General features: G+C 36.7%; 4 protein-coding genes and 3 long non-coding RNA genes across 10 annotated transcripts in view; 2 read left to right on the top strand and 5 right to left on the bottom strand.

The window, feature by feature from the left end:
* LOC111338975 (DNA mismatch repair protein Mlh1) overlaps positions 1-4,054 on the top strand; it is a 7,439-nt gene extending 3,385 nt beyond the window's left edge. Inside the window, exons 4-5 of the mRNA XM_088725323.1 lie at positions 1,549-2,111; positions 2,462-4,054. Of these exons, the coding sequence (XP_088581449.1) occupies positions 1,549-2,111; positions 2,462-2,770 (872 nt within the window). The 3' untranslated portion in view covers positions 2,771-4,054. The remainder of the gene's footprint in view (positions 1-1,548; positions 2,112-2,461) is intronic.
* On the bottom strand, positions 4,047-7,480 carry LOC111338977 (clarin-3). The gene is made up of 3 exons (XM_022945544.2): positions 7,128-7,480; positions 5,614-5,793; positions 4,047-5,047 (listed from the first exon to the last, which is right to left on the bottom strand). Exons 1-3 carry the CDS (start codon positions 7,354-7,356, stop codon positions 4,779-4,781), a joined length of 678 nt encoding a protein of 225 aa, XP_022801279.2. The 5' UTR covers positions 7,357-7,480; the 3' UTR covers positions 4,047-4,778.
* A 9,478-nt stretch (positions 7,481-16,958) lies between these two features.
* Positions 16,959-18,105, bottom strand: LOC148742037 (uncharacterized). Its single transcript, XR_015988585.1, has 2 exons — positions 17,823-18,105; positions 16,959-17,307 (listed from the first exon to the last, which is right to left on the bottom strand). It is a non-coding gene; the product is annotated as an uncharacterized LOC148742037 (long non-coding RNA).
* A 1,588-nt stretch (positions 18,106-19,693) lies between these two features.
* Positions 19,694-47,277, bottom strand: LOC111338969 (MMS19 nucleotide excision repair protein homolog). Of its 4 annotated transcripts, XM_088724567.1 has the most exons (37): positions 47,171-47,277; positions 47,055-47,103; positions 46,053-46,156; positions 45,164-45,249; positions 41,738-41,812; positions 41,209-41,278; positions 40,795-40,856; positions 40,180-40,243; positions 38,591-38,652; positions 37,396-37,482; positions 35,815-35,889; positions 35,644-35,721; positions 35,527-35,556; positions 34,709-34,765; positions 34,475-34,523; positions 33,724-33,804; positions 33,141-33,211; positions 32,600-32,678; positions 31,847-31,989; positions 31,267-31,328; positions 30,612-30,709; positions 30,064-30,222; positions 28,961-29,032; positions 28,163-28,255; positions 27,881-27,974; positions 27,422-27,521; positions 27,245-27,316; positions 26,331-26,457; positions 25,044-25,144; positions 24,406-24,462; positions 24,138-24,251; positions 23,614-23,686; positions 23,068-23,150; positions 22,531-22,698; positions 21,988-22,047; positions 21,774-21,874; positions 19,694-21,160 (listed from the first exon to the last, which is right to left on the bottom strand). In XM_088724567.1, exons 1-37 carry the CDS (start codon positions 47,238-47,240, stop codon positions 21,133-21,135), a joined length of 3,054 nt encoding a protein of 1,017 aa, XP_088580693.1. In that variant the 5' UTR covers positions 47,241-47,277; the 3' UTR covers positions 19,694-21,132. The 4 variants fall into 4 exon arrangements, with proteins under 4 accessions (XP_088580693.1, XP_088580735.1, XP_088580771.1 ...); XM_088724609.1 differs by lacking the exons at positions 45,164-45,249; positions 46,053-46,156; positions 47,055-47,103; positions 47,171-47,277 and adding an exon at positions 43,698-43,727; XM_088724645.1 differs by lacking the exons at positions 40,180-40,243; positions 40,795-40,856; positions 41,209-41,278; positions 41,738-41,812; positions 45,164-45,249.
* Positions 47,278-48,596: 1,319 nt separating this feature from the next.
* LOC148742036 (uncharacterized) lies at positions 48,597-52,414 on the bottom strand. Its single transcript, XR_016002246.1, has 3 exons — positions 52,074-52,414; positions 51,286-51,477; positions 48,597-49,875 (listed from the first exon to the last, which is right to left on the bottom strand). It is a non-coding gene; the product is annotated as an uncharacterized LOC148742036 (long non-coding RNA).
* A 3,630-nt stretch (positions 52,415-56,044) lies between these two features.
* On the top strand, positions 56,045-61,032 carry LOC148742035 (uncharacterized). Its single transcript, XR_016002239.1, has 3 exons — positions 56,045-58,908; positions 59,472-59,529; positions 60,095-61,032. It is a non-coding gene; the product is annotated as an uncharacterized LOC148742035 (long non-coding RNA).
* An 8,038-nt stretch (positions 61,033-69,070) lies between these two features.
* LOC148742034 (MMS19 nucleotide excision repair protein homolog) overlaps positions 69,071-71,647 on the bottom strand; it is a 5,863-nt gene continuing 3,286 nt past the window's right edge. Inside the window, exons 5-6 of the mRNA XM_088759804.1 lie at positions 70,688-71,498; positions 69,071-69,467 (exon numbers count right to left, since the gene is read on the bottom strand). Of these exons, the coding sequence (XP_088615930.1) occupies positions 71,424-71,498 (75 nt within the window). The 3' untranslated portion in view covers positions 69,071-69,467; positions 70,688-71,423. The remainder of the gene's footprint in view (positions 69,468-70,687; positions 71,499-71,647) is intronic.

Here is a 71,647-nt window from a genome sequence, read left to right as displayed (position 1 = left end):
CAAGAATTCCAAGCAGCACCTAAGAATTACAGTCAAGTCACTGACGGTTCAACTTGCCAGTGCCAACTCACTGACGTATAAAATCGAGTAGAGACATCGACAAGTTGGTCTTCAACCTAGTACAACTTATTAGAAGTCAAACATGTAGAAAAGTAAATAATCTTTAGTAAAAAAGCAATTCTTTTTCCAACAAAGTTTATAAGGATCTCATGGCAAACAAAGAAAGGTAAATATCACCAATGACTATAACAGCTTCAGATGTGAACGAGTTATTGTGTGACAACAACACAGTAAAGACTCATCATGTCAATCGGTCAGATTTTTTGAAGAACACTTGGCTCGTATGATGCACGATCCTCGCAGTAGATAGCACTATTTAAGAAATAGCGAAAATCAAACCGAAAAAAATCAGGCCTGTACAGGATTCGAACCACTGACCTCTGCGATACTAGTGCAGCGCTCTACCGATTGAGCTTACAAGCCAACTGGGAGCAGGCGGTTAAGTTGATTTGTAATAAACCCGTGAAAGTGATAAATCAGATACAATGAAATATATGAAGTTCATTGTATCTGAACACTTGGCTCTTTAGACAAGATCTTTAGTAAGAAGCAATTCTTTTTATTCCCAACAAAGTTTATAAGGATCTCAAGGTGATTAGTATAGGTAATCACATGGGGCCAAGTAAAATTAAGGATTAATATATCACGTGTTTTCGGAAGTTGCTGAAATTGCCCGAGTCGCCGAGGGCAATTTCTGCAACTTCTGAAAACACAAGTGATATTAATCCTTAATTTTACAAGGAACCATGTGATTACTTGTTTATAATATAAGGGGCAAAATGTTTTCTTTCTGATTTCGCGCAAAACAGGATGCCATTGTTACAAAACAAACAGAAATTTCTTTACCTTGGCAGCCGTTGCTAAGCAATTTTAAGCCAATCATTTTCAGATAATTTTGTCCGGGGCAATTACAAAAATTAAGAAAAAATGCCCTCTGTCTTGACCAATCACAATTCAGTAATTTTGCCCCTTCTATGATAAAAGCAAGATAAACATCGCCAATTGCTATAACAGCTTCAGACGTGATGGATGGAGGACCAACTCACAGATGTCTCTACTCGATTTTATGTGTCAGCAAGTTGGCGTTGGTTAGTTGAACTGTTGGCGACTTGACTGGATACCATAACTAAGAGGTGCATTCCCTACAGGCAGTAAATTTTATTGGTTCCTGCCTAAAATGAGAACATTCCATTTATGAGAGGTAGCAGTAGTCCAAGTTACCTTTTACCACAGAAACATGCATGCCTGTGCACTCTGGAAGCAGTGCTTTCAATAAGATTTGAAATAGGTGGCTACCTCGGTACAACACCCGCCAGAGAGCGACTTGATTGCGACTTAGCACGGCGACTGCGACTTGAGCGCGGTGAAATATACCCAGCAACTCGCAACAGAATAGCCGCCGGAGCTCCAGCGGGTGCCAGGTCTTATTGAAAGCACTGCTGGAAGCCCCACAAATCAGTCCAGTATTGCGTCATGTTTTACTTTCAGGCTCAAAAAAGCCAAGATTGGAAGAAGGCTCTGGAAACGCAAGAAGTATGAGCAGTTCAGGAAATTACCGAGAAATTAACCTGATCAGTGTTCTGAATTTGCGGAAAATTATTGATCAGTCTGAACACAAGGGAATGAAGGAGCTTTTTGAGGACCACAAATTTGTTGGCTGCATCAACAAGTCACTGGCTCTTGTTCAACACAGTACAAAACTGTACCTTGCCAACATCACAACCCTCAGCAAGGAACTTTTTTACCAAATAATCCTCTTTAAATTTGGCAACTTTGATTTTCTACGTCTGTCAGAGCCAGCGCCAGTGCTTGATCTTGCACTTTTGGCTTTAGATTTCGAGGAGAGTGGTTGGACTGAGAAAGATGGCCCCAAAGATGAGCTAGCAACCAACATTGTTAACTTACTGAAGGAGAAGAGAACCATGTTGTTGGACTATTTTTCTTTGGAAATAGACAGTGAGGGTAATTTGTTGACATTGCCTGTTCTGTTGGATGGTTATGTGCCAAATTTGAATGGACTTCCCATGTTTGTTCTTCGTCTGGCTAAAGAGGTAAGCAACAGAATAAATTATAATCTTTTGATTTAGTTATTTTCAACCTTACATATGAAAAAAAAAACTGGTCCCTTCAGACATTTTACTTTGGCCCCATCAAGCATGAAAACATGGATTATGCATCACTGTGGGAAATTTATCTTTTGAATGGTTTAAAAACCAACTCACTTCTCCCTAAAAAAAAAATGTCAAGTTTTCAACTCCAAAATAGAGCTCTCACTTTAATTTGCCCATCTACATACAATGCGTTTTTCTTTTTTTTTTTAGGCATTTACTTGCGTAGAAACTCCAACATCTAAATATATTCATATAAATTCACCCTTTCTGCACAATCCCATTCTTTTTAGGTGGACTGGGACAGTGAAGAGCCCTGTTTTCGAAGCTTTGCGCAGGAGTGTAGCAGATTCTATGCATTTAAACCAGACCCTTTTCAGACTGACAACAACATATGTGAAGATGATGATGATGATGAGGGAAGTGATGCTGCCATGGCAAAACCATCATCCTCATGTCATTCATGGCAGTGGACTGTGGAACATGTGTTGTTTCCTGCTTTTCGTACCGGTCTTATGCCTCCCTCTCGTTTTTCAGAGGATGGAACTCTGCTTCAAATAGCCAATTTGCCAGACTTATACAAGGTGTTTGAGAGGTGTTGATGCTTTATTAAGTTATTGATTAAGATCAGCATGTGACAAAAGTCTTTGGTAGTTTGTTACTTATACAAGGTGTTTGAGAGGTGTTAATGCATGATTAAGTTAATGATTAAGATCAGCATGTGACAAAAGTCTTTGGTAGTTTGTTACTTATTGTAATGATTTGTTTGGGTTAGGAGATAAACCATTCTAGAATGAAAGATTTTACAGCATAGAGAAATTTTCAGTGGAGTGTTAAAAGTAATCTGGGATTACTTTGTTTTGATTGCTCTGTGATTCATCCAGAAATGTTGTGTCTTTCTCTCAACCAATCAGATGCAAAACTAAAACCAATTTAGATTAGGTTGCTGGCATTTCCTGTACTCAAGGCAGTTCTACATCAAGGTCTCATTGGCTTTTTTTGGGTATTTCTCCTTTGTTCTGATTGGCTGTTGTGATTGCTTTGGTTTTGGTTCTACAGTTAAACCTTGATTATCGGGACTCGTTGGGACTTAAATAGTCCGGATATTTGAGAGTTCACATAACCGAAAATATGAATATTAATGATGCAATAATGTAAACAAAAGAAATAAAGATAACAAATTTGTAATTCTAAAAGTCTGCTTCAATGACTCTCCAAGTGCTCAATCTTTTGAAAACGGAGGAGCTAATGCACTGTTTTCAATGCACTTTTCCTGACTTTAAACATAATTTCTTAATTTTTTTTTACCTCTTAAAGATGTGAAGATCAAAGCTCAATGCTATTCATGAAAAAAAAAAAAAAAAAAAAAAAGACTGGATCAGAGTAAAAGTCCAAATAATTGAAGTCAGGATAATTGAGGTCCAGATAATCAAGGTTAAACTATACAACATTCAATCAAAAAGTGCTCTAATTAGCACTTCAATTCTTCCTGCTGTAAGGACATTTTGGTTTGAATTGTTTGCCAAATGTTTATCAAAAATCCTAATTGTTTTGGCATATTGAGCAAGTATTCATCAGTAATACCTATTTCTTCCTGACTGATCATTTAGTTACAGGTTTTGTAAATTTCATTCCCAACCTTCTTATATTTCACTACTATTATTTTCATCTCAGCTTAGTTTTGTGACAGAAGAAGGTGCTCCAACTGGGAGAAAACTTCAGTACCAATGCTTTAAAGCATCACATTTTTGCAAGTTTCATGCATAAAGAAATAACATATCAATCAAGCAGAATGTTCTTTTTACCAAACGTTTACCACCTTGAAGGTTGATTAAAGATCTTGATGTTCAGTACATCTTTAAGAAAATTAAAACTGACTCACTCAAGGAATGTCTTTATTTTACTGGCTTTCCTTTTTAATGTAAAAATCCCTCAATGAAAGTAGAAATTACCCCTATTGCCACCCCCGTGCATAATGCAGTGCATTATTTTTCTTACAAGCTTTATTTAAGGTGAAATAGCTAATTTCCTAGGAAAATACCCTAAGTATCCAAACTTTTTATCTTGAACATAACATAAATAAAATATTAATTTATTTATTTATTTTAAATAATGCAATTGCTATTGATTATTTCATCATTCAACATAATCTGCTGATTTGCTTATTATCTCTTAATAAAGAATACAATCCCATTAAACAAAAAATCTTTGAAATCCAGGCTAGATTACATCTTGTATCATTGGAAGTTACCTGCCTGCCTGTCTGTTCATTTGGTTGTCTGGCTGTAAACTCAACTATATTAATTACTAATTGTATAAAACTCTTACATGTATGTAATAAATAAATTTAAAATAAATAATGATATAACTAACTTAGGACAAGATTAACCCCACTCTTCAAACTGAAACTTTGCCGTCTTCATGTAGTTGTATGAACATTAATGTGGAGATGTTTTTACATTTGCTGTAGTTGGGGTCAGATTTTAAGAATCTCTGAATGATTGGCACAGGTTAAATGAAAACTAAACAAAATGTGAGCTAGTTTTTTGTACATTGGCCTCTCCTATAAATTTAAAGCTTAACTTACAGATCAATGCTTTGAGCACAAAACTAATACAGCATTACTCCATCTACAGTGCTTATTTCATGCTTTTTTGCTTTAAAGCAATATGTGCAGTGAACTTTTCTAATCAAAATAATTATTGGACAAATGAGTATAACACCAGCAGCACCCAATAAAATCCAGAAAGAATATCCCAGCTGAGCTTTGTCCGTGGAAGAGAACCCACGTCTTCGATCTTGAGGCCGTAGAACATTTTTCTTCAGTTGAAGTTCAAACAATGCAGCAAATAGGCAGGTGGATATCATTACAAAGAGAACTGAGAAAAAGAAGAAATATATTCCAGTCATACTTACATTGTGTAAATGTGAGTGGGTTATTTTCTGATCTTTGAGTGGGAGTAATGTCTTGTAAGTTATCGCCTAAATAAATGTAATTCAAAACCCTTTCGAAACATCACAACTGACTATAAAACAGGAGCAGTTTATGCCATTTTCTGTTTATTTTGTATTCACAACAATATCTTTTTCTGACCCTATCTTGTGCTTTTATAGTGCACATTATTTGGCACTTTTTTCAACGGTGTGGAGAATTCTTGTATGTTTTCTTTGAGTTGGCCATTATACATTATAATTTCGACAAACAAAGCCTAATGTTTTTTATGATATTTTAGTATTTACAATATATTTTTCATTAACAAATTATGTATCCCTAAAAAATATGTGTTGTTTAACCAACCAGATGCCAGTTAAAAGTAAAAGTTACAACAACATGGTCACCCACAGCCTGATATGCATAAATTTGCCTTTTTTCCTGGTTGGCAACTATATTTACTTTGGATTTGATGATGCTCAGTTGAAAAAGCTCCAACTAAGATATACTTACATGCAATTCCACAACAAATATATATCCCAATAGTACCACAGATGGTTAGGTCTGGCTTGGTGAACTCATTATAACATGAAAGTCCAATCACTATGCAGATGACAAGTAAACTGAGAACACAGAAGCCCACTGTTGCCCACATGACGTTATCATTAGCAACACCTTCAAACTCATCTTTGACTGAAACAAGACATAGGAAGATCACATTCTTATTGTGCTGTAAAGCTTAGGATTAACAAATAACTCATCAAAAACTTCAAAATTAACCCTTTAACTCCAAGATGTGATTAACATGTATCATCTCCTTACACTATCCATCCATTACCAAGCAAACAGGTAATGAGAATACTTAAACTTATCACTTTCCCTTGACAAACAGGGGATTATGTACACTGAGGGATCTCCTTAGCTATGCCCATTGAATCATTCAAGAAAACTCAATAATAATCTTCACACTTCCCCACACAGATTCATTTAATTTGTACTTATCACCTCATTTTAATCTAAATATAAACCCTCATGTTTGGCTTTCAACACTTCTTCCCTCTTGAAAAATTTTCAATTGCCTTGCAGGTGCAGGTTTGAATGTTTTATTTAACTTTACAATTACAAGAGAGAATTATAAAAACATATCCAATATTTGTCTCTGATTTTAAAAGTGGGACAATATATTGACCAAGGCCGTAACACTAAATGCTATCATGATGGAAAATTATCTGGAATCTGAATATATTGAAAGTTAAAAAAAGCCAAGAGCTTTTTTCCCAGATATTGCACAACATGTTTGGAGATTTTTAGTCAAAATCTTTAAGTATTCTGAGAATCGGTTTGTTTTTAGGCAGGTGGCTTTAAGTCCCTATACTCAGTAGTCAAAATTATCTTCAAAACCTGACTTGCTTGGTCTCCATTTGAGACAAACAATACAGACATCTTTCACATCGACAATAAATTTGATTTTGGAACCAAAGTTTACATTTTTATTGAGCTTACCTCTTCTTTTTCGTCTTATTTTGCACAATATTACGGTGGTGGATAATTTAAGTAATACATATTATTTCAAGACTTTCTCAAAGAAATACATATATTTTTTTTTTGGAGCAAAACGTTTTAGTGATGAAAGAAATTATTTTATAAAACTTTGTGGACATAGGTTCTTACATGAATAGACATAAGTTTTCGAAGATACAAAGGCCTGGTACTCAAAGTTTTTAGGGAAAAAATTTACCTAGCAACGAAATTTAATACGTACTTTGTTACATTAACAGCGGGTAGATTCTGTGAACTCTCGACCAAAAATGCTAATTTTATCCTCTTTTCTGCCAGTGCGTAAGAAACTTTACACAATCGTTTCTGGATGAATTACATCGCCTCATAGATATTTCGATTAAATTTGTTCTAAAAATGAGTTAAGTTTGAGTTGTACCCTAGACATTTTAAAGCGATGCAATTTCTACATGGTTATAAACAGCTTTCGATTTAAAAAATATTACTTTCTTTCAAAAATTCAGTTCTACCTTCAAAGTCTCTTTCTCTAGCGCCGAGTCCAAAATCCTGCTTGCTCACACCTTTGAACATTCCGAAGTGTTTAGACCCTCCTGTCTGCGTTGAATTTCTGACTCGACGTTCCAGATCCGCCATAACCCAATATTCAGAAAGCAACGCGGCTACGATCATCACAAACGCTATAAAAGCGAAAACTGCTGCAGTAACGGCTGTACCACTGCGTTTAAAAATAGTTGCCATATCGACAAAATTGAATTGAGATGTACTTGAAGATTTTTCAGTTTATGTGGCTATAATTGTTTTCTGTTACTTTTGGAAGACATTATCTTGTTGGCGCATACAAGTGGACACGCTTAGCTAATTAACAGCACGTGAGAACAACCAATCGCGTGACACTTGAATCCCGCGTCCCGCTAAGACTCATCGTCCTCAGGGAATTTTGTGATCCAAACAACCAACTTTTTTCGCTGCTACAGAACAAGAGATTGAACAGTTTATAATCTCTTGTACAGACAATATCCATGTACTGAAAACGTAAACAAATTTAGTTGTTGTCAATGGGCTAAATATCCCTTTAATCATCATTCGCCAAAAACATAACAAATCCAGATCAGCTTGCCTTCGAAAATATGACTCCACGATGGAGGGTTACTCATACTAAAAAATCTATTTCTCCACTATGTATAAGTTATATACTGCCATAAATTAACAAAATGTCATTGGATTAATTAATTAATTAATTGGTATAAATTAATGAAGACTGGAAAGAGGCTAAAGCACAACATTTTAGTCCCGCAAATTGTACAGTAGCTGCTCTTTCTAGACTCTGAGGACTCCCACAATGTTTGAGAACTCTGGCGAAGACCGTGTCACAGACACTCTCCTCAATCTCTAGAGATAACATTTTAATTTCCTTTGAATATCAACACATCATTTGGCAAACAGGCGGCGAGAAGAGAGAAAAACTTAACAGCTCAAGGGTGTTAGCTTATTGTAAGCCCATTTGCACGGCTGTGCCTCATGCAGAGAGAGGACTGGGTTTGAGAGGTTCGGACCCCCACTTCCCTTCATAGTTCTCAGGGTTTTTTTTTATTACTCGTCTGAAACCAAAATTCCTTCAACAACAAGATTGCATATTACTAATAAACTTGATCTGTTTAAAATTTACCTGTCTCAAAATATTTCTTGGTTTAAGAAGACTTTAGAATGTTTACTGGATCAAAGAACAGCTGCCCTATATTGACACATTACCGACGGGATACCAACAATCAGCCGATGAACGGCCGAAAGTCAGCCGATAGCCGATCGACACTTTAATTTCCTCAGAGACCTGTTCCCGCAAGTCTTACAATAAAAGAGGTGTAATAGAAATTACGTGTTTCCTTTCTCTGATAGCGATTTCAGCTCGATTCAATACCTGCGAAAAAACAATCGGTCGCTACTGCCAACAGCCTGCCACGAAGCCGGCCTCGCATATGCAAGGTCTGAAGCCGATGCAAATGGTAGTGTCTCCTTTGTTCCTGTAAACATAGAGCTACTGATTTCGTAAAATTTACATAAGAAATAAAAGTAATGAAAAAAATTCAATATCAAAAGCTGCAGACGAGGAAGGAAAGAGTTCCTGAATTCTCTTACACCAGGATACACTGCACTTATGATTCCAGATTAGTTAGACAACAAAATAAGCTGTAACCAGCTTAATATATCCTTGGCATGCCTCATCGAAGTTACTCATAGACAGAATCCCCTCCTCCCCCTCCCCCTTCCTTTCGCTTAATGTTTACAAGGAAGCCATAGACAGTAACTACGTAATCGTTCCCGGGAATGTTAAAACCGATCTGGTTTCATCGAACAAGTTTTATTACCTAGGGAAAAGAAGGAGGAAAAAGGGAGCCCGGCCCCACCCCTCCTTTGTTGCAAGCCGTCTGCATCATGGGTAGCCTCGATCCGATGCATTGGGTGAGAGCCATATATTGACGGGTAGTTTGGCATGAATTTTGTCTTTGAAAAAGACTTCATAAAAGAAGTAAATTGGTATTTCTTTCTGGTAGGAGAGGATCCTTTTGCGTCCCCATTTCTCGGCATCCCTTCCCACAAACATTTTCACTAGCATGATTTTAAGCAAGACGTTTACAGCAGGTGTACTCTTATTTGCCTTTAATTCTCTCAACTAAATCAACACTGTGGAAAAAAATTTTAAAAAAAGAAGTTGTCATGAGCAAAAGTAGTTTATTTTCATTTTGGTGTTCAAACGAATGACAGCAGACGCTACAAAGTTCAATTTTTATCTGTGCAAGCTGTTTTAGAACGCAGAGCCGTCACTATTTGACTCATTAATAAACATTGTCCAAACTTAAATGACGCAATAAGGTATTTTGCCATGTTTGCCAGCAAAACTATGCGACGCATTGTCCAGTGATTGGTTGCAGCCTTGTAATCGATATTCATGGCTTGTAAAATTTTCTCAGTTTAAACATTTCGTGTTCGAGTGAAGACGTACTTGGAAAGGGAAGAGGAAAGCCGATGCTTTTTTGAGTATTTATCCTTCAGATGGACAATAAAAATGGTTAGTATTTTGTTTCCCTATACTCAAGAAAATATATCCCAGAAAATAGGCAATAAGAAGCCATAACAGAGATAGCTTCAGAGAGCACGCGGCACGTTTGCCAGTCTATCTGTCGTGTTGTTTCAAAATTTTCCATAGCACCTTCGTAAAGCTCAATTAAGAGCATTTCCATGGTTTTTTTTTTTTTTTTTTTTTTGCTTGCTTGTGCTACAAATTCAATAAATAAGGTCTCTAATGCAAGAAGGAAAGATGGAAAATACAAGTTAATCTTCATTCTAATTCTGCAAGCAGGTCTTTATTAGAGCATGATTGATTGAACGGACCGCCATTGTAATGCATAGTTCTGTGCCCACATATCATCATGTTTCTAAAACTGCTTTCAATTGTTTTGTTTACAGAAGAAAGAGAAGAAAAGATGAAAACTCAAGGAGATATCTACAAAGAAGACAAACTGGAAAACTTGACAAGCACAAGGGAATAGTACATCTAAAGATAAGATTTAAAGCTTAATTTGATGGAAATAACACTGAGCGACCTCTGTGTCACATTGCAATTTCAATGTACAGTTGTTTTAGCATTCGCAATAATTTTCTCGGCTTTTATTTGGAACAAAATAGTTGGAATTCAAAAGTTGAGCAGCATCAACAAACAGAACATATCAGCTTGACAACACCATTTGGGTCCTTTTGTTTGAATTTGACGGACATGGATTTCGTCGCTAAAGATAGATAGATACTTTATTTGGCACAGAATCCATAAAGCTAAGTCACATATTTACAATGAAGTTGTGCATAAATTCACTTCTCTTTTCTTCCATTGACAATCTGTCGGTGTAAAGATTTTGATGCGATCGCTCAGTGTTGTAGGTCAGCAGTAATTGTCTTAGGTGGCACTGAAAACTTTTCTAGAATCAAACGTTTCGTTTTAAGTTTGCCTGTGACGTAAAATACAAGTATTCCCATTCGGGACAAGATACCGGCGAACCACAGCCCTCTTCAGAACAGAGTGGAGACCTAATTTCACTACACACGAAGTAAACAGGTAAAATAAAACCTTGTTATCACTTCTTTGTGTTTGTTAAATATTTCAGTGCCACCTGAAAGATTATTGAGAGCGATTTCCTAAGCAGCTTTAAGTAATGTCTGGTTTAAAGAGAGTTTCCAAAGTTTTTCTGACTTAATTAATTTTACTTGTATCTACGAATTTTCGGAAACGTTCGTAAAACTTTTGAAAAATCTTCTTTATGTTTAAATTACCCAAAGGTCTAAGAAAATTAAAATTATCAAATAAACTTACGCAGAAACGACTTAAAAACTGACGCGACTATACCTTGAGCCGGAATATCTCCTCTTACTCCATAATTTAGACTAAAACCAGTTTACCGTCGATGACTGTGACGCCGTGACGTAGACAGACTTATCTCGAACCAATGAAGGTTAACAGCAGAAGTCGACTTGCTTTCATTCTATACAGGTCTACACTTAGCTTCGTCATACAACAGTTACTTGACTCGAGACAAACAACAAGCACTGGGAGAAATAAAAGACAACGAGGGCATTTGCCATACTAACAAACGACAAAGGATGTGTTACTGTTGATATAAGCAAAACAATACTTGTAAAAAAATAAATAAATAAAAAAAAAGAAACGTAACACGCAGCAACCATGCTACTCGCTCGCAATAAAGGACTCTTCAACTGACTAAGCTGTTCGGTACAGCCACTAAGACTTTCCGATGTGCAAATGCACTAACAATTGACAATGTACTACCCTACCGTTACGACAGATGACGTAACAGGATAACTGACCTAAAATAGGACATACAGAAAAGAATAACTGTCGGAAACGTTTGAAAATTTCTCTCATTCAACAAAACTTGACTACGACATAAAGGCAAAAAAAATCGCAATTTTCAATATTCTTCCTGATTCCTCTCACTATTAGATTAAATATGAGTAGTCTTCTGAAATTAAGTCGAAACAAGCACATGGCAGTTTTTTTTTTTTTTTTGTTTACTTTAAATATAACAAATCTTGCGTGACCGGAATAAACAAGCGCGCGGAAAAATAGTCTTTGCATTTGCTCACGTTAACAGCGTACACCCATGGGAAAATAGGGGACGCTAAATTGACCAATCAGAGCGCGCGCTTTACTTTGGTTATGTTATAATCAACAAATGGTAAACACCACAGCGTACACTATTGAGTTATGGATGCACGCGGGAGGTTGCTAAGCACGAAAGAAGCGTAAGAGTCGCTCGAGGCGATAGCCGAGAGCGACTCTAGCTTCTTGAGTGCTTAGCAAACCTCCCAAGTGCATCCATAACTCGATAGTGTACGCTGTGGTGTTTACCATTTGTTTTATAACATAACATTGATACATTGTAGCTAAAGAGTTCCCTTTTATTTAACAAATCTTACGCGACCAGAAAAAACAAGCGCGCGCGGAAAAATAGTCTTTGCATTTGCTCACGTCAGCAGCGAACACCCATGGGAAAATGGGGGACGCAAAATTGACCAATCAGAGCGCGCGCTTTACTTTGGTTATGTTATAAAAACATCTTACGTCATAGCTGATCAGGCACTGAAACTGTGCGAGACTTGTATAGCGAGGACCAATGATTCTTCAAGACCAGACATTACTTTTATATCTAGCTAATACCAGTAGTTATTGTTATATAAGAAAAGAAAAACAGTGCATTTTTAATGTGAATATCTCTCAAAGCAAATATTCAAATTAAGAATTTCGAAATTCAAAACGAACGTCGGTCATTTACATATTTATTTCACGTGGCAATTTTTTTTTTTATGAAAGTTCTTTTGAGGAACAGTGAAGATTTTAATTCTCTTCAATTGTCTGTCATTCCTGGAAAAAACGAAAATTGAAATGAAATAATTTCAAAAACAAAACCGACATCAGGTGTTAAGGAAAAATTTACATATTTAGTTCTCGTGCAACGTTTAAGATGAATATATTTTCATTGTGAAATTTGACGAAAGTTCACAGCGAAAATTACAAAAAATTCTTTTAAATTCTTTTCCTAAAAATAGTTGTCCATTAATTACTCGAAATACTTACGTCGAAAGGAAAATTGAACTTATTGCTCATGTATTGAAACAACGCAAGTCTTAGCCAGCACCAAGACATCACGAAAAATCTACATATTTACTTCACGTGCGGAGATTGTTGTGCAAATTCTTTTTATGAAAAAAAGTTGGAAGAGAGTAAATATTGCTTTCATTTTCATAATACCATTTCGAAGAATGTCCTTAAGATTTTCATAAAGAAAACGGAACTTAATTTTTGGGGAAAAATTTTAATCCAATTGATTCGGTAACACAAGATGTTTTTGCACTGTTTCTTAACTTGTCTTTGTAGCATATACTCTGGATTTTATACGTCTAATAACATGGCAGGTTGTATTTTTTTTTACAACACAAGACACAATAAACTGTTTCGGCACATAAATTATCCAATGTATTTGTCAACTTAACAAAAAAGATCTCGGGAAAACTGAAACCAATTTGAAAATTTTTGGACACAAAACATTTTCATTTCAAAATCTGCCATGTTTAAAGTATGTAGTAGTTAAACTTGTATTTTTGCAGCATCTCGTACCAGAAACTTGCAGAAAAGGAGGATTGAACGGGCAATTGGCAAAAATCTTTGCAGGGCCAGAAAAATTAAAAATTCTACTCAGTTTCTGTAAGAGATGCTGCTAAATTTCAAAAATAGTTCTGTTCGATTTTTGCCAAAAATATTGCTAGGGTAAACTCTGTGCAAATTGGTCCAAATTTTCCCGCCAAAAGTCTTGGTATATAGACGAAAAATTGTTTGACACCTTTTTACTTAAAAGAAAAACGATTGTTGTATATTGAATTGCTTTATCAGAGACACAATAAAGACAACAAAGAACTGAATACTTTTATGAGTCTGTATTAGAAAAAAATATACAAGTAACTTTTATTGGTAATAAAATTCACCTGGAAAAATGTTTAAAAAAATACGGCGCATGCGTATTTTGGGCGCCCGTATTTTTCTAAGTTTTTTGGCGGGAAAATTGGAGCATTTTGAACAGCCAATACTTATAGAGCAAATTAAACTAAAAAAACGGCGCATGCGTATTTTAAGCGCCAGTATTTAAGTTTTTTGGCGGGAAAATAATTGAAAATTTTTGATAGGACTTGATAGACAAAATTTTCACAAAAAATTGAGTTTGGTTTTTTAAGAAGATATCAAATTTAGAATATCGAACAAAAAAATGACTGTAAACAATTTAATCCTAAGAAAGCTTTGCCAAAAAAACTTTAATTTAGTGAAGCTGCTTTAAGCACTGCAATTACTTTGAGAACAACCGAATTTTTTTCCTATTCGTGGTAGAATTTCCCAAATATCTTTGTATCCCCTTAAAATTGTTTTTTTGTTTTTTTCGCTTCTGGTCTAGGCTACAGATCATTGTTTGATCATTCCATGACATTTACGGATAGACTACTTTACAAAACATTTTATCAACTGGACTTATCTCGGAAAACACTTCAGAAAACTACTAGAAATTTTCCGTTTGGAATTGCAGTGCGACTTAAAGCTCTCCACATTAGTTAGATTACTTATCAGGAACACTCGGAAAAGGTATTCGAAAAAAAGAATTAAAAAAATGACAACAAAGCTAACAAAGTTCCAGCTTAGGTACGCACAAAATGGCCCGCTTGATTCATAATATATTTGCAAGCAATATTTTCATTGAAATTTTAAGTCATTTAATAGCACCAAACAATATGATTTTACGTTCTGAAAATTTATCTTGAAATAATCTTTGCTCCCTTCTTACTTTTCGTTGAAAAAAATCTTAATACAGGAGATATGTTATGAGACGATTCTCCTTGAGTGGTAGGAACATAGGTAAAAGTAAAATTATTGAATCTATTTGTGTTTTCTTTTTTCAAGTTATCTCTTGTAATGTTTTCCAGAAGAAATCTTAACTCCAAAGATATGTTGCAACATAACCTTGAAACTAATTTACAAGTATATATCAAATGAACGTGCTTCTTTAAATCATCTCTCCTTTTAATGTCTGCCTGAATAAATCATGACTCATATGCAAAGAGCAACAGATAAAGTAAGAAGAAAAACTGAGCTACTGTTTGAATCGAAAAAAGACTTGAAATTATGAAAATTGATTCAAACGAAATCACGCTTCCTTAAAAATCGAAGGCCTTTTCAGTTTTCGCAGAAGAAATCCAAAACCTAGCTACGGAGATAATTTAAAAAAAAAACGATTCCTTTTGAATGGAGAAAAACAAGACTTGAAAAAAAAACTAGAGGCGACTTACAATGTGATTCTTTTTAAAATTACAATTCGTTCTGTTTTCCTGACAAAAGATACTTGAATTAAGACAAATGTATTTTCGATTCCTATAAGATTTGAAGCCTTATCGATTTCCCTAAAAAATATCTCATAAAATCTTAGATCTGTTTGAAACGATACTACTCGAAGGGTATGAAAAAAGGCCTTAATTACAAAAATAAAGATGAACACCAGTGTAATTGTACTCTTTTGAAATAACCTTTCGCAACGTTTTCCGGAAGAAATTTGTATTTACATTCAGCGGAACTAAACTGTAAGTTGTGGTGACAGACAGCTTTCTATCGGTGTGTAGGAGTCGTGAATTTAGGTAGGAATAAAATTCCTAAGAGCCTATCAATTTAGAGGCCTTTAAATTTTTCACTGAAGAAAACTTGCATTGCAGTTGTTAATAAACTACATCCCTACAATAAGAAAAAATCAACTTTGAAACGTAAATGCCAAGCAGTTATACATGCAATTGCATATCTTTGAATTATAATTAATTAATATAATAATAATTCAACATTTATATAGCGCAAACTACTATATAGATAATCAGTCGCGCTTTACAATCAGTTAAGGTGAGATCGGACGTCAGAATTCATCAGGCGCAATATGCAGCCACTTCAGTCTATGTATTGATCTCACCTTCCCTTCCCAATTCACCCTTGATTAGACACTACACAAAGATAGACCACAACACCGGGCACGTACGTAAACATTATATCTCTCGTTATAATGTTTACCTGAAAAACTTTACTTCATCGGCGAGGAGCAACAAAAAATTAAATTTCTACAAATTGAATAAACGAAATCGAGCTTCGTTTTAAATCAGAGGCCCCATTTGATTAGTCGAATAAATCCAAACAATAAGAATATGTTGCAAAACGATATTTCTTGAGTATAAAAAATAAACCCTAAAAATATTGAATTTCTGTAATTGAAAAGAACGAAATTGCGCTTTCCTCAAAATCGAAGGCCTATTTAGTTTTCGAAGAAGATAGCAAAATTCTAAAGACCCTATTGAACAGTAAATATTGAATCGATAAACACGACCTCAACATAGATTTAGAAGAAAACAAAAATTGTAATTTGATTCCCAAAGTTATGCCTCGTTATGTTCTATTGAAGAAAGTAAAGGTAAAGAATACTCCCATGAAAATAGAGGCCTTCTTAGTTTCCGAGCAGTTATATTTTCAAGAGAAATTAAATTTCTCGGAGCCTATGAAATCGGAGGCCGTTTTCAGTTTTCGCGTAAGAAATCTAATACTGCAGATATCGTACTTACAAAACGATATTCCATAGAAACAGAACTGCAAAAATGTATCTTACAACCAATTTAGAATCAAATATAAAAATAGTTGTGTTTCTTCAAATTGTGTCGTTAAGTCTACCCGACAAATCAAAATTCCAAGTTGCTGGGCAACAGAAAAATTTAGCCATTTCTGGAATCAACAAAAAGAATTTGCGCTTCCAATAAAATTGAAGGCCTTTTAAGCATCCTTCGAAGAAATTTAAACGCTAGAGATGAGCTATACATCGATACTTTTTTAATCGGAAAACAAATGTTAAAACAAATTTAGAAGCAAATATATACGTAATTGTGCTTTAGATAAATCTATTTCACCGTGTTATCCTGAAGAGGTCAAAATTCCTAAGAGCACAAATAAAAATTACGAAACAAATTCAAAAGTAATCAGAAATGTAATTGAGTTTTTTAAATCATCTTTCCGTATTTTCCCTGAGAAATCAAAATTCCTAAAATCCACAGAAAATCCAGAGCTTCTTATTGAACTGAGGCAAAGGAATTTTCACTTCTGAAAAAATTGGAAGTTTTTTCACGTTCCCGCTGAAGAAAGTACAAGTTATATGTAATAAAATGATATTTCTCTAATCGGAAAAAAAAAAAAAAGATCTTAAAAAAAAAAAAACTTTAGACACCAACCATGTATTGTAATTGGATTCGTAAAACTATTCATATCCCTCGTTATTTTTCCTGAGTTGACAAATCAAAAGTCCAAGAAGCGACAGAAAGTTCGAAGAAAGTTCTTAGATTGATATATTCGAACTAGAGATTAAAGCGCCCTAGATTTTGTTTATCGGGTGCTCCTGAAGACTTCTGGGACTTACAATCTTCATTCAAAAATGCTGCCAAGTTTAAAAGTTAAAGTTACTTCCGCTTATCCGTCTCCTTCAGCTTGAACTTGTGCTTTAGTGTGATTATCAATCGTCCTCGATCCTTTTGCTTTCCTTGTTTTGAAATCGCTGTTTCCTTCCTCGTCTATGAATAAACAAGCAAACAAAAACATAAAAAAACTCCTACGACTTGACCAGTAGATATACTTAAAAGGCAAGGAAAAATAGCAGAAAAAAGTGTTTAAGTGTCAAAGGAAGATGTAATAATAAAGCTAAAAGGTACTCAAATTAGAAAATCAGTTGTGAAAAACCGCCATATTGTTTGGAACAAGTCACGTCAATAGATTAATATTCAAATAATAATAATAATAATAATAATAATAACGAATTTTTATACAGGATTGAAAACCCATCAGTGTGTAACACTGTTGTCCTTGGGGTTCCCTTTTCGTTCCGAAAAGAAGTTTGTCTTCATTTTTTCGAAGCTCTACGAGTGGAAATTTATAAAAAAAAAATTTTGGCAGAAAATTGAAGATTTTAACAAAACATAAGTCCTTAGAGAAGCAAACGTCATCTTCCCAAACACACGACTGATTGACAAAACCACCGCAGGACCGTTCTAACTTATATTTCAGAGGAAAAAATCGTTAAACTACTCACCAGAAAGTCGCCAAAGCTTGTTAACATTTCTTGAATCCTGTAGATGTCTTAAGGATTTGATTTGTTTTCTCTAAAAGTGAAAATTCGTCTACAAGAAGAACGCCACCAAACACGCCCGCCATGAACAACGTGGTCTTTTTCTTTATGAATATTTAGATTTCAAGTTGAAATCTCCACGGACAAAACGTCATAATGTTTTGCATACTTTTGCATAAGATACCGAAAAAGGAGGGATGAAAATGATATGAATGACTCTTATAGGACATTTTCTGGACATTTCGTTAACGGTAGCAAAACTTAGGAAGAAAATCTGATATAAAGCTTCAAGGGCTCATAGTTTTTCTCCGGTTAAGATTTGTTTACCGCCTGAAGAAAAAACTATTTCCTTTCTTCGAACCCTACCTCCCTCATCCAAAACTTAGCCATATTACCGGTCAACTGGTCATTGGTCAACTGGTCATCTTTCGCCTGAGGGCTGGGGGGTTTGAGGATACCGGTTGTGTTTAATATAATCCACGTGATCCTCCTTTCGAACTCTTTAATCTTATTATCACCCTGACATGCAGTTTTTAATGGTCCCCCCTCCCTTTATACTCTGTGGAGACGAGTGATCACTCTCCGTTCCCAATGAAAATCATGTGCCCTACCCCCAAAAAGAATGCGACCCCCCTCGCCCAGCTATAAATAATGACTGGTTTCTCTCAGTGTTAAAGGGGTATCAAATTTGCCTTCTAAACGACCATGGCCAGTTCTGCATCACTATTAGCCATTCTGATACTTTTGAATATATGAATATAGTTTATATCTGACCACTTGCAGCCCAGAGGCTGAATCACGGGTGCAGTGTAAGGTTGAGAACAGACGTCAGCATATCAGGCGCCTCTGGCAGCCGCTTCAGTCTATCGATCTCACCTTCCCACCCATCCCACCCCAGGAAAGGACATCCATCACACAGTAATCTCGTGTGTGGGAAATTAACGTCTCCTACCCCAACCCTGCAGGAGACGGGACCTCCATTTATTCGTCCCTATCCGAGAAGACTAGAATATCTAACCATTTGTTGATGTTATAGAAAGGTAGCAAATTCTTCTGTCATTTTTAGACCTTGAGTGTTGGTCCGGCCGGGGCTCGAACCCTCGACCTCCCGCACAACAGTCCAGCGGTCTATCCATTAAGCTAACCGGGAGGCGGTTTTGCAGTATTTCAGGTCATCAGTCAATCCGCGAAACCAAGAGAATAGGGACTTTAAGCAAACCACGACGGCTCCTTTGCAAAACAACAACGTGAAATCACCAAAATTTGCTTCGTCTGCGAAGCGAAACCGCGGCGGCAAATTATTTTAATTTACATTTGGAACTCAACGCAACTTTTATGTGATATGTTGAGTTTGAGGTCTGGCGCACTATGAGACGGTAAACACATGCAGCCATTTTCGAAATTCCAGCTAAACGAAGAAACTCATTTTTTAATCGACGTCTTCCGTGGCGTTGCCGTCCTGACTGCTTAAAGTCCCTAATAAAATCTCTTGGCAAGAAACAAATCACTCAATCCGTTTGATGTGTTTTTTTTTTATGGGAATCTACTAATACAACAATGCTAAGTTAAAATATCGAGATGAAGTACAACTCCCAAATTCTATATTAAGAAACAGGGAACCTCGTAAACCTCACCGCACTGACGCAGTAACACTTACCAAGAAACTGAAATTCCATGGATGTTGCGCTGAGCTTTACAGTAAACCATTTGTCCACCTGTCATCAACCCTTTCTACTTCTAGGATCTCGTTAGTAATTCTCCTTGCTGTCACACAATCCTTGTGATGTTCGTTCGAAGAATGACGTATTGAAGGTAATGGAGCAACAGATGATCCACTGATTGATATTTTTCTTTATTCTCATCATTTTTCTGCTTGTCATTGAAGTAAAATTATAAGGAGAAACTCTCTCTTGATCACTAATGGCAGTTAAAAGGTTAATAAGCTTCTTTTTTTCTCGTCTCTCAAGCCAAAGCATTCTGCACAGAACTGTCGAGATATCCTCGCTCCTGAAATTCTTCTTTGACTAAAAAGTTTACATATGTGATTCTTTAGATGAAGACAACATCATTACCTGTCGATGGTTGCATGTTCTTTTCAGTGAGTGAAGTTACGACCCACAAGTAATCATGGAAATTTAAGCGACCTTCTTTTGGGTTTGTTTGCTTTATTTTAACAAACTTGTATACCTGATTAGAGATTACTTCTCAAGTGAGATGTAATGATAAATGTGTCACACAATTGGATTTTTAAACTTCTATGAACAATCGCTACAAAATGTAGTGAATTGGCCATGTGTCTTAATGAATTATTTGGTTTTATCAAATGAGTTGAAAATGTAAATTGGCCAGTGTAAAGATCTTTTGAAAGTTTGAGACAAGTAGCTTTAAGCTTAACAAGGAACTCTGTACGGTGACCAATTTACATTATCAACATAGGTGGTGAAACCAAATTATCTTGTAATACCCCCGGAGAGATGGAAAGCACTGTAAATTAGTGGAGAAAGTGTTTTAGGAACTGTATTTTTTTGAAAAAGGTATCGTCATGTTTTTGACTGTGACGACTTTCGTGTGGATAGACAAGGGCAGAAAAAAACACCAGAGCAACACATTTTCCCAGGAAAGATGTATCTTTAAGAAACCTCACTGAGGATTCATGCGCAACCAATATTCCTAATCACTGAACCTTCCAACTTCTCCCCTAGACCCAAGGTTTAGAGAGAAGACTTATCGACATTTGGAAAAAACAGGCCTCCGATAGGAATTTTCCGTTGGTTCAGTAAAGTGAATAGCCTTTTCCTTCTTTTAAGAGTATATTTAACAGAATCATATCTAGATGTAATGGGAAGTTCACAAGGGAACTCTTTAACATAACTTGACACTTTCTACCACTCTCTCTTTTTCAATATAACCAACTAATGCTTAAGGACGTCTATATTCTTAAAGAGTTCGGTTACTCTCGTGTAAATAGTTCTATTAATGTTCATTCCAGTTGATAAATATCTGTTGATAACTGAAGTGTTTCCTCTTATATTACTCTGAAAATTATTTTCACAGAAGAAGTTCACAGTGTTCCAACTGCAAAGTGTGTTCTTACGAATTCCCCAGTAGAATCGATTGGGTGTTCACCTGCAGTCCCTCCTCTCGAATTTGCTTTGGAGTCTAATCACTGTTCTGAGTCACAAGTTGGAAATCTGTATTGCTGGGGTAACGGCAAGAAGAGTTCATTGGTAAAATCTACCGGTTGTTCCCTATATTGGACACTAGTCAGCTAGCGTTATCTCGTAGAACTTCCTAGAAGAAACCTGTCAAAACACACAACATAAAACTTAGTAACCCTCTGCATGAAAGCAACAGAACAGATTTTGCAGGCTTTATAACGTGATAAAGCCACGCGGGATGTTGGGAAAACACGAGGAAAGCTTATCAATCACGAGCCAAAAGTGAGTGATTTATAAGCTTTCCTCGTGTTTTCCCAACATCCCGCGTGGCTTTATCACGTTATAGAGCCCTGAAAAAACATGCGTTCTATTGCTTTTATGACATAAATAGTTACATACAGGCTCGGTATAACTTGATAAGGCATCTGCTTGGAAACTAAATTGACCAATCAGGCGATGCGTACTTTGTTCATTATGTTATGAATATATATAGTTGTCGGCTAATTTTTTTAGGTGACTTCTCCCGAAAAGATATACTCCCTCTCAAACATTGCATGTCCAGGGTAATCCACTCGTACATTCCACTTAAAATTTTAATACACTGTCAAGCAAACAGGTATTGACAATTTAGTTCGAAACTTCTCAGGATAAAGAATCAAGAAATTTTTTGATGGATTAAAAACACAACGAACATCTCTTGAGCATAGTAATTATACTGATAATCAATAATTATTTTGGTCTTTCATTATGTCTTTACCATTCATTCCTGCATTTTACGGCCTCCTTTCGAACAAGTCTCTTCTTATCATCAACTGAATCAGCTAGCGCTCTACATACTTTCGTTTTGTACGGGTAAACCTGCCAGAACAGAACGGATAATGTATCAAAATTGTAAAAACATGACATATGGAAAGCAAAACATGGAAGGCTGAATAATGTGTAAAAGAAACAAAATGTAAACTGAAGATTACCACGTGGTGAGGTAAAGTTGTCAAAGCTCCAAGACACTTGAGAGCTTCCATTCTAACTTTCTGTAAATAAACACAAAATGAAGTTTTTTTTTTTAACATTAGCAAACCAACATCAAAGACTTGAATCAACAAAATCATGCCTCGCTCCTTCACTTAGTTATCACAGAAAACCTTAAAATTTTCATTTTTTTCCTTAGTTTTAAAAGTCTCCAAAACGTCAGGTTGCTGTATCTTAAGACTCCATTGCTCTAGGAACTGCCGAAAACCTTGTGACTAGAGAATTACCAGAAGTTAAGAGGTACATCAACCAGCAAATTGTTGATCAATTGCAGCAACATGCACTTAACCAGAGCAAGGTGGACATCCCTCTCGCTTGGGTGGCCTATCAGATAACAAGATTCACTGCCCGAACAAGAAGTCAGCCCAATCAAATTCATTAAGTGCCGTATGCCCCGCTATCGCTGTAAGAGCGATCCGCTTCCTCCCTTTTTGTCGACGACCGAGCAAAAACTGCTACGGATGAGAGAGGAACATCACAATTACCATTGAGAGTTGAAACTGTGTCAAACCCAGGAGCATGGGGACCAGTGAAGTCACTTGACGAGCGATAATCTCTGGCGCATCAAACGCTAGTGAGTACATGGTCTGTAAAGTGGACAGCTTTAAACTCTGTTCATCACATGACAAGGACTGAACCAACAGCGGCATCAACTACAGCGAGCAAAGAAAATATAAAGTATCGTAAACCATGGTCATTCTCAATTATAACGACACAGGAGAGCGGATCTTTAAAAAGTGTCGTAAGACCAAAACCAAAATAATCACAAAAGCCAATCAGAACAAAGGAAAATGTCAAAGGGAGCCAATAAGAACTCAAAACCCTGAAGCGCGGGAAAACGCGGGCGACCGAGTCACGTATGGTTTTAGTTTTGAATCTAATTGGCCTAGAAAGTGGCGCGAGTTTTATGGACCAATCACAGAGAGGAATAAATCAAAACCAAAGCAAACCCGGATTACTTTCGACTCTCATTTGAAAATGACTCCAAATGCAAAGCTCAACGAGTAAGATTTGTCACTCACATTTGGTACTTCACTGAGCAGAACCTGTTTAGGTATCCACTGTAACAGATGAGACAAGGCACAGAGGTAATGATGCTTGAATTCTACACAACCAAAAAAAAAAAAAAAAAAAACAGGGAGAGGACGATAAGTGCATTTGCAAATATGTTTTGGAAAGTACAAATTGAACTTACAACGCTAACGGTTCTTTTCCTATCCCTTCTTTTATTCGAAATAACCGACCCTAACCAACCATCGATTAAGTCTTGGTAAGACTTACACCCCCCTCCCCCCCCCCTCCCACCTCACTCCTGCTGTTGCTGCAATAAACCAATGCTAAAACCAAGGGATAAAAAAGAAGAACGAAATTAAAAACAAATCGGAGTGATATTATACATAACTGAAGAACCTGAAGAAAAGTGCTATTTCAATTAAGAAAAGTTGATCAGCATTTATAAGTCTAAAAGATTAGTTTACATGCATTGAAATCTCTATTGATCACTTTTCTAGAATTCTCCTTAACGGGAACAGCTCGTGACTTTTTAAGAATTCTATCTCCGATCCCACCTGGCTCTGCCGAGTGAAATCCTTCTATTAACTTGGGAGACGTCTCCATAAAAAGTCGCTGACGATACATCATCTGTTGACCGCAAAAACGGAGCTACTTCTTATTCAAAAGTTGAGAATATCCACCTTTCAACCTTGCACCATATTCCATTCTTAATGTAAATTCTACACAGAGGCCACCCAGAGGATCTCACTGCTCTTAGAACATTTACCAAGGAGGCAAGGACCCTGCGCTCCAATGTGGTTGGCTGTGGTACAATACATTCCGAAATATTTGAAGCATTCACATTTTCACAGTCAATGAAACGACAACGAAAACATTACTGTCATTGCTATACATGCGAGAAAGTTAAACACCTACGAGACTAGAGTACCTCGAAGAGAAGTGGAGTTCCACAGAAAACGAATTGCATTCTTAATTCTTTCTTAACTGCTCTTGGAGTTGAGTGAAATAAAAGAAAATCTCAAGTTCATGTCTTACCTCGAGATAATTTCATTTGACTAAACATAAATCTAATGCTTACCCTGTAATTCACGTGCATTTTAATGTTCATAACCTCTTCATAATCCGCCATGATGATATAAAAACCATCTCCTGCTACACGTCCGACATTTTTATCAACTAATAAACTCATAATCTGCCGAAATACAAAAGTGTGAAAGGCACATTAGACACGTTTAGTCATCAAAACAAGCCTCTGATTTCCAAACTAAGCTGAAAAGATTTCTTTGAATATAACATGAAAAGAGAATGCAAAGAAGTTTTAAATATAAAAAAAATACTCAACTTACCTTATCAATAAATAATGGCGCCAACGGATGAGACCGAATGACCAAGGCTTTTGTCAACTGCAAAGAAGAATCTTCATTAACAAATACAGAATCAAATGGCACCGTATGGTTACTTTAAAAGCTTGGTTACAGTCATCATGGGTTTGGCTAGGCCAGCTGTGCTTATAGGCTTGAGTTTCGCCACACTAGGGTAACAGCTGGGATAAACTTTGAAAAAAATTACAGGAAATTAAGTGGTGACACTTCCACCAAATGGCTCTTTGATTACTGTTTTCTTTGGTTGAATTGGAATTTGGAGCGTCGGCTTCACTTTTTAGCATTGATCAGTAATTTAAGTATCTAATCAATCTTAAAACACTGTCCAGTAAACAAGCTACGAGAATCACATATAAAAGAGCGAGCGAAGAATTCAAACCCAATAGAAGACTAAAAGAATAATATAGTTCGTTTTTCTTCTTGACAGGCTTCAAGATACCTTGAACGTTAAAAAAGGGAAAATTGACTCTAACACTCCTTAATGACTGAGCAATCTTTAATTTGCATCCCTCCAGTAACTTTCTCCAGCAACTTTCACATATGAGTACCCTTTCCGTATTTGTGTTTAATCACCTTTTACTCAAGAAATCATTATATCATACCCAAAGCCAAGTTATGGTGGCTCGTTTCAGTGAACCCTCTTTCTCACTGGCTTGCCATATCTTGCTAACCAATCCATTCACTGCTGAGGTTAATTCTTCACCTGAAGTTCGTAACCACAAATAAATAACTACAGTAAATATAACAATGAATTGGGAATGGGAGTGGTGTACAATCGCACCTGTATTTAGCGGTCACCCACGGGAAATGGCAGGGTGACCACCACAGACAAGTAAACGATGAAAACGCCGTTTTATGCCATGATTGATCACTTGATATAAAAAAAACTCGCTCAAAAACAGTACTAACATTGATTTTGGGATATAAACATGGATTCAATTTTACTTTATTCTTAAGTTTTATTTGGGTAGTTCCCGCGCTATAAATGACCATTCAATACAGGTAAAGGACAACACAAGTAGGCTGTTAGGACTCAGGAAAAGGGTGACCAACACCGCTTAATTAATAGAGGTGACCACTTTGTAAGGGTGAACATTACAGTGATTAAGGTAGAGGAAATTCGGGTCTTTGAACACTGACCGCTCAATACAGGGTGATCGCCTAATACGCTCCCGCTTAATACAGTTTCTACTGTAGTTATGAGAAGGGGTGGGCGGGGAGGGGGGAGGGGGAGGGGGGAGGGGTGGGAAGCTGATTGAACAACAGAACTATTCCAGACGTATTTTGTTAAAATTTGTGGCAAAAAGTTTGAATCAGAGGCATAAGTATTTAGTTACAATTGGATTTCTGTCTTATTGAGTACAATGAGTCAAAACCCAGCAACTAGAATCCACAGTAAAAAAAGAAGAGAGAGAGAACTCAACTGCGGTAGATAAATTAATGTATGGAAAACAATAGTTTTCATGTATGCCAGAGCTCAAAATCTCATTGGTGGAGAATCAAGAAAAGCTGAATTGCAATGTTGTGTATTAGTAAGAACTGGCTGCAAAGGTACACTTCATTAATTCTGACTCCAGCTAACATTCATTCGCTTGCTGGAGCGTTCATGTTTAGTTCTATCATCCTGTCATTTTTTTTTTCTCCTCTCTTTCTTCCTCCGTTGTTTAATTTTTTCTCCTTTCAACTGTTTCTCTCCTCTGTACAATCTGTTGGTCACACGTTCGTTTGATCTCTAGCTAGTTCGTTCATCCGTTGAAAACTAATAGCAGCGATACGGGACGTGTTGAGGAAGCTTATTAATACTTAACCTTTATACAATAACAAACATGAAACAGATTAATTGTCCATCACCGTGGTTAGTGTTCACTGCATAGCTACACATAGTTTACCTTCAGGTAGCTTGTTAATTATCCCAGCCAGGCATTGGGCCCCACATTCCGCACTTCTGCTATGATCACAATGACATGCTATTTGCTGAAGCCTGGGAATGAGAACTGAATGGCGTGGGACAGCAACCTGATGATATCAACAAAAACTACTTTGGTTCCATCAAACATTTACGAGAGCTGATCCAAAGCAGGTACAAGGATGACCAGAGAGCTCGGGGTGGGTTATGAAGGCGCTAACCATCATTCTAGCACTTCAACATTGTTGTAAGACTAAAACCTTGGTAATCACAGCAGCCAATCAGAACGGGTGGAAACATTCCAAGAAGCCAATGAAAACTCAAAGCCAACACACGTAAACAGCCCCAAGAAAGGGACACGCAAGTGACTAGGCCATGCTTAGTTTCAATACATGTAATAATAATGATAATATTTCGAAAATAATAATAGTAGTATTAATAACTATAATTAGTATATACCACACAAGTGAATAATACTTTTCGTGCACACTGATTGGCTAATTCGGAATTGAATAGCGAGTACTAATCACCTACGAGCAGCCAAGGAGAAAAAATGGGCGTCAGGTGTTTCATTTCCGACCACTTTTTGGTATATTAAAAGTAAAAGACAAATTTTTTGGTATCTGTAGTATATACCAAGACAACTATTATTCACCGCAGTGACGATAAAAGTGGTGGATATTTTGCTTCGTGGCTCGGTAAATATCCACTTCTATCCACTTCAACTTAAGACAGACTAATCACTTTAGATATTTAACTGTTATCAATGAAAGCTCTGTCAGTTTTACATCTTGGTTTGAAGAATGGGGTAAGTGATGCAGGCCCGGATTACAACAAAAACTCAATTGAAATTTACTTCACACAAGCTTGCGATACAGTGATGTAAAGCTAACTAACCTCCCGTCTTGCAGAGCATAAGGTGGCTGTTAACAGGGACACAAGTTGAGTTTGTTCCCAGGATGATGTGGGCTGAAAAAAAAAAAAAAAAACAACAACGAATTCATTAAGAGATAAACACATAATGACTGTACAAATCTCATGTTTACATATTGATAAGATGAACCAAACGTTTACCTCAAATGGCGAAAAATTTTTTTCTACTGTTGCTTGGAGAAAGGAGGATTTTCCATCAAGATATATCCCAACAAAATCTTCGAGAAGATTATGTGCCGCTCTATGAAAAATAAATAAATTAATAAGACAAAAACACAGGACAATATGAGGTAAATGACATCAACGTCGATATTAGATAAAAACAAGGAAAAATAGAAAGTACCAGACAAAATAAGCAAACTCGACTGAGCCCCTCTGTGTGTCAAAAAGTTTGCATCAATTACTTTTTTGAAACACACTGCAGCTATGGAACAACTTCTGATTCAAATTTCACAATACAATAAACCATAACCCTTGATGGCTGCTGGGTAAAATTTTTAGTAAACCCACTTTGATTTGACTAAATGGAAAGAGTCCACAATAAATGAATTCACTTGTCCAGTAACTACTCAAAAGTATGAAACTGTAAGCAACACCTACTCAACGTCTAGGTTACTAGCCACAGTCCTCAAAATGGTGGCAATGCTGTCTAAAACATCCTTTGAAATGGCTCTAGTCATTCCTTCTTTACAATCTGCAAGCCAAACGGGTGAAAAATGTTACTAAATAGAGAAGAACATACACTATTTGCAAATAATAAATTACTAATTGTCTTCCAGCAGAACCAAAGAACATTGGATTTCACTGGCTGTCAGAAATGACAAGACTAACAACATCAACAATAAACTTTTAAGAATTCAAAATATCTTGATCAATAATTACTACTCAAAGCTGATTCGAGAACAATCTTCATAATATCAGGAACAAGTGATTGTTTGAAGTATGCAGCTGAGGTGATTCCTTTCTGAATTGAACCTGATAAGACAAACAAAAATCAAATTGTTAAAACAGATTAAATACAAACTTCCACAAAATACCAAACCAATCATATTCATTACTGTTACAAAGGGTTGAAAATGTATGTTGATGAAATAGAACAAATACAATAAGTTTTTTTTTGCAATGATCACAACATCCTTATCTGGTATTCTTCAAATGAAAATTTCCAATTGCCTCAAGAGCAATCTATGATAGTACAGCCTGGACACTCTATGATTAGTCTGAAAGACCTGCGTCTCTCCCTCTCTCAGCCAATCAGATGCAAAACTAAAACGAAAAAAACTCACACACTCACAATCCTTCACTTGAAGCTGTTCACTTGTTTTTATCTTTTTTGAGCTCTCATTGGTTCCTTGTGACTATTACCTATGTTCTGGCTTACTGTGATGTTCTTTGGTTTTGGTTTTATAACATAGAATTAAAATACAGGTTTGTTCTTCTTCTTGCCTCAAGACTCCAACAAAGACAATTTATACTTTACTGGAAGATCTTCCATGTTTCTATGTTGATATCATCATTAAATTCGATGTGTACTCAGGGAAACAATCAAAGAGTAAAGGAAAGTATAAGACGGCAACCGCAGAGAGTAGATTAATAATTTTGAGCTTTTGTTTTGCACCATTTAAGGTGTTCAATACAAAGAACAAAACAAAACCACAACAAAGTAAAAAAAATACATACCTTCCACAATATTCAAAATACACAGAAAGACTGCACAAACTTGGGACAGAAAGTCTTTGTGAGAATTCTCCTCTGAAACCAGTTTAAAGTTCTCTTAAAAACTATAAGCTTATAAAACATAAATCCATACAAACAAACAACAGCAAGAGTGATGTTGACAGCACTCATTCATAAGATACAATACAAGTGAAACTTCAAGCACCAAACAATGCTCTTGGGAAAGACTTCTCATGATTGCAATGTCATCTCCTCAAGGAGGAACTTAGAGAGGATACAGAGTGACATTTGGGGTCATTTTGAGCATAGAAAAGAACAATTTTATGAGATTGAAACCATGAAATAATTTTAAGCAACTGAAGGAAAAACAACCACCACAAAGGAATGAATTTGCCAAAAGTGTACAAATATAGTTGAGGATGGCGAGGGTCAAGACAGATTCTAAATGACACACTTGAAAGTTTAGGCCAGATTTTAAAAATGACTAAATAGTGTCATGGCTTTTAAAATAGGTGGTAGAGGAAAGTTTTGTGACACCTATTAAGCTGCCCCTTAAGCTTACAAGTTATTACATTGCACATAGGGTGGGAAGTTCACATCTGTAAGTTTGATATATAAGGAGACAAAAATGTGTGCACTAGAGGGAGGTTGTTTTGTAACAGGTAAAACCCCAATTAGTTCAAAGCTGCAGCATCCCCCCTCCTCCAAGGTGATCCCGGGCATATGACCATTGTCTGTTCCCTGGGTGTGGGAAGTTTGCCACAAAAGGCCCTCCTGCAGCTGAGGAATTTGAACTGAAAGTGTTCATTCCCTCCAGTGGTATACATGTCTTGTTTTCTTTAATATGAAAGAATAACTTTAAGGTTATACATTTGTTCTTTTAAAGGGGCATTTGACCATCAAATCTGGCCCTTAGATAGCACATTTGAATGCAGATTAAGCTGAGAGGGGTGGGAAATTGAATGAACCAATCTTCAAATGCATGCTGGTTCGTGGGGGGAGGGGAAGTTGAAGCTTTAAACTGATGGATGCATAAGGCCAAAGCAAGGGCTCCAAGTCTGATTTATTCAATGTGACATATGAAATATCTTTTTCCAGACACTCACCATCACATAAGAACTGCACATGTTCAACAAGCCGTGGGATGACTGCATGGATGATTGACTCCTCTGTGCACACAGCCCCCAAAGTACTAAGGACACACTGGTGACTGACAGGGGTGGTCAAGGTTTGATTGCCATCTATATCCATAGCTGACCCTTCCTCTGAGAAAAAAATCATAGCATTTATTTGAAAGGATGAAAAATATGGTATCTGACATCTGATAGACTACTTGATCCTCCATCCAAATTGTCTTGCTGCCCTAAGTGAAACAGGAAGAAGTAGTTGTGGCAATAAAATTCCACTTTTAAAAAGCAGTAAGTCAAGGCCTCTCACAGTCTCTCTTAAAATCACAAAGAAGCTATACATGCAAGTGGTAAGATGACAGAGAAATAACAGACTGTCACACATGCTAAGTTTCCTCAGTCTTTTCTTTAGCAGTAGTTGTCTCAAGTGTCATTTTAGCCATCCTTCTTTTTGCAGACATGTACACAACAACTTTGGGATTTATTGCAGTTTCAGTCAATAACAAAATTTAGTTTTGGAATAATACCAGTTTTAAGATGCATCTCCAGCAGGGGGAGCATGGTGGAAATGATAATGGCAGGATAATTTCTGGATAACTGTGACAATGCAGCAGAGCTAATATGGCTGAAAACAATAAAGAAAGATACTTATGGAGTTCACGAAACGCAATAGTATATCATTGGAAGGCAAGAGGTAAAACATTTAAGTTCTTCATAACCACAGCCCATGTTTAATGGCCTTGCTCACCTCTAAGTACAAATGCACCTTCAGGCTCAATGGTTGAGAATTGTAGTGATTCCTTTTGGGGGCTAAATTATTTTTCTCTTTGTATCAAGTTCGTGATAAAAATGAACAACCCCCTTCTGTTTATAAAACCAATTTATAATCAATAAGAAAAAAATTTTGAAGCTACATAATTTGTTGCCTTAATTTTTATCAGACTTCTTTCATAAAGGTGAGTACCGCTATGCTTGTTGATCTTTCTATAAGCACATTAATAATTAATGGAAGTCACTTTTACGGAAACATTATGCTGTTTAAAATATGTTCCTCGCAACTGGCATGGGCCATGAGAGGCTATTTTCATACATGTATGAGAATAACAAAAAAGCCCTCCAGTTGCAAAAGAGGAATTGTAGCAAATCATCAGATTATTATACATTTTGCAATAAAAATAATACCTTAGAGAAGCTTCCTTGCTCCCAAGTACTATGGATGTAACATGCTCAACAAGCAACTGCACCTGTCACATGTAAAGGAAGTATTAACTGATTAAATCATGAAGGCTGAGACTGTCATGGTCTCTCCATCTTAACAAAATGTAGCCTACAGCTTTTAAGTTTACTGTTTGCAATCCATTTATAATTTTCTCCAGCATCATGGTTCATTTCTTACATATTCTTCCCTTTTAGGTATTTAACTCCCCTTAGCAACATTTCTTTTAAGGTTCTATTTCAATTCATGGGATAATTTCAGTCTTATCGACAATAAGCTATTGGTGAATTGGCCAAGAATCACAATAAATGGCTCTGATCCAAACAAGTAAGTAACTACCTTTAGGGGAAGAGGCAAGTAACACAAAAGTAATTTATCATCTATCATATTATGAAATATGTTTTTTTGTGTGCATGGGAAGTATGCATATAGCATTTTCTGTTTATCCAACTCTTTTATCTATAATTATTCAATTGAAAGAGGAAGTAAGAAAGAACCATAAACAATTTGATGGTTGGATCCATTGGTGTTTTGTTCTTAACTTGCCTCTTTTTCAGTTAAAAGTCCAGTTAAGTCAACAAGAACCATGAAACACTCCACTGTTGCACAACATAATGTTGAATTCAAATTTGCCAAGAAAGGAAATAATGTTGTAGAAAGCGCTTCCTTGTATTTGATCACTTGGCTGTCTGGAGATAAAAGATGAATTAGATAACATTGGAATATCTCAGTCTCGTGTGTTTTAAACATTTCAAAGAGATCATTGTCATACGTGCACTAATTAAAATGTGTTGATTCCTTCTACCGGTGGTTTCTTTTGCAGCACTTAATCTGGATATTCCATTGGGGCATATTGTATGACAATGCGAAGAGCCAATGCAAATAAGACTAACTCACAAGCTTAAATTAATTCTATAAATTGAAAGTACAATTTAAAAAAATTGGCATTTGTCAAGATAGATGTATATAAATCAAAGCTTCACAAGAAAAAAATCAATATCACTATTTCAAATTACCTTTCTAATGTCATTGAATGACACCACATTGTTGTTGTGGTTCAGATTGTAATAATAAACAACTGAAGATTGTTATAACTGAGTTGCCGTAATTACATCATGATAGTGAAAACCAGATGAAGGGCATTTTAATGAACAACTGGTTAAAAATAATTAAAACAAGAAAATATGTGGACCACAACCTAATTTCAATTGATGTGATAACCAAAAATAAAATCCCATCAAATGCAGCAAAATTATTCTAATTATTTTTGACAGTCTTTTATTTGTATCTCATACATACCAGCAGAAACTCCATGAAAGGTTTTAGCAGCTCTGAGAAGGTTTGTAATTGTGTAAATGAAGTTCTTTTTATGAGAAACCTAAATCCATAAAAAAGGACTATTTAATGGACATTGCTTCTGGGAAGAATGATGGGGTAAAATGACAAACCACCATTCAGGAAAGGAACATGCTGGAGTTTGAAATAAATTTTAGGTAGAAACACTAATTTGATATGTTCCCTCCTTTAATATTGATAAAATTACCATAATCCTTGTACAAGGTAAGATCCAAATCAATCTAATTTGAAATTACTTTCATCTCAAATCACTCTAAACTATAAGAAACACATTCTCAAAGACTGGACCTGAAAAAAACTTAAATACCTACGGGTAGCCTTGGAAAATAAATATGTTAGAACTTCCATTATCCAATTAGCTACTTAATAACAGCTTTTTATGTATTTTAAGGACACCTTTTTAAGGCACCTCAAAGCAAGCCAAGCTTAGTCAGTCACTGCTCAGAATACTTAATTATACTGCTTTAAATTCCACTTCACTTGCCTCAATGTCCTGTGTGAGTTGCTCCAGCAACAGAGGAAGGGTCCAGTCCATAATTCTGTGGCAAGCAGGCTCTGAAAAACAACACAGCATGAATTGCAGAATGACAATATACTTCTAAAGACACCAGGATACTGTGTTCTTGTTTGCAATAATTGTACTTTCATCTTTTTTTTTCTTTTGTTTCATTTACCTTCAATTTATAGATGGCAAAAAAAAAAAAGAAAAACAAACTTGGTCTGTAACTTATAGAATAGACCAAAAGCAACACCTAACACTTCCACACTCAAGATCTTACTTATTTAGTAAATCTCATTACTGTCTGTCATACAATTCTTGTAATGACAGTTTAATTCTGTGGCAAGCAGGCTCTGAAAAACAACACAGCATGAATTGCAGAATGACAATATACTTCTAAAGACACCAGGATACTGTGTTCTTGTTTGCAATAATTGTACTTTCACCTTTTTTTTCTTTTGTTTCATTTACCTTCAATTTACAGACGGCAAAAAAAAAAAAAAGAAAAACAAACTTGGTTTGTAACTTATAGAATAGACCAAAAGCATCGAAAAAAAAAATTAAATACCTGTTGCTAGAGCCACAGCTTGTAGAATTCTTCCACACTGCCTCATTAGCTTAACGTCACTACCAGTCAGATTACCACAATCTGAGAAGAAAAAGGTAATTCTGTGATTTCTCTTTCCTTAAAGAGGCTTTCTAGAGAATCAATTTCAACAACCCTGTTACCTCAATATCTTGGTAACCCCCCCTCCATTCATCTTGTCAAATTTTCATTTTAATCCCCTCAAGTGTACACCATACCAGTTTGACTTCAAGGCATTCTGTGCTAAGTTATTTTAGTTTTTCCAACCTCATATTGTAGGGCTAAAAATTAAAGTTTCTCTTAAGTGCCAGGCAATTTAAAAGTACCTTAATCATGAACGTTTAAAATGTTTTTGCTGTATTTTTAAGTATACATTCAAATAAGACCAGGAAAGTCAGAGCAAGAGCATCCAGAAGTTGTACTTAATCACATAAAGACCAGAATTTTAATGGCGAGAAAACATTTACCTAAAATGAACTTTGTGAAGCAAGATTTTCACTAGTTTTATGTCCAACAATAATATATCAACACACTTTCAGTAATACAGTAAATAAATAATGTTCACTGTAGGGTCATTCAATGTAAGTGCTAAGTTCTAAAAAAAGATATAAACTCGTGTGAATAAATGTTCATTGCCATTAACTTTATCAAGTTTTATACCTGTCAGTGAGTATCTCCTGTTATCAGTAGTTTTTTTTTGTGGGGGGGAGGGGGGTTGGGAGGGGAGACTCACCTTTGTGGATACTTTCCAGAAAATCATCATATTTCTCCTTGGTATTTTCCTGTAAAGTAATATATTAAATTAATAATCATAGTGAAACAATCAATACAGTAGGCAATTAAAAGAAATGTAGTTGAGGTCATTTTAACTTAAGGTTCAGAATTTCAATTTGTTTTAATAATTACCAGTAGCTCATATGATAAGGACCTCAAATATCTGGTTAAAAATGAAAAAAAATTGACTTACATCTATAGATCTACAGAGGGTTCTCACAATGCTTGTTACTGCAGCCAGACCAGCATCCTATCACATTATTGAAATGCCAACATTACCAAGGGAGTCATTAAAATGTAATTCATGGAGTGAATAATGCAATTATTAAAAATAAAAAAAATATATATATATTTCTCTAAGACTGTCGTTACATACATACATACATACATACATATATACATAGGTTAATTGACCACTCCCCGTAGGGCTTTTCAGGGCCAACACCCACCCATCCCACCCCAGGGGAGGATATCCACCACACAGTAGTCTAGTGCGTGGGAAATTAACATCTCCTACCCCTAACCCTGCAGGAGATGGGGCCTAAGGTTTATTCATCCTTATCCGAGAAGACTAGAATATCTATCCATTTCTTGTTAGAGAAAGGTAGCAAATTCTTCTTGGTGTATTTTAAGACCATGAGTATTGGTCCGGCCAGGGCTCGAACCCTCGACCTCCCACACAACACAATCCAGCGCTCTAACCAATTGAGCTATATTCTACGCGCTAACGAGCTATATTCTACACAGTTTGTAGCTCTTACATAAAAACTATATTAATATTAATCCTAACAAAATTGAAATGCCCATAAATCTAATCTATGTTGGTAAATACATGCTTTTATGAGCCCAATCAGAAAATAAGAGTTCAAAACAAAACTGATAAATAAATTAATAAAAACCCATCTTAAATTTGTACAGCATGACATATGACAAAATCTGTAAAGTATTAATTTATCTGACTAATTACACCAGTATAGCGCATCAATACGTGTACAGTATATTCAAACACACCTCTAATACAGGAATTCCTGAATGGAAAACCTGGTTGGGAAAAAAAAATCAAGAAATCAAATTTTAACTGTTATCAAAAATCTATCAACTGGAAAGATAAATAAAATAAAAACTTACTGCACTTTTAAGACTTGTCCAAAGAGGCTCCAAGAACTCAACTAAATAATTGCTTTGATACACTTCCAAGCATGCTGACTGTAAGAAAAAAATATGGTAAAAAAGTTATGTTGTATTAAATATAATGTTAATTAAACCATTTCAGGTTATGTGACTGGATGAAAGACTTACCAGCGTCAATAAGGAGTCAATCTTTGCATCAGTGATATCAGATGATAGCTTCTCCATAAGAAGTGGAAAGCAGAACTATAATTGTGCAATTGAGAAATAAAACATTTAATTTAAAGTTTGTACTACTAACAGTAATAAGCTGCAATTAACTAACTACTGACAGACCACTGGACAAGTGGTATTGAAATTGGTACAGGTTTGGAAGAAACAGCATATGGGGTTTGTACAACTGTAGTTCTCCAGCAGCTGTAGTTGATACAAATCAATTTTTTCCTTAAAGTGCACCTAAACCCAAAAATTTTTTTTCGCTTAAAGAAATAAGCTTATTTTTTGGAGTATTTCTGAGCAAAAATTTTTTAATTTGCTTAAATCTTAAATTTTCTGTGCCAAGTCAAAATACGGAAAATCGGCTGCCATCTTGCCCCACAACCGAGTTTAAAGAGGAATGGCTCTAGCGGATAATGTGACGTCAAATCGAGAACACGAAAGTCTGCTTTTCACACATTTTCACTTGTTTGGGAAGGTTTTGGCCGATATTGTCCGAAATATGCCGACCAGGTGTGTTGTATGAGGAATGTATGAAGCGTGATACCCTCTTGCAAATTTCGCACGTTGCTACATCCTCCTACGACACACTTAGTCGGCATATTTTCGGACAAAATCGACTACAACCTTCCCAAACAAGCGAAAATGTGTGAAATGCAGACTTTCGTGTTCTCAATTTGACGTCACATTACCCGCTAGAGCCATTCCTCTTTAAACTCGGCCGTGGGGCAAGATGGCGGCCGATTTTCCGTATTTTGACTGGGCACAGACAATTGAGGATTTGAGCAAATAAAAAAATGTTTGCACAGAAATACTCCAAAATTACGCTTATTTTGTTAAGCGAAAAAAATTTTTGGGTTTAGGTGCACTTTAATTGACCTTGGTCACTTTAGTGTCCAGGGTTGCTCTCCATTTGACAGGTCTGGCAGATTGGACTGTCTAATTTCTGCCCAATCTGAACCTGTCTGCCTGAGCTCATACATACTAGACTATTGACGGTTACTGTATTCATTTCAAGATATGCACAGGAGCTTTGAAATCTCAAATGTTACATACACTGGTGCAAAGTAATTTCTATTCCTTTTGGCATTGAAAACATGTTGTACATCACAACTTGTAGACATATTACTGAAAAGGAGTTGACGTTTGTTTTTGATTTGCACGAGAGAGAAGCAGCTCTTAAAGTTCGGACAAACTTAGTTTATGCAAAGCAGTCTTAGCTAGTGTCCACTGGCCCAAGAATGTCTTAGACTTGACAAGACAATGAAAAAGGTATTCTCAATAAGTGTTGCAGTAGCAGTGCAAATGTTTAATGTCTATGCTAACAACAAATCTCGTATGGAAATGTGAAATCTGATAAGAGAAAAATCCTTTTCATGTCAAACACCAATACTTTGTACATCACTTGAGGTGACACTCATCCATAACTTTGCTATTGCCCACTTGTTTTTAGAAGAGCCATTGCTGTTACCTATTAAAATTACTTTCAAATCATAATAACCAACTTACTAAAATACTCATTTAACATCAACTCACAGGGGCAAACTGATTTGTAGCAGCAAGACACTTTCTCAAACTCATCACCAAATCATCTTTCTTGATTCCATATGGATCATCTGGAGGCTGAAAAGATGATGTCAAAAGTGTTTAAATACTTTCCTGTTAACCTATTATAGCCACCATTGATGCTACACCCTTTTACTCTCAGGACCTGATCCTCAATTCTCCCCTCTGGCTGCTACACATTTCCTTGCCAATCTGTCAATATAATTTAGTGTTGGTTCAAGAGAACTACTTCTACTTGATAAGTTTGAGTATTTCTCATTACCTGTTTGCTGTATAATGTATGGATAAATATATAGGGAGAGGTTAAGGCCATAGGGGAGAAATTCTCTCGACATTTGTAGCACCAGTATATACCTAATTCATTCGAACTCCTTTTTTTTCTTTTTGCATATCACACCTCTTTAAATATTGGCAATCATGGGTTAAGGATATAAAATGAGTGAATTTTACAATAAGGAGAAAGTTTTTATTTAACTAGTTTAAAAAAACTGTGAACAAAATCTTTTCAACCAGGGTATGTACTGTACATACATTTACAGTATGTCACCTAAAATATAGCATGAATTTTACCGTCACATATAATTCAACATCATAAATAATAGAACCACCAAGTTTGCCTAACAGTACTTTGGCTTTCTCCAAATTTGAGAAAAAAAAATTATACTTATATTTGAAACTTGATGTAATATCCTTTGATTCTATCCAGTAAATCATAATTATCTTGAAAACCTTGATATCTTTGTCACATGCATCCTAAAGGGATGGCATTCCCACAAATGTCCACTTAACTTCTTAGAACAATACCAGTTAGGAAGAAAAGACCTGGATTTTTGGTCAAAGGCCTTTTACTAATAATTCAAAAAACATATACTTTCAAAGTATTGCTCTGATTCTGTTGTACCTGTTATTAATATGTATAGCATTAGCTCTATTTCATATTGTAATGTACAGTACAGCAACGTAATTTGACTTAATGACGATCTTCTTTAAATAACTCAAGTTCTCACGCACTCATATTTTGCCAGAAACTAATGTATGATCTTCAAGCCAACTGACGGCTGATTGTCAGAGTATTCCTTCTCATCTTTACCAAAGATGGAAAGGTTTACATGTCAAGGAAAATTGAATCCAGATCAAATAGATTGGCTGGTTTAAGAAAACTTACTGGAGTGAAATCAATAGGGAAATAGCATGATGTCACTTCAAACAGATCTTCAGCAAATAAATCTGAAATAAATCATAATATCATATGACAATTTTGGGGCAATTAGAACATTTACATTCTTAACGTAGGTATGTAAAATCATTTTGTGACAAACAAGGGTGCAGATCATAGAATTGCAAATTATCATCTCAGAGATGTTTTATATTTCACAGTTGGCCACTGCTACAACCAGCAAAAAGTGCAACTACTGCCACGAAGAAATTTAGTGCAAACAACCAAAGGCTGTCCCTGTTCCCCGATTTGTTGTTGTTCATTGAAATTGCACTCGTGGTACTGCTTATCTACCCAAGGGGGAGAGGGAGGGTACATTATGTTAACTAGCACTCATGGTACTGCTTAGCTACTGGAGGGGGAGAGGGAGGGTACATTATGTTAAATGGCACTCATGGTACTGCTTAGCTACTCAAGGGGTAGAAGGAGGGTACATTATGTTAACTGGCACTCATGGTACTGCTTAGCTACCCAAGGGGGAGAGGGAGGGTACATTATGTTAAATGGCCCTCATGGTACTGCTTAGCTACCCAAGGGGGAGAGGGAGGGTACATTATGTTAAATGGCTCACATAGTACTGCTTAGCTACCCAAGGGGGAGAGGGAGGGTACATTATGTTAAATGGCTCACATGGTGACATGTCTCAACTACTTTTGCAACTGCTTGTAAGTTGAGACACATACGATTCTTTGCCTGCCATATATTTTTCATATTGATTGATACTCTGAGATCATTACAATTTTAAACAGGACATCATTGGGACTAGAGGTTCCAAGCATTTAGAATAAGGACCTGTCCCCTGGATTGTTTTAACACAATCTAGTCTTCAGTGATCTCCCTTCATAAAATCAAACTATTTAAAGTAGTCCAAGACACTTCTTATGAAGTAAAAAAGAAAAAGATCAGACAAAACAAGATGGTTGGAATAATATCATCAGATGATGATTTAGTTTTGAAAATTAGTTACATATAGCTATTATTTCCACAGATGCCCAAGTATACTGTGTGTGATTTGGGGGTTTAAAGGACAAACCTTAAGGGAATACCTGACATATTCAGCATAAGCATGTGCTATTAAAAAGGGAAAACTACATAATAAAAAAATAGAAAAGAAAAAAAGCATAATAAAAGTGAGTCGAAAGTCTCATTACCTTAATTCCATCGCTGAGTTGTCACTTACGGTCGTTTTAATACTATTTTGGTGACTAATTCTTTGTACCGTGTGTTATCCTACTATATATAAATATAATAGGCAGGTCACTTCAACCCATCCCTTAAAACCAAAGGTCTCCACTTGAGGCCAATAAATTCCACATAAGTCTACCAGTTTCCTTCAAATTAGCACCAGCCAGAGTGAATTGCAAAAAGTACCTGCCCATTCGAGTGGCAAAGTTTCCAAATTCTGCCGCAAAATCACACACAGTACACTTGGGCTGCCTGTGTTATTTCAAGGCAAGGAGCAGAGGGGAATGGAGCATATTTCTCTTTTTATCTGCTGAACCAAGTACAATGAACCGATCGCAAAGAACCATACTTACCTATTGAAAAGTTGCTGATGATGACTCTGACCAGCTCAAACACCAGGAGTAAATTTTTGGGGTCCTAAAATCAATTGGAACCAATTTTTTTTAAAAAGGAAGAAAGCTCTTATTATATCTCAAAAGTGACCAATCCATCTTTACACTTTTTTTTTCACTTAAAGAAAGAGTGTAACTGCCATCAAATTCATCATGGTTCTTGTTTTTCAATGCTTAATATCTACTTCTGTCAATAACAACTTAAAAATCAACTGTGAGACAAATTCAAACAAATCATTTTCTTTCAATCTGTTCTCACTGAACCCTGCTGATTACATGCGAAGTTTTTCTTAGATTTGAAACCATCATTTTCACAGGCTCCAGGGCTGTGGTCTAGCAGTGCCTGGTGACCCCTGGCACCTTACTTTTGCTCTTGGGCAACTCAGGAGTCTTAGTTTTTTCCCAAAAAGTATATGCTAGGCACCCTGGATTTCACAGCTTCATGGGCTCCCTTCAATTTTTCTCAGAGCACAGCCTTGGGCTCTATTGCTTAGATGACTTCTTTGATTTCCTCGTTCTAAGCCAGAGTGAAGCAGATTCTTAAGCCAAGTATGGACTGAAAACTTCTCTACTGACCTTTTCTCCATCCATAGCTTGGATGAAACCAAACACAAAATCATTTCCAATACCCTTCAGAGCTGTAATTAAGGACACAGGGTGAACAAAGTGAGTTTGACGTAATTTGACTCCAACAACAACTACATCAACTTGATCTGCTCATAAAAGTTGTCCTTGTGGTTTAAACAGTATTTTTATTGCAAAATACAATGAAGTACCACTATCAGAATTCTTTGTCCATAATTCAGTACAAAAATATGCAACATTTGGATTCCATGTCATGGAAAAGTTTGAATCAACATTCTTTTATCATCAACTTAAAAATTAGTTGATTAAATACAGTGAGTGGTTGGAAAGACAATTTTGACAACATCACATTATTAGTTTAGTTTCACTGGAGTAAGGACATGGATTTCAGGGTTACAAGCTTACCTTGAAGATGTTTATTTAACACAACTGCAAACAGATTAAATGCAGTGAGTCTTCCTTCCTTCAGCAGAGACTGGATATTGAGCAAGGCAAGAAACAGAATGACATTGTTTAATAAATTTCATGAAGAGGAAGCCCATTGAAAAAATTAATGATACTTATAGCCATAAACATGTAGGCCCTGATAAATGTGAAATATGTAACAGTAGTGATATTAAAGGGCTTCAAGTGATAAATCTATTGTCAATTTTCTAAAGGCACATGTACTGTGACAGTTTTTGTTACACACTATAGGCCAAGAGTGTCTTCAGAGATTTCAGTTCATTTCAAGTTCAATAGATTTTTTATACTAATTAACATGAGGAACGACATGATATTACTGGTCTCCTAAATTGATGCCGCAAAAAGATTTTCGAACCTCCTTGCATTACTTCTTTAAATTCTCCGTACATAATGTTCAAAGGGCAACAAGTGACAATGAAACTAACTTGCTTTATCAAAAAAATGCCTTCAACACATGAAAAAACCTTACCTGGACATGAACTTCTTTGAACAACGTCTGCATAAGTTTAACACAGTCTGCATCTGTGACATCTTGATTTGTGACCTACATGTAAATCAAGAAAATGCAACACCTTAGGTTTTATTCATGTAATGTAGATTTGACTCTGAAAAGTCCCTTGGGGATGAGCTAGTAAAGTATGTATGTATGTAGGTAGGTAGGTAGGTAGGTAGGTCCGTCTGTCTGTCTGTCTGTCTGTATGTATGTATGTATGTACCTAACACTTCCACACCCAAGATCTTATTTATTTAGTAAATCTCATTACTGTCTGTTATACAATTCTTGTAATGACAGTTTAAAAAATTTGGTATCAGATCAATTAACAATCCCCTAATTGATATTTTTCTTTATTCTAATCACTTGTTTGCTTGATATTGCATTGATAATTATTATAAGGATGAGTAGCACAGTCACATAGCCATTTGCTGTAACATAGTCCAAAAATAATTATATTATTGTTTTTTCACTTTTTATCACTTTTTGACTTTAATTTTGATGGAAATGTACATTGTAATAAATATCTGTAAATATTTTTATTATTTTGCATTAATAACACTAGTTTTGGTATTACCCACAATCCCTTGTGGGCGTGGCACATTTCTGTTTTTTCGTAAAATCTTAAAAAATTCAATGTAAAAATGGGAAAAAAAGAGGTTTTGTAATTGTTATTTCACATTGTTATTTCACATTGTTATTTCTTTTGTTTCCATCTACTTCGGTTGAATTCCCTCAGTGAACTGCACTACAAACGGTGCACGTGGTGAAAATCACGCAATACATTCATTGTGATGCAATAATCTGCCTGTAGCGGCCGACACAAGCGAAGCAAAATTTCGACGACAACTATGAGTTTCGCAAATGAAGACACACTATGAAGCGAGGATACATTTTACGGACAAGCCTTGAATCGTTTTATTTAACGTAGTCGTGGTATCCAAGTACTTATCGTAAACTAAAATATGAATTGATAAGGAAGAAGCTAAGCTAAATGCGAATAGACAAACCAACATTCCAAACATTCCGATATAGAGGCAAGACGCAAAGCTAGCTAAAAACTCAGACAAACTCACAAAAAAACTATATATAAGCTCAAGGAAAGGAACATTAGCACTTGCATAACAGTCCCGTTTGTAAGAATTGAACCAAAACGAACTTCAATATAAGTTAGGTATTCGGAAGCGAAACGGGAAATCCAAACAGACACTTACTCTAACACAGAAAACTGTAATCTTACGGCAAACGACAACAACCAAACGATAAACAAAAAAAACTTCAACTACTCTTCTCTAAAAATCGCACACGTCAACATTAAAAAGGGTCCGCGTGATTTGCTTACGAGATTACTTCGTAACCTCAAACACGCGCACTGTCTGTGTAAATGATCCATGTGCTTTCAAAGAGAAGCTGCGAAGGGGCAGATTTCGTGGAAGTTTTGGTGGTGTTTTTCGCCATATCTCTTCGTCACTTTCCTTCGTTACGGTTCATGAACACGGCAGCAATGGCGGAAAGTGTTTCCGCGTCGACGAAACGCAAATTTCTAGCATTAGATCCAACGAAATGGGTTGAAACGTTCTGTAAATTTAGCTTAACACAAGCCCATTCCAGGAGAGGTGACCTTGTTTATTCAGCTTAACAAGAATCCCGTCTGCCTACGGATCAATCGGTGGATATGTGATGGAATTAAGCTCAATATGGCCGCTACGAAATGTGTTTTCGCACGTTTTATTTTGATCTGGAAAACATTCTACTTGACGGTTCAACTTCAGCGTTGGTTTGTAAATACTGCAATGTATGCCCATTACAGTTTTGTTATTTGTTTGTTTCTCACACAGTCGAAATTGTCATTATTGCTAGTTTTATACAATATGGTTGTTTTAACTGTCCCGAGGGTTACATCGTTCAGTGATAAAAACAGACGTTTATAACTTACGTTAGAATGAACCATTCTTGTTGCAAATCATACTGCCTGTTGCTTTTGTCATAAACTACTAACGGCCAAAAAATAGTGGCTCCACGTGCATTCGGTATCGAAATATTACATTTTTTTCTTCCGTCTGATACATTTCATGTTACGCGTTACACCCAGAAATCTACGCATTTTCAGGAAATATTTAGTTTTTACAATTTTAACTTTTTTCGCAAACCTTGTTTTCTTTACACCAAAATGAAGTAGGATAACTAAGCTTACACTGTGGAAAGTGTGAGATTTAGAGGTTAAACCTTCCCGAATATATTTGTTAGCAAAGGCACTTGAGTCCAAAATGGCGGGGTGACTGTGCTACTCATCAAGGAGAAATTCTGTCTTAGTCACTCACAGAAGTTAAAGGTTGAACAATGAGTACTTTTCATAAAAAACTACCTGCAGATAATGACATCTAGTATTTATGAATTTAAGGTCAATAACATGACCATAAAAAGAGCTGTGGAGGTGTAGTCTGATCGTCCGGGTGAGTGTAGTCCTGAGAAGGACTGTTGTCGGTGGTAGTGACTGACGTTTCGACAACCTGTGCGGAAGTCATCATCAGAGTCAAGTGAATGATTGTTGTCAGTAGAATGTTCTTATTCCAGTTCGTGTGAAATGATTGGTTGGTTTTGCCGTGATGTTATTGGCTGTAAGACTCAAGTGACGTAAGTCAGTCGTGATTGGTCTGTTTCGATCTGTCGGTAAAGTTAGGTCGTTCTTTTTCGGTCGTTTGTGATGTTTATGTCGTGAATGAGTCGTTTGTTACCCCCGGGTTCAAGCCATTTACTGCATAAAAAGAGCTGTTCAAAGAAAAAAAAAAAAACCAGGAAGACCTGTCAGGTGGTTAGAACACATGTTCCCATTCCTTGAAATTTCTATGTATAAATTAAAGTAAGACATTCTCAAGCAGAATGGTAATAAGAAGACAGAAGAAATGAATCAGGTGGATATTAATAGAAAGAGTTAACCCTTTACACTGTAACATCAGTATACATATTCTCCATAATGTTCTCCTTACATTTCTTAAGATGCTGAAAAGGAGAATTTGTTCAACAATCAAATAGCTTTTAGTTGTTGATCATTTCCTTTATTCTTGTGACCTTAATGTGTGATTCAGGGTGACATTGTAAGGAGAAACTAGATGCTTGTCACTCTTCAGGGTCAAAAGGTTAATATCAGAGCTATTAGACCTCTGAGAGATAAAAATTATATGGAATGCGTAGTGACTGTGGCCAGTGCAGAAAATCATACTAAGATCTCAGGAGTGAAATGATTAGTTAACACAACATACACCTTATCAACAGGTAAAGCCTTGCCACATCATCAAGAATTTCAAATCGATCTGTTAGGGAAGGTATCTGAAGTAATTGATTGGGTTGTTAGGTTTTGGAGGAAGATATTTTTCTCAGCCAAAAATAATAAAGTCCACATACCAAGGCAAGAATACCAAACAAGGCATGAGGAATAATGGTGTAGTGATCCTTGAGTCTATCACACAGAAATTCACAAAACAATGCCACTGAAAAAAGAAACAAAGAAACTTATTAATAATTAACTTAACATTGAAACTCATTGTAAGATAGGGCCTCTCATCTTCCTTCTCCTCTGCTCTCTTGCTCCAAGGGGTACAAAGATGAGAGACCCTGGGAACAAGGTTGGCCAGTGATCAGATGGTCCTTGGATTCTCTTCTGCCTAAAGAATTCTTACAGTGCTCTATTTTCTGTCAGCTCTTATCACTAGAGTTACCCCTCAAAAACTTGTAGCAAGTTAATATATTTTTTTTCTATTTTTGAACTGAGATCCTTAAGTCAACAGCATCTCATGGATGGATGGTGGTACTCACAGTAACCATGGCTACTCCCACAGACTGTGGCACCTTTTCACTCTCACTTTTTATTTTTCATGAATTTTATACCAGGTGGAGCAAAAAAAATCTGATCTGAGTTTAGATTCTATTAAACCATTTTAAATCTATGCTTAATTTCATTTTATAATGTACATTTTTGCAATCAGTGTATTAACCTCTCTGGTTGCAATCCCTTCTTGTTGCAAACAGAAAGAGTATGCTCTGTTTCTAAATCACCCAGCTCTCCCTTGAAAGCACTTACTGTTTAATGAAAACAGAATTTACTTTCCCATTGGGTAAAATCAGTGGGAGAACTTGCCATAGGTCAGAAAAGTGTGGGCAGATCATAAAATTAGTTTTTAGATATAAATACCACCCTAACTCTATTGACAGAGCAAAATGAACACTTGGTCAAAATAAGTTAAAGCAAAGAGCCTATAACAGGCTCATATTCTAAAGACTTTACTATAACAACCTTCTTTTTCTTTAAATTGAAACCCAACAAGGCGATGCAAGACTTCAGACAACAACCGCACACCATGGCACCTCTTATCTACATCAGTACTGGTCAACTGCGGCCTAAACATGGATATAAAAATACAAGTAAATCAAAACTATTATAAAATTCTTAGTTGGGTCTGGTTATCAGCAGCCTGGTTTGAGATATAAATGGAGTGTGTGTGCGTCATGATTGTGAGTGGACAGTGTAATATATCATTTTCATAGGCCTCTTGCAGGTTATGTAACCAAACAGTACACATATCATTTTCACATGCTTTTACACAGACTGTTGGGTTCATTATCTCTTGATGGAAGCAAAAAGTAACTGTTAACTGTCACCTGTTATGTTTTTATGATTATACTAGAAAAATGGCTATTTTCGTTATCAAGTGATGTCATTCTTTTCATTCATTGATCAAGAGACTTAAGGTTGTCCAATCCGATCTCCACCTTATGGTCGTCTGGTGTTGTTTGTCACATATATGATCACAGACCAAATTGGACTCAATTCAGTCCTGTTATCATTATAAATAATACTGGTTAGCAGTTGAGTACCTTGAAACTGACTCTACCCAGCCCTATTATTATTGTAAATAACACTCACCAATGCCCGAATATATTCCGCGCGCCTTAAATATACACTTGGATAAGATGATGGCATCGTGAATCGAATAAGCATTCTTTAAAAAATCGAGAAACAAGGGATTTTGAATGTTCTATTCTTTTTTTACCTTTAAAATTCATGAAAAGGAAAAATTTGGGCAAGAGTACGATTTAACCCCATATATTAATTATGTATTTAGACTAGTAGGCTTTGTTTTTAAAGTTTTGTTGTGAAAGACAAAGAAGTGGAATGCATGATTAATGTATGGGATTATATGGTACTCTTTCCAAAATTTGTTTAGCTAAGTATAACAGATTACATAACCTCGAATTACTACACTCAACGCATAATTATGGATGAACGCTTACTAACCCTAGTTCTTCAACAAAAGCAACAAGATCTAGGTTTCCGGAGCGTACGTCTGCAAGAAATATTTTTGGACCATCAATATAATGGAAAGCAGGACAGATGCACTAAAATTTCCTTACCTTTCACGATCCTAGAAAGTTGTTGTTCAACATTTGCTTCCAACATGTTTTCACTGCCTCCGTCCGCCATGTTGGAAAATCGCCATGTGCTGTGATGCGAGGGGACTGGGCCTAATACAGGTATGCAACGCGTTTCGACTAGTAAGTGCGAAGGAATGTTCAACTTCTGTGGTAAGAGTAATCTATGCTAGCGGGAGCCATGTTAGTTGCCGACGCTCTAAATATTATAACTGTCATTTGAAATAAGTAACTGTGAAAATTCAATGGAACTGTACAATCAAAGGGTTTACCAACGCTCACAAAAATTTCGAAAGACGTTCACACAATTTACTGGATGTAAGGACCACCTGAGATGATTGAAACCACAGTTTACTTCAGTCCACGCAGGAATTTAATTAATTTCGGAAGTAGGCGTATATTAGGAAGTAAGTAGGTGGAGGGAAATGTAATTTGATATATTCTGAATGTGTAGAAGCGTTTTCCGTACGTATTTGTTGCGTACTCTATCGTTCTCAAGGACAAAAGCAAGCAGTGTTTTTTTTAGCACGTAATTTGAGACCGGTATTGGAGAGCGTCGGATTCGTTGTACGTCGTAGTTTGAAGCCTTTCAAAGATTTCTATGGCCACTTTGATCCTTCCTCAACAGCTCTGTCTGAACGCGCTCAAACGCGCAGGGCTCGAAAAAACCGCCGTCCGGTCGTCCGGGACAAGTAGATTTTCCCTTCGGGCAAGTAACTTCCTCTCCTTCCATGCCCGACGGGCAAGGACCCAGTGGGCAAGCCGTTCGCCGACTAAATTTTTCATAACGATTTTGAGAAGAAAAGGTAAGCTTTAGGCCCAATGGTAATCAAGTGTTTAGATGAAGCTTGACGAAAATTACTATTTACAGCGTTGTTTTGTTGATTGCGTAACGCGCGCTCACGGCTCAGAAGTGGTTCCCCAGCACGTGATCAAAATCTTCCCCGATCAAATTTCCTTCCAGGATAAAATAGCCGCGTTGGGAACTATAACTTCAGTTTTGTCATCCGTTCGCTACACTGTTTCGATTCGCCGCTTTTTTTAAGAACTAAAATTATCAACATGATCATTCATGAAATGTCACTCAAATGATTTTCCGGAAACATTAAATACAAATGGCATTATGCAAGCTTTGTCCTGTGTATTTTTCCTATGGTTTTGCTGCTGGTAAAAATTTTTACCAGAGTCTTATCTTCTATTATCCGTCGGCAAAACGTAGAAGTCAGTAAATGTGACCGATTTTGCCCGAGAAATTTTATTGTCTGAAGCTTGGACTTGTCAGGAGAGTTTCCTTGACAGCTGGATTACACCCGATGTTGTGAAACGATTTGTGTATGTAACCTTTCAGGGCAAAGTCACGTGTAGACTGTGATGAGAAACCCTAGGAGCTCAAGCAGTTGAACACACGTTGAAGGGTTAAACAATCAGAGTATTTATTAGAAAAAGCGGCGAATCTTCGTTTTGGTAGGGGGTCTTCGTTTTGGGGGTCTTCGTTTTAGTGACTACCAGTACGTATACTTCTCTCCTGCAGAAATAACTCCAGAGTTATGTTTCTCAAAACCCTCATCTAGGTTTCCTCTATTCTTGGAGGGTATTTTGAAACTCTACGTTTTTACTAAACGTGGAGCGAGACAAATTCGTTTTTAAGAGGCGTGGGGCTTCTTTTACAAATCCCATACTTACGCTTGGTGGAAAAAGTTCGTTCATTACCAAGGTCTCTGTCTCTTTAATATGCGTTTGCATGTCAGGGGTCAATTCCCTGTTAAAATAACTCGCGTCTAGAAATATAATTTCTGACTCTGAAATCATTCATCCCGCCATCGGTTACGAGTGTAACTGTTGCCAATTGTGTCGAGATTCTTAAGCAGATTGCAGTTTCGAATTTTTCTCAATAACGTCAGTTGCCTCCTAAGAACGAATTTGTCACGGATGAATGACCGGAGTCGCGCAAGCCCTTCAAATTTTTCAACTTTCGAAGGAACGGGAACAGACAGTGAATCCCCATTAAAATCCACCTACATTCACGCTATCTCGCTGCCATCAGAGAAGTTCACTCCAACGCGTCAAGATGCAAATGACTCAATTTTTGATTTACGACCATGAAGCAACTCAATCAGAGTGCGCACACCGCCTGGTCGGCTCCGTTGTGGTGAGTAGCCGTTAGAGTTCTATCGCTAGTTGCCGGCTTCTAATGAAATCCCTGGCATGGTGTACATATTTGAGATTTAAAAAAAAAACAATTTGCAAATATTGCATTCGCTCCATCCCACTCCAAAAAGGAGCTTTCCAACTATCTAGCTAGCTAGATAGCCTAAACTAAGAATGAGTAGGGAGTAAATTCGAAGTGTTTGCATCAAAATGTATACTCTCTAGAATACAAGAGACTAGACTACATTAAATTTTGTTGCGAGAAAGTTAATCAGACTAAATTTCTTGATCGTCATTCCATGTAGTTTTCATCTTGATTTTTAAGAGCCTCGTCAACATTCCTACGATGCCTAGCGTTGGCTCCATATCTTTGAAGGTATGCGGGCCCTTCATGTCCCACTTTTTCTTTAACTTGTTTAGCTCGAAAAATTCCGTCGTCGTTCAGCCGTTTCCCAATTGCACGACCGATGCCAGGGAGCTTTTTAACTGTTTTATATCCCATAGGTTCAGCTGCAAAGCGTTCTTTCTTATTCATGGCTCTTAAAGAAAAAGGAAAAAAAAATAAACAGACAATTAGCATTTCAAATCCAAGGTAATCCAACATGGTCATCAAGAAGGGTAAATTTTTGTTCCAGAGTCTTACAGCTTTCCATGCTGTCAAAATGTAGGGAAACTGAAGGCTGCAGACTAACATACAGAGTACTTTACTTATATTGAATAGGAAGATTAGTGTCTTTATCATCTTTCTCTACGTCACTGAGGTGTTCTCAGAATCGGTCGCCTAGTCATCTCTTAATTCCTGTTTCGCCGATGTATAACATTTTTCCGTGAGTGCAACTTATTCAATACATTTCAATTCAGCACTCGTAATCCTCACGGTATCAACAAACGCTTTTCATTCAACTCATTTATACTTGTTTTCTTTGTTACCACGTTCCCATCAATAGCATTGCTCGAATTTTCTACCTATAAACAACCCATAACCCTCAATTCCTCCATTTACTCTGACGAAGTGCTAACGTTTGTAACGTCAGCTTAGAATCTCTATATGTCGCGAATGCCCCCGTTTGCAATGATGATCCACGACAAATCTTACAGTATATTTGGATCACGCTTTTTATCACGAAGAGAATCTACAAGTCACAGTTCACAGTACATCCATGTGTTGAGTTAAGTCCCGAATGAATGGAGAAAATTAAGCTCTACCCTTACAATAGAAAAATTATATCCTGCAATTCTAGAACGGGTTTGTCACTCAATCCTGACTTAACAAAGTCAACGCGCTATTTCCGACACTTGGTGGTAAATTGGTCAACTAGATGATAAATCAAATTATGTTGCAACTCCCCTCAATGGCGCAACACCACAGTTTCATTGGAGACTCATCCCTTTTATTTTTGATTCCAAGATTGCGGAAGAGTTTCGATTTCCCGATTCGAAAAGAAGCCGCGACTAAAGGACATTTTTTCTTCTTTGTCACTACGTCCATCAAAAGCTATCAAGTCTCAGATCGTCTCTAATAATTTCTTAAAGTTTTGTTTCCCAGATATCTTAAGTTAACGAAAGACTTTGGGGTATTATAGTTCAATCCTAATGCTCCAGAATGTTTGCAAGGATCAACAAGGATTCAAAATTTGCCGTCATGAAACTTTGGATGTCGGTTGTGTGAAGTGCGAATATCAAGAAAAGCTAGTTTGAAATTTATTTTGAAAGAGGAAAGTTTATGCTTTAAGTTTATCCCTATAATTTTTTACCCAAATAACCCATATCCCAAGAACCCTTCAGAGGGCCTCGTCCTTTAAAACTTCCGAGTGTAGAAGTTTGTGCGGAGGACGGAGCTAGCACACGATTTTAGGCAAAGAATGGAGGAGGAGAAAGAGAGTTTCTGTAAAGCTGAGCCAAATGTGTATTACAAGGACAATGAAACAATCCCAAAGAGGTATCCTTACCTTCTGAAAAGTTGCTGATGATTACTTTGACCACTGCTCATGTTACTCGGTCGCCGAAAAAACTTTGAAACCACGTGCTTTCTTTATTCTCTAGCCCTCTTTTCTTGCCTCAAGGGCTTATGGGTAAACACTTACGGGTGCTCATGGGTCACGGACTTCACACTCAAGCACAAGGGGTAAATTTTTTGGCTCCTATGAAACGATAAATTAAAACAACATGAAAACAAGTTCACCATTTTTATTCATATCTTCATAACAGATGAGCATCACATATTGACATTCCTATCCTAGCAGTATGCAAGAAGTTTGTCACTACAGATCTAGTTAAACAGCCTAGCCTTTCAGAAGTCTCCTGTACAGCTCCGTGGAAGAGCGTCCGAAGCACTGACCGGACAGATTTCTCGACTTGACGACAAATCCATCAGTGAACAAAGGAACAGCTTTCTTTTTCATTTACTTCTCAGACACACTCCCTTATTTGCGGAAAGTCAACAGAAACAACCCACTGAAGAAGAATGAAGAACAATTGAAAAATGTTCCGCCAAACTCAGTTGCCTCTTTTGTGCTCTTCATCATTGAATTTTCCTCCATCGCATTTATCGCTTTCGTTGAAGTTTCTGCACGATGAAGTCACGAGATATCGATCGTGTTATTGATAAATCCTATTTTCTCAACATTTTGAGCATAAATGAAATGGAAGAGTATGAAGAATGCGTTTGGAACCTCTGTACTCTACTGATATGCCATAACACCGCTCTAGTGATGCAAAATCAGAGACAAAGACCTACCTAACCAACTGAGGGCCACTGAGATATCTTCGTTGTTCGTCGGGCACTGGAAGCGAGATGTCAATGACAACTTGAACAGGGCACCACTCCCATATTTACCATCATTTCGGTCTGATTGGAGGAGAAATACGTCAGTTTTCCGATTGATACATGATTGGTTCAGACAATCGAGACTGAAAGACGAATCCTTTAGCTGTGTTGCACGTCACATGATGGCATGCCATGTTTCGCTGAAGCTATCATGAAATTCTTTTACATACATGCATAGACCACTCTCATAAATGGCCGCCGGATTAATCTTCTTCTGTTTAAATTTCAATTAGCCCTTCTTACCTCGTTCTCCAGTACAAAATTCAAAAGAATACATTATCTCAAGCGAGGCCAGAAGGGCTAATTCAAATTTAAATAAAAGAATATTAATCCGGCAGCCATTTATGAAAGTGGTCTATACATACATACTTTATTGACTTTCCCCAAAGGAGGCTTTTCGAAGACAATATACTAGAGTTACTAATAACAAATAAGAATAACAACGACTAAAATACGATCCCCGGAATAACAGTGACTAAGAATAAGAATAACAATGACTAAAATACGGTCCCAAGACTCATAACATATACCAAGAAGGTTCTAAAAATTATAATAATATACAGTATAAATAGAAAATTACAATTCTTTGAGTAGGTTCTGATGTGCCTGCCACTGTTAACAGAAAAAAAAAGGAGAATTTACTTTTGGGATCATGCTCTAACGCAAAGTACATGCCAACTTAATTTCCGGAAAACTTTTCCATACCACATTCCAAGAATTTTATTCCCATGCGCAGTGTGCCACTGAACTTTGTAGTTGTGAATGAAAAAAAATATTTTTCCAACTGCTAACGCACTTCAATCTAATGGCTGGCTTCCAAATTCTGGACTACCATAATTGTCATGGCATAAATAAACTTGCCTATCGTCTAGTTCGCTGCCAAAATAATGAGCTTATTTAATGTCAGATTGCAGGGGTTCCAATAAAAACCGGTTACCGGCGGGTCTACCGCCGTCTGTTTGGACTTCATTCATGAAAATAAAAAGTGATATTAGTGGTCACAGCCGCCTATTGAACCTTCAGTGGCTGCTTATAACTAATGTTATTGAAACTCCTGGAGTGGATCATTATCATTTCTGCACGCGATTTCAGGTAATTAGTAAGTTAGGGTTCGAATGCATGAATTTAACAATTGGTTCATACGTCAGCGTGCGTTCATCGAGATATGAAGCGCGTGGGAAGTTTCGAGAGCACGAAAGATACATTTCCAACGCTGTAGTTTATGTATAAAGGGCAGAAATTCCCTCTCCTACGCTTCAATGCGTTGTTTATTTTGTTTCGGAAAATTATTTAATGAGACAGTAGCCTTATCTCCTTGGCATGCCTGTAACATATTTGATGATATTGACGACAATTACTGGATGGCTGAAACCCTGTACAAAGGCATTAGAGCAGATTTTTTAACACAGAGAAAAGTAAGGGTACGAGAAAAGTCACTACCATGGGTAAACGGTGCTATACGCAAACTTATGAATCAGAGGTACAAACAGCTACGCAAGTCCCAAAAAACTGGAAACCAGCAGACAAGGAGAAATATATGCTTTTGAGGAACAAAGTTAGTAGACTCATGAGGAAGACAGAAGCAGAGTATTAAAAAGATCAGTTAAGCAATGTAGTAAAGGGATCTTGCGATTTCTGGAAGATCGTGAAGCAGATTTCCAGGAAAGAGAATAATGGTAAGAAAATTGGTCCTGTGTGAAACGAGCATGGTAGAGTTAGTTCACGAGGATAAAGATAAAGCAGATGCTTTAAACTTTTTCTTTGCTACGATGGGTGAGAAGCTTGCCCTAAATTTTCAACTGTCAAGTGGTTCACCTTTAACTTTTATTAATAGAGTTACTCCAACTATTGATGAGATACCCGTCCAAGACAGGCATTTTCTGCATAAATTAAAAAATGTCAACATTAGAAAAGCACATGATCCCGACAATATTACCTCAAAGGAAATGAAGATTATCCATACTGAGATCAGCCACTGCATAGCCAACATCAGCAGAATGGAAAGTAGATGGAAAGTTGGCAAAGTCACAACTGTCTATAAAAGTGGTGCGAAGGAGGAATGTGGTAATTATAGACCCTTAACAATGCTAAGTATTCCTAGTAAAATTACCGAGTCAGTTATATGTGAGTTCTTAGATCAACATTTAGGATTGGTCTTACAAGAGAACCACTGAGGTTACAGAAAGGGCCTTTCATCTGAGATAGTGTTGCTGTACTTGACTAAATTTCCTTGGCTACAAAATGCAAGCCTGCAGCCTAAGCGGCAACCTTCTGGAGTGGTTACTAAGCTACTTAATATTAATGAGCCTCCTCCGCGGAAATCAAAGTACTGGTACCTATAGCCCAGGCTTCTCTCTAGTAGCAGTCTGTAGCGTTGCAGTTGTGTCCTCCGTTGCAGTTATGTCCTCACAGCTAATAACCAATAGAATGTGGTTTTATTTCTTCCAATCAAAAGGCGTTGTGAACGTGTCTCTTGTTTGTCACTTCCCAACTAGGGGAGAGATGCAATGCAAAAATATGAATTGCAAGAAGATCGTTAAGATTTCCGCGCTCGAAGGTTAAGAATTTCACGGGATATCCTTGTTTCATGAGCTATCCTTGGTGTCGTTTGGGACACTTCGGATTGGTGATAGATTAAGATTCTGGTTGCGTTTTCAAGTGCGAATTATTGGCGAAATTTTCTTCGATAGTTGGAAAGCTTAAGAAGACGAGAATTTGACGTTGCCTCGTGGCTTCGATTCCCTTATTAGTTTGGAGTGCGTTGGTGATCGAAGTTGTGCTTTTCTATCGGAACTAGTACGGTAAGGTTTCGGTTGCACTTCATGCTAGTATTTTTGTTAAATGAAAATATTACAACCATTCTTCAAAGATCGCGTTCAAGTTTCGGGCTAACTACTGTCAGATGTTAATACAGATAAAGCTTCCGAGTGGAACTACTAACCTGGATTCATTGAATCCTTCTGTGTCGAGGGATAATTTTTTTTTTTTATTATTATTTTGTTTGGGACATGCAAAACTAGATTATACATAATTAAAACACGAGACAGATCTCCGTGTTTCAATGACCGAAAATTTATGATTTTCTTCCAGCCGCATTATAATTTTTGTTATGCTACGTGTAGCAATCTCGTAGTGTCTACATTGATGGTTATTATATATGGAGACAATTGAAGACATGTATTCATTGTAATTGTATGGGATTACGCAAAAATTCAACCACCGGTATGGTTGATGTCAAACATCATATATCCTGGAAAGTTAACTCACAAACTGTTGACACGTATGATGAAGATCTGTTGTCTTTTATAAAGGATAGGGTGCTCTCTCCCATGCTCTCCAGCAAGAAACAGTTGGGTTACAATGCATTAAATCATTCTCTTTGCTCGCCCAGAAGAGGACAGATTTGCAGCAAAATTACTCTTCACTTAATAATACGTGCTTTTTCATTGAAATCAGTGGCTGACGTAAGCCACTTTCTTTCTTTTGATCTATTTAGAATAAAGCCCTTTGAACTAAATCATAAGGAATATGATAATAATGTGCATGTTATATGTTACCACACTTTACATACTTTTTCAACTATGTGTTTCACATATTGAAATGAAATAAATACTAATTCATGCACAATTGAATACTTAATTCAATACAGACTATTGCCTATTATTAGCAATTATTGCTCCTACATGTGTTTGCATGAACTTGGTCTTGTTGGCTTTCATTGTGAGCCTTTGGTGATCCATATATAAGGGGAGACACTCGCTGCAACTATCTTTGCAAAGAAAATACTAATCTTTTCACCCTTACTTAATTGCATACATACAGGCATGGATGACAACCAGCAGCAAAGCAAAGTAAAAAAAAGTGCCAATGAGGTGGTAAGCTCCATTGTAAACATTTTCTTGGAAAAGTATGCACTAGTTATAGAAATTAAGGTAAATGTTGTGATTAATTTTTGTCCTTGGTGTAAGCATAATTTTCCTCTGGTTTTGTTAATGATATGAATGAAAATGCATTTTGTGTAAAGAAAGATAAAATGTAGCTCCTAGAGTGTAAGTTATGATGAGATGATGTGTCACCATTAATTTGGCCTCTATTAAAAGTAAAAGAATTAAACTAAGGATGAAACTGAACCACAGCATACCTATACTAAACCCTCATTTTAATTGTATAAATATTATTATTTTTCTGGTGTTCACCCAATAGATTCAATCCACTGACAGACAAAGATGGCACCTGTACATTTTACCATTACTCATAGGCTAAGGCACATGTAGAAAGCAATATTTCACAAAACAACAACATATGCAAGGTTTAAATTTTTCAGACCTTTACTGCTTGTTTTTATGAGTGGTTCCAGGATTTTCTTGCACAAAGAGGTCTGGTTGAGTGTAGCAGTTGCCATATTTTTCAGTATGATGGTTTCACAGTAACTGTTGTATGAAGTAATGTACCCTTCTCCAATATTAATTTTGCAAACTTGTCACTGACAAAGAGCTAATTCAGGATTAGACACTGATTATTTCATTGATTGCCATGCTCTACATTTATCGTTGAAGTATCACCATATTTATCTGTGTATAGGTCGACTCTTTATGACGGAAAAATTAGCCCAAAAAATCACCCTCGTCTTTTACACAGATCATAGATAAAGACCTGACCCAAGTAATCCAATAAATTAGCATAACAATTGCCTGAAGTCCATTAGGAAAACCAGGTTCATAAAACCAGTTCTAATTGTGTTCAAGTTTTGTCAGTTTTCAGTGCGTTCTTCATCGATGAAAAAGTTTGAAATAATATTTTATGTGGCTTAAACAGAAACCTAGTGGGGCTGATTTCTATTGTATTTTCTGATCTGTAGAGCAGACAATTTTCCTTACAGCTTTGGTGCTGAATTCTCATTTTCAGCGAATAATTACAGTAACTTAGTGACCTGGCAAATGCTGTTTTCTTGTGCGGTCTTGTTTGTTATGTGCGTGGACCATCTATGTTAAATATTGTGTAGTTTCCAAGATGGCCGTGTTTTCATCAAGCGATCCATCGAAGCTCTTCGGTGTTCCTTCAGTCAACTAAATCTCCTTTCAAAAGGTTATTTAAATGCATGAAGATTTCATTTTCAAAACGATTTACAAAAGATGGTGAATTACTTCTCCAGTAAATCGAAGTGGTTGTATATGCTTAAATCATGAATCGTGGGGATGTAAACAAGTGCTACTAAACTTCACGGCACATGGTTACATTTTGCTCTGCAGTTTTTTTTAATTCACTGTGTTTTCAATACATTCTCAGAAATAAGAGATCAACCATATGGGAAATTTCTGTCGATCTGAATTTTTCTTTACTAGAAATAATGAAAAATCTGATTTTCAACCTTGAAAATGGGGGTCAACTTATACATGGATAAATACAGTAATTAACTCCTTTGCTCTCAGTAATTGCATTAAAGATTCTGTGTTAGAAATCACAGCACCATATCCCAAAATCTAATGTTGTCCTCAGCACAATTTCATTTTTTGAGCAAGGCAAAGCTAAAAATCAATCAAGGGCCACACAGACATCACAGAGAGAACATTGCTATGTATAATGGTTGTGTATTCAGATAAGTAAAAGCTACTCTATTCATTCATTCAATGTCAATACTCTCCCTCATAGTAAAGTAAGTAAAGTCTGTTCATGAGCCTAGTGGCCCATTAGGCCGGAGCTTAACTCCAGTTTCTGTAGTGTGAAGTGACTAGGAGTATTTCTACCTCCCCCTGGATGGGATGTTAGTTCATCGCAGGGTTACCCTCCAGCATTAAATTGCCGGTACCCATTTATACACCTGGGTGGAGAGAGGCACTGTGAGAGTAAAGTGTCTTCCCTAAGAACACAACACAATGTCCCGGCCAGGGCTTGAACCCGGACCACTCCATCCAGAGTCGAGCGCACTAACCATGAGGCCACTGTGCCTTCACATACTCTCCCTCATAGTAGCTATAATTTTTAGCCAACTTGGGAAATAGCAACCAAAAATGGACCCTTCTGTACATCCAAACTTTTAAATTTCAAGGGGAAAGTTCCCCAGACTTTGCTATCCAAGTGGGAATAAATGGCTGCCACACTGTCATTTTGGTCCCTCCTAGCTGCTCAAATGTTGTCCCTCCTTTCCACAATCTTACCAAAACCTCCATATGTGTAATAATAAAAACATTGAAGTGAAGAGTGCTATCTCAGCAAGAGATGATGATCATGCACACTTTTAATAGAGTCATTCTAGTAGATGTTTGGCAAGGTATTGCATTCTTAGCTCAAAATGTAGTTTACATAGACCTGGGAAAAAAGAATGGGGTGTAGCAGTCATTCAGATCGGTTAATTGCTCCAAGCTCTAGTTTTATACCACTGCTCATTTGGTTATCTTTGTTGCCAATACTCTTTCTGGTTATTTGGGTTTTCTTGGAAACTCAGGCTCTTGCCATTGAGAAGAAGCATGATATGTGTTTACAAAATTAAAAGAAAAGAAAAGTGAAAAAAATTGGAGAGTAACAGGATGATATCAAAGACTGGTATAATTTTTATTTTTGCAGGGGGGTAGTTTTTTATATTTGAATCAGAGTTTTAGCCTAGGTATGTCTAAGTTTCTACACTTTTTGTTTAGTCTTGTGATTTCTTACTTTAAGAAGTAACTATAGGTAAAATTTTTTGAATTGTATTTTTATTACAGCCATGCAATTGAGTCTGTAAATGGAAAGTAAACACAAAATAATGATGGTAAGAAACAAATTGCTTGCACTATAAATTATTGAAAGTAATCTGCACTCTCCATATTTGTTATTTTTAATTGACATGCTTTGCACAGGTGTTGTGTGATAAGTGTGAATAAGACTGTGCAGCGAATTAGCTCGTGCTGCAGCATCCCATATCCAATAAATTCAATAGAAGACCCTTCGGTCATTTCACGCCTTATTGGATCTTGACGCATCCTTAAAAGAAAAGTTGCTTGAGACATATTTTTATCGTAAACATTTATGAAGCTTTCTTCTGATATATAGTTTGCTAAGGTTTTAGTGAAACTACTGTAGTGTGCAAACAATTTTTTTCCCGAAGGAAACCCGTGAAAGTGGGAAGTAACCTTGAGCTTGTCCCATGCAATTAAGTCATATCATATAAATCTGCCCTAAAAACGAAAAATTTACATTACTTTTATATAATGAAGTGAATACTTTGATACACAGTGGCTTTAGCCTCTGCATATCCTCTTATGTTTTTCTCTGAATACCTGGGAGCTGAGCAAACTGGTAACCACAAATATTCTCTCGTTCTCTTTAAAATAGGATTGTTGATCAATTTTTGCTGAGTTGGCTACCATGGCTCAAGATTGAGGACCACATGGTGAGATAAACTAATCTCCTCTCTGCCATCCTGAGAGGGTTTCTCATACTTTCAGAACAGAACAGAATTTTGGCTAACCTAACAACTCAACAGGAAATCGTCCCTTTTAAATTGAATGTTCTAAGGGAGTTCTTGAAGTTGCTTTGAGGTTTATCGCCTATCATGAAATAAAACCAGTGAACAAGGCTGCCGTGAATTACACACAACTTCAGATGAGGGTGTCTGGCGTAGTTAAGTACTGGTGCATTTCATCCCTGAGAAGCAATCAATCTACTGTTTTCTCACCCATAACATTACTTAAAAATTATTAATCAGTGACTTAGGTATCAGGCATATCAAAGAATATTAGCACTCTCCCTAATGGTTCATGTGCACATTCTAGGGTGAACGTTATTGTATCTCTAGTATGAACATTGGTGGTGATATTTTTGACAAAGGCCATCACTGGACGGCCATGTTTACGGATTTTGAAGGAAGTATTAAACCGCAGAGGCTCAGGGCTAAACAGCTTTGTAAAATGTCGTATATTGATATTACTAAGTGAACCATATCTTATGTTTTGAAGAGCATGTGATTAACATGGACTGGCTGGAACAAGAAATAGTTATGGAAGAGCAGCTGGAAAGAGGAAGAGCAGCTGGAAAGAGGAAGAGAAGAACAAAGAAAAAGGGAGGAGCAAACGAAAAGAGAGAAACAAAGAAAGGGAGAAGATCATTTTCCCGACACATACCTATACTTAAGTTATCCCTTTTAAAATATTCAAGCTATATATCTATTTCACACAGTAATTCCACTTTTTTTCAAATATGTGAAATCATAATCTCTTGGAAAACTACTCTATCAGGGATATAAATTTAATGTATATTGTTTCTATTTTTATTTTTAAGTGAGCTCAATGATCTTGTTTATAGGAAAGCCATATTAGTACGTCAATGTCATCGGAAGACATTAAATATTTGGAAGAGAAACTTAAAATTTGTCCTTTGCTTACATAGATTTTTCTTTTGTGAAGCCCTACTAAGTGACTATTGATGTCATGTTAAGTTCTCCTTCGGTTCCACAAGTAAATAGGCAGCACGTTGGAATGGGACGACAGTAGTTTATCCTAAGTTACCAAGGGCTTCTTTTGCAATGAACTCTTAAATTATTCTGTTACAATGCTTTATCTGGCGGTGAATAGTACCCGTGGGCCTTACGAAGACGTTCACTTTGCTTGTCAAGCAAAGATAAATCAATAGTTTGCCGTCAATATATGCACATGCATAACTTTTGAACTTTAAACTTTTGAACTTTATTTTTATTTAGACACGGTAAATCTATCAGATAAAATAATATGCACATGCATAACTTTTTAACTTTATTTTTTATTTAGACACGGTAAATCTATCAGATAAAATAAGAAAACAATCTATTATTACAATTACAATCTACTTTAATCTATGTAAACATGATCTAAAATTTAAAAGTGAAATAGAAAAAAATAAAGAAATTCTGCTTTACATAGATGCCGTGTGCGTTTTGTCGATTCAGACGAAGAAATTGCGACAACCATTTCGAAAAGATTGAAGTGATTTTGCTTGCTGCAATTCAGAAGACAAGCTATTCCAGATAACCGCACCGTTATAGCTAAAGCTATTTTTCAGGAAATTGGTGCGGGGCAATAAAACAGCTAGTTTGTTTTCAGAGTTCCTTAGATTATATGGAGGATCATATTTAGTGAAAAGAGAACCAAGATAGTCGGGCGTAAGACCATGTATAGATTTATAGACCATGGTGGCCACTTGTATTTGTCGCTGAGTATCTAACCGTCTCCAGTTAAGTTGCATAAAAAGAGGATCAGCGCTTGTGTCATAACTGGAGAAGGTCAGAATACGGGCAGCCCGGTTTTGCAACTTTTGGAGCTTATTCGAAAGACCCTTGTTACAATGCCCCCAGACCTCGCTGCAGTAATGAAAGTACGGTTGAACTAAGACATTGAAAAAGGACTCAAGCGTGGTTCGATTAACAATGGGCCTAAACGTTTAATTGCTCCAATGCACGATGCGATTTTCTTGGCTATTTTTTCAATGTGCATATTCCATCAAAGGTTTTCGTCTATATGCACACCCAGAGATTTGACTGAGCTAACTTGTTTAATTATGTCACCACCTATGATTAGTTTAGGGGAAGTATCGTAGGTACCTATCCTTTGTCGCGATCCAATTAACATGAATTCAGTTTTAGATGAATTTAGAGTCAATTTGTTTGCAGTGAGCCATGTGTTAACATTGGATAGGTCGTGATTCATAACATCATTGATCATTTCTATGTTGTTAGTGGCAAAGGTCAGGTGAGTATCGTCGGCATACATACGTGCATCTGTGTATACAGCGACTTCTGGGAAAATTTCCCATTGCCTGAAGACTTTTTAACGCTAAATTGACTTAAATTCCAGGGGTGTGAATAATATGCAGACCCTTTTCAACAATCAGAACATCACAGTGGTGAAACATAACACCAAAACTTGCATACGGATAAATATTTAATGGGGAAGGCTACATTCTCTTTTCCAGCAAAATAATCTCCTCAAACTAAGTGATATTTGTCGAATAATCCTAAGGCTTTGCGGAGGGGATCCTACAAAGTACCGGCTAAAATTATTGACTTCACCCGGGGATAGCCTTCCGTCAACTACCCCCCGACCCAAAATTTTCTTACGCGAATTAAGGGTGCACTTCCAGCGATCTAACTTACAACTGCAATATAACTGTTTATCCCTATTTCCATGTTTTGATTGCATTCGAAAATCAAAACAATTTCACAGCTCGTACTCTGCATGTGCAATACATCCAAACTTGACATATCCATTCTTAACCCCTTTTTCCATTTTTCACTGAATGTGGAAATTCTCGTAAAAAGGCAATAAATTCTGACAATTTATCCAGCAATTAGAATATATCCTAACATGCCAAATCCAATCTTCACCGCAACTTTCCACTTTCTCGATCAACTGTAGAAACACGGGGTTAATTATAACAATTCATCCTACAAGTGGATAATATCATAACTTTTCCATATCCAATCTTTACCCCGATTTGTTCAATTAACTGAAGAAAAACGGGAATCGTGAAAATTCGATTGGTTAACATCATGACTTGCCGTGTCCAATCGTTACCCCGATTTTCCATTTGTTCAATGAGTCCCGAGAAAGCCGTGATAAGTTCTGACAATTCATCACGCAAGTGGAATAAAACCTTAGTTGCTATATTGAAATCTTTACCCTAATTTTCCATTTTTTTCGTTTATTAGAGACAAATAAGGTAAAATCTGACAATTAATCCCACATGTGGGATATGCCAAAAATGGGGTAAAATCGGACAATTCATCCTGCAAATGAAACATATTCCAACTTGTTATGTGTAATGTTTACCCGACTTTTCATTATTTTCAGAGAATTCTAAAGAAAAAACAATTCATGTCATAAAAAAAATATATTCCAACGCGCTGATTGAATTATAACAGTCTGTACATCCCTGATTTTCCGTTTTTTCTAATAAATTCGGAAAAAACGGGGTTAATTCTGAAAACTCACCTCTTAAGTAGAATACATTCTAAGTTTCCATATCCAATCTTGAACCCGGTCTTCTATTTTTATTTCAAAGAATTCCAGAAAAAAAGGGGACGGTAAGTTATGAGAATTTATACCGTAAGCGAAGTATATCCTAAGTTGTCATATCCATTCTTAACCCCAATTTTCGAATTCCTTTTTTTTCGGTGAATCAATTCCAGAAAAACAGGACAAACTCTGACAATTCATGCTACAAGGGGATAATACCCAAAGTTCCCAAATGCCATCTTTGCTTCGATGTTGTTCCAATTTTTTTTATTTTTAAGTGAACTCTAGAGAACAGGGGTAAATTCTTAGAATTAATACCGCAAGTGGAATGTAACCTACGTTGTCATGTTAAATCTTTCCTGATTTTCCTTTATTTTTAATGAATTAATTCTAGAAAAACGGGGTAAACTCTGAGAATTCGTGCTACAAGCGGATAATACCGGTAGTTCCCTTATGCCATCTTGCTCTGATTTTGGAATTCTTTTCAAGGAATTACAGAAAAACAGAGAAAATTCTAGTAACTCATTCTCCAAGTGGAATATATTCCATTGACTTGCCACATCTCATCTACCTTACCCCGATTTTCCATTTTTTTTCAACGAGTAGAAAAACGAAGCTCCCACTAACTCAATCTTTACCCGATTTTCCATTTCTTTTTTCAATAAATTCTGGAAAAACGGAGTAAATTCTGAGGATTCACGCTACAAGAGGATAAGACTCTAAGTTCCCATATGCCATCTTCAACCCGATTTTCCATTCTTTTTTTTCAATGAATTCTGGAGAAACGGGATTAATTCTACGAATTCATCCGCAAGTAGCCAACACGCTAAGCTCCCATATGATGATCTTTACCCCGATTTCCCATTTGATCAGCGAATTCGAGAAAAATGGGGTAAATCGCCTTCATGTTACAAGTGAATAATACCCAAGGTTCCCATATGCCCGAATTTCCATTTTTTTTTCAGTGAATTTGACAAAAAACGGGGTAAAATCTAAGAGTTCATTCTCCAAATTAATAGATCCAAGTTGCCATAGCCAATCCTTAACCCGATTTTCCATTTTTTTTTTCAATAATTCTAGAAAAAAGGAATGAATTTTGAGAATTCGGCCCACAAGTAGCTCATACTCTAAGTTCCCATATGCCATCTTCACCCCGATTTTCCATTCGATCAATGAATTTTAGAAAAACGAGGTAAATTCTGAGTATTCAGGCTATAAGTGGATAATACCCAAAGTTCCCGTATTATATCTTTTACCCCAATTTTCCATTTTTCAACAAATTATAGAAAAAAGGGGTAAAATCTAAGAATCCATTCTCCAAATGAAATAGATCCCAAGTTGCTATATCCTGTCTTTACCCCGATTTTCAATTTTTTTTCAATGAATTTTGGAGAAACGGGATTAATTCTGCGAATTCATCCGCAAGTGGCTAACACGCTAAGTTCCCAGGCCCATATTATGATCTTTACCCCGATTTTCCATTTGATGAGCGAATTGGAGAAAAATGGGGTAAATTCTGAGCCTTCATGTTACAAGTGAATAATACCCGAGGTTCCCATATGCCCGAATTTCCATCTTTTTTTTCAGTGAATTTTACCAAAAACGGGGTAAAATCTAAGAGTTCATTCTCCGAATTAATAGATCCCAAGTTGCCATAGCCAATTTTCCATAAGTTCCCATATGCCATCTTTACCCCGATTTCCCATTTGATCAGCTAATTCGAGGAGAACGGGGTGAATTCTGAGCCTTCATGTTACAAGTGAATAATATCCGAGGTTCCCATAAGCTATCTTTACCCCGAATTTCCATGTTTTTTTTTTGTGAATTTGACAAAAAACGGGGTGAAGTCTAAGAGTTTATCCTCCGAATTAATAGATCCCAAGTTGCCATAGCCAATTTTCCATAAGTTCCCATATACCATCTTTACCCCGATTTCCCATTTGATCAGCTAATTCGAGGAGAACGGGGTGAATTCTGAGCCTTCATGTTACAAGTGAATAATATCCGAGGTTCCCATAAGCTATCTTTACCCCGAATTTCCATGGTTTTTTTTTTGTGAATTTGACAAAAAACGGGGTGAAGTCTAAGAGTTTATCCTCCGAATTAAATAGATCCCAAGTTGCCATAGCCAATCGTTAACCCGATTTTCCATTTTTTTCTTTCAATGAATTCTAGAAAACGGGATGAATTTTGAGAATTCGGCCTCAAGTGGCTAGTACCCTAGGTTCCCATGTGCCATAGTCACCCCAACTTTCCATTTGATCAGTGAATTTCAGAAAAACGAGGTAAATTCTGAGCATTCATGCCACAAGTGGATAATACCCGAAGTTCCCATACGATATCTGTCAATTTTCAATTTTTTTTTTCAACAAATTCTAGGAAAGTGGGGTAAAATCTAAGAATCCATCCTCCCTGATGAAATAGATCCCAAGTTGCTATATCCAGTCTTCAACCTGATTTTCCATTTCTTTTTTCAAAGAATTCAGGAGAAACGGGATTAATTCTGCGAATTCATCCGCAAGTGGCTAACACGCTAAGTTCCCATATGCCATCTTTACCCCGATTTTCCATTTGATCAGCGATCGAATTCGAGTAAAACGGGGTAAATTCTGAGCCTTCATGTTACAGTGAATAATACCCGAAGTGCCCACATACTATCTTTATCCCGAATTTCCAATTTTTTTTTTGAGTGAATTTGACAAAAAATGGGGTGAAGTCGAAGCGTTCATCCTCCCAATTAATTGGAACACAAGTTGCCATAGCCAATCTTTAACCCGATTTTCCATTTTTTTATGAATTCTAGAAAAACGGGATAAATTCTACGAATTCATCCGCAAGTGGCTAACACGCTAAGTTTCCATATGCCATCCGCTTTACCTGGTTTTTCTATTTGATCAGCGAATTCTAGAAAAACAGGGTAAATTCTGTGAAATTCATCCTTTAGGTCCTTAAGGTGGAATGTATCCTAATGACTTGCCATAGCCATCTTTACCCGATTTTCGATTTGATCATTATGTGAATTTGTCGTAAACGGGGTAAATTATGACAAATCCGCCCAAAAGTGCAACAAATCCGACAATAATTTAGAAACAGTACAAGAAAAGAGCAGCTTAAAACAGCGGAACCGACCGTAATGAAATTTAGAGACAGAACTAAAGAAAGTACAGCTAAAATCAGCGGAACCGCAATGAAATCACATCACAATCTACTATTTCAAATTTTCACAATCTACTACTTCAGATTTTGCCATAGAGCAAAAACCTACGATATTGGAAATAAACAACTGAAGGCCAAACTTCTGTGATTGAAGGAAGACTTCGTGACGCAGACAAATTATCACAACTTTGACCTCTCAGTCGATCTCACCTCCAGCAGATCAGCGAAGCGTCAAAAATATACAATTTTATGTCGACGAACCATAATATATGATCTTCAACTATTAAAGAAAATAAAACAATTGTGATATGGGTAAAATGTTTTCATTGAAGTCGCAAGTCGAACAATGACGTCTGTAAATAAAGCAAGACTGCAAATGAAGCGTGAACAATAACGCATCCTTTGGTCAAAAGTCGCTTTGTTATTTACGTAGCAAGTTGCTCTTCTACGTTTAGGACGTTTAGATTAGAAGAACGATACGATCACACGGCGTTAACGAAGGAGCGATAGAACTTCAAGGAAAGTAATGTGAGAGATTGCGAACAACATGTTTTCCTGAGATCAGTTGGAAGTTGCTCATACGTGTCAAATTTTCTACTTATCCCGACCCCCTTGAACGAGCACTTTTGCTTGAAGACATAACTGCAACGGAGCCTCTTAACCAGTCCCAAGCCGCGTGTCGCTCTATAGATCACAGGATGTGATTGGCCATTGTATCACATTATGTCAGAGGACATATCTACAACAAGAGGACATAAGTGCAACGGTACAGCAGTCCGCCATTTTTGATAATGGCGGAGTTTTGCAGCTCATATGCATATGGCGAAAGTCTGGGCCAGTATGCCATGGCCAGTTTTTGCTCTAAATGTGGCACGAAAGTACACACAGGTTAATGATCGTTTCTTTTTTTTTTCTGTGTTTGAAATGTGATTTTATTTTTTATATGAAACCTGATAAACGATGATCGAGTACTACAGCTAAATGAAGTTAGCCTGCTCCATGCAAAAGAGGCAATGAAAACAACAAAGTTTTTAAGAATTACAGTGTAGCTTGTTTACATTGTCTTCTCTGAAATATTTTACTTTCTAGTTGGATATTCATGTGTGCTGTCAAGGCCTTATCTTTATTAACTATTCCCAAAATATTACTGGTGGCCTACCTATTTCACTTGAATTGTTGCAGTATAGACTAGGGTATCAATATAATTAATCCGGGTGCACAGGCACCCCATAATCTTGGTGTTCTTTGAATATTAGCAATACTAAGAAATACTGGGGTACTTGTGCTACCAACAAGCTTGGCAGTTACAAATAGTTTTTAAACATTATATTTTTTTTAGAGTTCAATGTGATACAGAGCGTGGTAATAGAGAAGTATTTTCATTTGGGTTATGATTATAAAACAATCAGAGATCTGCTACATACAGGTCTACCATGGCATCACTATGAGTGTTCCCACTCTTAAAAGGAGACTTCAGGGCTGTAATCATGTGAAAAAGAAAATAAACGTTGATGAAGACTTGATTAGGAACATTATTAGAACATCATCATTTATCAGGTTTTATATAAAATATGAAATCACATTTCAAACACAGAAAAAAAAAGAAAAAGAAACAATCATTAACCTGCATACACTTTCGCGCCACATTTGGGGCAAAAATTGGCCATGACATACTGGCCCAAACTTTCGCCACATGAGCTGCAAAAATTCGCAACTATCAAAAAGGCGGACTGCTACTAGAGAGAAGCCTGGGCTATAGGTACCAGTACTTTGATTTCCATGGAGGAGGCTCATTTCTACGGAGGAGGCTCATTTCTACGGAGGAGGCTCATTTCTACGGAGGAGGCTCATTTCTACAGAGGAGGCTCAGTTCTACGGAGGAGGCTCATTTCTACGGAGGAGGCTCATTTCTAGAAACATGTTTGTTTTACAGTGTGCAGCAGTGGCACCTGTGGGCCACCGCAGAAAACGCTGTGTTTATTTCTAAATTGTAGCAATTTCCCGCGAGAATGTTTCGGTTTCTCTTTACAAAACTTTACTCGACAGCGATGTATTAATTAAAACTGTAGAAATTGTAGGTGAAAACTGAGAAGTCGCATATTTCTACCACGAAAACGAAGCTAGCCCTTTGATGCTAAAATCCAGCTAAAATCCAAGTAAATCTCTGTTCATGAATTGTTAATTAGTTTGAAAACTTGGGCAAGCAGGGAAGTGCCCCGGGCAAGGAAAACTGAAGGGTTACTTGCCCAACGGGCAAGGTGTAATTCAAATATTTTTCGAGCCCTGACGTGCTCCAACGGTACAAATGTTTTATGCATTTTAAGTGATGGTGTTTAATTTGAGACCCTTTTATGAAGCGAAAAGGCTCATTGTTGCATTTAGTGTGTTACGTTACATGGCGTTACTACTGCAAGGACATTTATCACATGTGCTCAATCGTGTTGTAAATCTACTTTCCTAAGTGAAGGAAAATTAACTAATCGCAAGGGTTGTGTGGTAAATCTTCTATCTTGATCATTGAATGAAGGAAAGTTTAATTTTAGGGCAAAGTCACGTGTAGACTGTGATGAGAAACCCCAGGAGCTCGAGCAGTTGAACACACGTTGAAGGGTTGGATTTCGATCGCTAGTTGCCGGCTTCTAATGAAATCCCTGGCATGGTGTACATATTTGAGATTTCAAAAAAAAAAAAATTGCAAATATTGCATTCGCTCCATCCCACTCCAAAAAGGAGCTTTCCAACTATCTAGATAGCCTAAACTAAGAATGAGTAGGCAGTGAATTCAAAGTGTTTGCATCAAAATGTATACTCTCTGGAATACAAGAGACTAGACTACATTAAATTTTAAGATACAATGAAATATATGAAGTTCATATATTTTAGTGTTTAGTATATTAAATTTTGTTCCGAGAAAGTTAATCAGACAAAAGTTCTTGATCGTCATTTCCCGAACTTTTCATCTTGACTTTTAAAAGCCTCATCAGCATCCCCACGATGCTTAGCATTGGCGCCATATTGTTTAAGGCATGCGGGCCCTTCATCCCCTACTTTTTCTTGAATTTCTTTAGCATGGTAAATTCCAGCGTCATTCAGCCGTTTCCCAATTGCACGACCGATGCCAGGGACCTTTTTCGCTGATTTTTGTCCCATAGGTTCAGCTGCAAAGCGTTCTTTCTTATTCATGTCCCTTAAAGAAAAAGGAAAAAAAAAATAAACAGACAGACAATTAGCATTTCAAATCCAACGTAATCCGTGAGTGCAACTTATGCAATACATTTCAATTCAGCACCTGTAATCCTCACGGTATCAACAAACGCTTTTCATTCAACTCATTTATACTTGTTTTCTTTGTTACCACGTTCCCATCAATAGCATAGCTCGAATTTTCTGCCTATAAACAACCCATAACCCTCAATTCCTCCATTTACTCTGACGAAGTGCTAATGTTTGTAACGTCAGCTTAGAATCTCTATATGTCGCGAATGCCCCCGTTTGCAATGATGATCCACGACAAATCTTACAGTATATTTGGATCACGCTTTTTATCACGAAGAGAATCTCCAAGTCACAGTTCACAGTACATCCATGTGTTGAGTTAAGTCCCGAATTAGTGGAGAAACTTAAGCTCTACCCTGACAATAGAAAAATGATATCCTGCAATTCTAGAACGGGTTTGTCACTCAATCCTGACTTAACAAAGACAACGCGCTATTTCCAACACTCGGTGGTAAATAGGTCAACTAGATGATAAACCAAATTATCTTGCAACTCCCCTCAACGGCGCAACACCACAGTTTCATTGGAGACTCACCCCTTTTATTTTTGATTCCAAGATTGCAGAAGAGTTTCGATTTCCCGCTTCGAAAAGAAGCCGCGACTAAAGGATATTTTTTCTTCTTTGTCACTACGTCCATCAAAAGCTATCAAGTCTCAGATCGTCTCTGATAATTTCTTAAAGTTTTGTTTCCCAGATATCTTAAGTTAACGAAAGACTTTGGGGTATTATAGTTCAATCCTAATGCTCCAGAATGTTTGCAAGGATCAACAAGGATTCAAAATTTGCTGTCATGAAACTTTGGATGTCGGTCGTGTGAAGTGCGAATATCAAGAAAAGCTAGTTTGAAATTTATTTTGAAAAAGGAAAGTTTATGCTTTAAGTTTATCCCCATAATTTTTTACCCAAATAACCCATATCCCGAGAACCCTTCACAGGGCCTCGTCCTTTAAAACTTCCGAGTGTAGAAGTATTAAGGCTGTGTATTAAGGCTGCCCTCCTCGGCGCTCTGTGAGCTTCGTGAGGTGTCCTCGTGCGATTCATCCATTTCAGGGGCGGCATTATTTGAATCGCTCATCCTGATGTTTTCGCTGAAATTTGTGGAAAAATAAAAATCATGGACTTCCACCTACCTTAAACTTGGAATTTTTGTCGAAAGGATTCCAAAGGAGCGCAGGATTGTGGATATTTTCCTTGTATTAACAAGTAGAAAATAAAAGTTTGAAGATCTAAACTAGCAAACCAACACTGACCAGCTGCATGCGCGCGCATCTCATGTGACTCCGTAGTAACGTAACTGATGACAGGATAGAATAAACATTACCTTTTAAGGTGGTCTTCCACTCAAAAATTTGTATTTTTTGTCAAAAAACTTTCATTTTGAAAATGGTGCTTTTTGGTATCTTTAACCATTACTCTTTCATTCTACAGCTTCCTTTTTTCCATATTCAGGAGGTAAAGTCAAAAATTTTGCTAAATTCCTTAGCGAGTATGAATTTTCACCTTAGCAACGACCATAGCAACGGTTTGTTTATGAAAACAAAACGCAGTTGCAGTCAAAAGGAAACGACGGAATTTCTCCTGGGACCCCTCCCTGGTTATTCCCGTTGTTTATTGACATTTCAATCAGGCATACATGCAGTGAGTTACGAGCACCCAAAATGGCGGATGACATGTGGCGACACTATTTCCCAACTTATCATCCACCATTTTGGTCGTATTCGTTCACTCTATTCCTATTGCGATTTTGCTTGATAATTTATTTATCAATGCCACCAAAGGCTCGTTCTGGTTACACAAAAAAGCGTAAATATCGTGGAAACCAGTACTCTACTGAATCGAAGCGTTCGAAGAAGGAAAAAACGAGTGTCAGCACCAAAGGTCTTGGGAAAGAATGTTCAGCTTCTGCCCGCAAGATTCCAGCAGGTCTGACCACCGCATCTTCTGAGGGTATCAAGGAGTGTAAGGAGTCAATCATAAGTGGATTTCGGTTTGTAGATATGAGAATTTTGTCTTCTGTGATGGAATGTATGCCATGCAAAGAATGCTTTGTTTGTGATTTAATTTTACAAGAGCAAGCTATGAAACGCAAA

This window comes from Stylophora pistillata, chromosome 1 (genome assembly GCF_964205215.1).
Source record: "Stylophora pistillata chromosome 1, jaStyPist1.2, whole genome shotgun sequence".
Classification (NCBI taxonomy): Eukaryota; Metazoa; Cnidaria; class Anthozoa; order Scleractinia; family Pocilloporidae; genus Stylophora; species Stylophora pistillata.
The sequence above is the reverse complement of the archived record's forward strand: the minus strand, read 5'-3'. Positions and strand labels throughout refer to the sequence as shown.

Excerpts from the sequence above, each read along its gene's own strand:
- LOC111338977 (XM_022945544.2), bottom strand. The coding sequence starts at position 7,356 with ATGGCAACTATTTTTAAACGCAGTGGTACAGCCGTTACTGCAGCAGTT. Across the intron at positions 5,794-7,127 it reads TAGAGAAAGAGACTTTGAAG|TCAAAGATGAGTTTGAAGGT; the intron begins GTAGAACTGAAT and ends GTCTTGTTTCAG. Across the intron at positions 5,048-5,613 it reads TATTTGTTGTGGAATTGCAT|TTCTCTTTGTAATGATATCC; the intron begins GTAAGTATATCT and ends TCTTTTTCTCAG.
- LOC111338969 (XM_088724567.1), bottom strand. The coding sequence starts at position 47,240 with ATGGCGGACGGAGGCAGTGAAAACATGTTGGAAGCAAATGTTGAACAA. Across the intron at positions 34,766-35,526 it reads CAGGAATTCCTGTATTAGAG|GATGCTGGTCTGGCTGCAGT; the intron begins GTGTGTTTGAAT and ends ATAATGTGATAG. Across the intron at positions 27,522-27,880 it reads GCTAGTAACCTAGACGTTGA|AGCGGCACATAATCTTCTCG; the intron begins GTAGGTGTTGCT and ends TATTTTTCATAG.